General features: G+C 38.1%; 3 protein-coding genes across 3 annotated transcripts; 1 reads left to right on the top strand and 2 right to left on the bottom strand.

Annotated features, from left to right (window-relative positions):
- Positions 1 to 27,874: 27,874 nt before the first annotated feature.
- On the bottom strand, positions 27,875 to 43,289 carry LOC5572115 (transmembrane channel-like protein 5). Its single transcript, XM_021839460.1, has 6 exons — positions 42,676 to 43,289; positions 42,497 to 42,599; positions 29,908 to 30,479; positions 29,203 to 29,756; positions 28,150 to 29,138; positions 27,875 to 28,090 (listed from the first exon to the last, which is right to left on the bottom strand). Exons 1-6 carry the CDS (start codon positions 43,096 to 43,098, stop codon positions 28,044 to 28,046), a joined length of 2,688 nt encoding a protein of 895 aa, XP_021695152.1. The 5' UTR covers positions 43,099 to 43,289; the 3' UTR covers positions 27,875 to 28,043.
- Positions 43,290 to 61,673: 18,384 nt separating this feature from the next.
- LOC5572116 (Niemann-Pick type protein homolog 1B) lies at positions 61,674 to 66,202 on the top strand. Its single transcript, XM_001660140.2, has 7 exons — positions 61,674 to 61,910; positions 62,111 to 63,046; positions 63,104 to 63,321; positions 63,381 to 64,912; positions 64,975 to 65,087; positions 65,144 to 65,709; positions 65,767 to 66,202. The coding sequence occupies exons 1-7, from the start codon at positions 61,841 to 61,843 to the stop codon at positions 66,130 to 66,132; spliced, it is 3,801 nt and encodes a 1,266-aa protein (XP_001660190.2). The 5' UTR covers positions 61,674 to 61,840; the 3' UTR covers positions 66,133 to 66,202.
- Positions 66,136 to 66,879, bottom strand: LOC110674877. The gene is made up of 2 exons (XM_021839459.1): positions 66,431 to 66,879; positions 66,136 to 66,367 (listed from the first exon to the last, which is right to left on the bottom strand). Exons 1-2 carry the CDS (start codon positions 66,862 to 66,864, stop codon positions 66,199 to 66,201), a joined length of 603 nt encoding a protein of 200 aa, XP_021695151.1. The 5' UTR covers positions 66,865 to 66,879; the 3' UTR covers positions 66,136 to 66,198.
- Positions 66,880 to 72,089: the final 5,210 nt, after the last annotated feature.

Genomic DNA, 72,089 nt, shown 5'->3' with positions numbered 1-72,089 from the left:
CTTTCTGTTATCCTGCTGGAGGACTTCAAAACATCTTTCAAAGATTCTTCCAGAAATTTCACTGGAATTTTTCAAGAAATTCTGCTGGGATTCTTCCGTAAAACTTGCCTAAATTCATCCGGAAATACGACTGGAATTCTGCTTGAATGATAAGCATTCAAGAATTCCACCGGAAGTTTTTGTGGGATTGAACCGTAAATTGTCCTGGTATTTTGTTTAAATACATTGAGATTCTTAGGGAAAAATATACAGGATTCTTAAAAATATCCTTCTGAAAATTCTTCTGGAAATTGCTTTGGAATTAAAGGAGGATTTCCGGAAGAATCCCAGGTCGATTTACAGAAGAACCACAGAGAAATCACTAAAATATTATCAGGGAGATTTCTAAAGGAATTATTTTAAGGATTCTCGTAAATTCCTGAAACAATCTCAGGAGAATTTCGAATGGATTTTGAATGTTTTTTTACAGTGATATCCAAAAGAATCCCAGAAGTTATTTCGCAAGAACCCCTGAAGATTCAATGAAAAGTCACAGACATCCAGACGATTTCATGAATATTTTCCAGAATAATTACGATGTCCAGAAGAGCTCCAGAAAGATTTACGGAATAATTTCAAATGGAATTTCCAGACCCATTTAAAAGTCACTTTCAAAAGATGCTCAGAAAAAGAAATCAGTAATCAAAGAATCTCATAGGTATTTTTTTAAAGTCCCAGTGACTGTCCGGTAGTTTTCTTGGAGGATTTCCATTTGAAGTCAAGAGGGATTTTCAGAAAATTCTGCCAAGGATTTAAGAAAATTTTCAAGGAAAATCAATGATAAATCACGAAAAAACTCAAAAACACTTCCTTATGAATTTCCAGAAGAATCACAAAGCTTTTTTTTTTTAAAAAAATCTTAGAAAAAATTCTAAAGAACCACGAAGGAATTTTCGGAATAATTCTAGATATACAAAATTATCTCAGGCAGAAACAATAAAATCAATAGCAATAAATCTGTAAGAATATAAGAAGGATTTCTGTAAGAATATAAGGAGGATTTACAAACAATTACAGAGGAATTTTCGGATGATTTCCATAAATAAAGATTTAAAAAAATCCCCGTCATCTGGAAGATTCTTAGCAGGATTTTCGGAAGTATTCCACAGGGATTTCTGGGAGAATTCCATTGGGATTTACAAAAGAATTCCAGAGGAATTTCCGAAAGAATCCCAAGAATTTGCACGGAAGAAAGTGAAGTGAAAAAATAGATTTTTTGATTATAGTCTCAGGCGTCTTTCCGAGAGTATTCTAGAATAATAGGTATAATCTAAGACATTTTTCGGAAAGAATCTCAAAGGGATTTTGAAGAACTTTCAAAGAGTTTCACGGAAGAAATACTGAAGAATTACGTAGAAAATATCAGAATTTATATAATAATTTCGATTGGATTTCCAGAAGAAATCCCGAGAAATTTTGTGAGAATCCCCGAACCCAGATTTTTAAAATAGATTCCATTACACTGGAAAGCAATCATTAAATCATTTTCGGCAGAATTCCAGAATTTTACGGCAGAATTCCAGAATTTTACAGCAGAATCCTGAAAGGATTTCCATAATAACCCAAGATGGGTTTCTGGGATAGTCCAATAGGAAGTCCCAAGGAGGTTATTGGAAAAATCAGAGCGATCAAAGAAATAACTACATATAATAATTTCAGAAGGGTTTCTGAAAGAATCTCAGTGAATTTTCAAGATGTCCTCTAGCAACACAACTAATATATACTAATATTTACAACTCAATACTTAATTATAAATTGCGTTAAGGTGATTATAGAACAAAGCCACACCTCAAATTTTCAAAAGCACAAGACTTGAGAACCAAACAGCTCTCACCGTTGAAAATTTATCCCATTAGTCACCACCAGCAAGCAAGCAGATTGATTGGTTTTCAACGCAAACTGTTGTCAGATTCTCCAGTCTTGTGCCCTTGTTTGGCTTCGTTTTATAATCACCTTAAGCTGAGTGTACGCCATCCAGTTTGGGGGCGGATTGACGGTATCGAAGTGGATTAAAAACAATTATAGGAGAACGTGTGGAAAATACATATGAACTGCGCAGAATACATCAGACCGATTTAGCATTGCTGCGCACTTCTAAAAGCGTTTTATTTTTATTAAAATGTTTGATAATAGTAGAACGACAATGATCATCAGTTGATTTTCCGCTACTGTTTTTTTTAAATCACAATTGTTATTTCTTTCCGTGCACGCGCTCGGGAAATGAATCTGGCCATGGTGCAACAACCGCGCTACATTCGATGAATCCTATGCGACAAAAATTGTCGGCGCTATCCGTCAAATTCGCTCACCAAAGCTATTTTGGTGACTTTAACATCACAGCTATTAGTCCAGTTGTTAATTACACCTATCGTTTGTCTGGTGAGTTGCACGCTTACTGTCAATGATGATGTCACGCTACACGGTAAGTGTTCATCTGCAACAACCAGACAGCTCACCAATCCACCGCGAGGTGGATCGTGCTGAGTTGTTGAGTTGAAGGAGAGCGAAAGAAGGAAGGCACAAAAGTCTGTTTGACAGCTCTGCAGAAAGCGCGTGCGCACGGACAGAGCGCCAGTTCGGCCAGTTCGGCTCGATTTGCAATGATCGGTTATTATTATTATTTTTTCGCTATTGGATATTCTATGGTTTGGTTGATCGATGTTAAAGTTTGTTTTAAAAGCAGCTCCACTTATTTTGAAACATATTGCCGTGTAGAATAGTAGACAACACAACTAATTTAATTAAAATAATTTGAAATTATAATTAGTACATATAAAAAAGGGGAAGAACGTTTAGGCTGGTTGTGCATTACGATAAAATCTCTTAACATAAGCAATGCTTGTTGTTGGTTCTTGTGGAAGGATCAACATGTTCGGCTTAACGAATCTTATTTTAAATATCGAATAACACCACATGCAATTGAACAAAAAGGATGTGATTACTATAGACTTTTGATATTTTCAATTCTGAACCACCGCAAAAAAAAATATTGGGAATCAAAATTCTCCTGAGAGGGATGATGTGGGGGAGGCTCATTCTAATTAATATTGTCGTTCAATTATGGGGATAAATTAAAATTGTTATTATTCTATACATACTTATTTATTATAATTACCTGTAAATATTGATACAGCACAATTCAAGTATTTAAATATCAAATAGCAAACATAGATATGGTCGGTGTTCAGACAGACTGAACCAAGTGTTTTTTTCAATCGAGTAAGAAAAATGTACCCCAAACATGTGAAACATTAAAATATTATAGATATTTACTGTAATAATGGAACTTATCTATTTGATGATACATTTGTATCAAAATAACATGGAAGATTTAAAATTGATGGAGTTCTTTACGTATCCTTAGAGCTCCAAAATTCATCTAGTCTGGTCTGTCTAAACATCGACCATATGATTCTCAAAAACTCATGAGAATGGTATTTTACTCTTTGAACTGTTATTTAATTTGGATGTGTTTAAAAGATTTATAAATTTAATTTATTATTGATGTTACGAGCTATGTCTGTAGTTAAACTTAATGCTACACAAGAAATATATTTGAATCAAAGTATTTTCATATATAAATCAGTGGCGCGGGAAGTGGGTAGGACACGTAGGACATGTACTACGCACAAAACAACCTGGGTAGGACACTCAAAGGATTGTCCTACCCACGATTCATCCGTTTGTTATCTATAAAAAATAAGTAAATTAGAACATCCTCACTAATTATAAATGCAAGCAGTTTGGTATATTTTTGTCATATTTGTTTATTAAAATTGATTTAAAGAAGAATATTTATATATTATTGAATATGAATAACAACAAAAGTTGATCCAATGAATGATCCAAAAGACAGGACTGGTAGTAGGTTTCTTTTTTAAAGACTTAGTCTCTATTTTAATGCAAGTTTTCAAAAAGTTTCTGTTTTTAATGGAAGGAGTCTGAAGTCTATTTCATTCAAAATGGTGCTTGCATTGAATCTTTATGCGAAATTGTACAAGCTCTAAAGAAACCTTCAGAGACTATAACGGGTTCAACAAGCTATTTAAGAATTTTTTTCTTATGTTTCCTGAAGAAAAGTTTCAGGAATTAAGGAGTAATTTTATTTAGAATATTTTCAGGGTATCCTACAGGGATCTCTCTAGAGATTTATCCACCATTTATTCCAGAAATTCTTCTAGCAATTTTTTGAAGGGTGTTTAGAAAAATTTCCTCAGAATTTTCTCCATGAGAATTCATGAGAACTACAAAGCTACTGTTTCAGTAATTTCCTCGGACATTTTTTTTCTAAAACTCCAGATATTTTTCCACTAATCCTTCAACCACATTCGGCAGTTGTTACAATAGGAGTTTTACAGAATTTCTTAGAAATTCGAAGAAATATACAAAGGTTTATTACAAAGTGTTTGAAAAAAATAGCTTAAGAGTTTTTTCAAGAAACCCTAGATGAATTCTTCCGCCTGTTAATGTAGATTTCTTCAAGAACTTCAACGTTTCCTCCCAGAAATCCAACATTCTTTGAGGGGTTCATCGAACAAATCTATTTTTTCTATAGTCTTATATAATTTTTTTCTATTATCTCAGCAAATTATCTAGGATTTTTTTTAATTCCGAGTTTTAGTTCAGGAGTTATTTCAGCTGCTTGTTCATTGAAGGTGACTTAAAAAGTTACACCTTTTTTTATCAGAGGTTACTTTAGGACAGGCCTACCCAACGTATGGCCCGCCGCTTCATTTTGTGCGGCCCGAGAAGAGCTTCAAGATTCTTCTTATGTCTGGCACTTTCACTGTTCTAGAAACTCTAGAACTAGATGTTTGAACATTCCAAGGCTGATTTTTAAAACTTAGTTTTGAGGTATTTTATTTTGGAGATTCTCTACAAGTTTTTTATCCATGCAAATTCGCTTTATTTCATTAATGATTGAAAATGTTTTATTTTAAAAGTACCAAATTTTATGTGGATTGAATATTTACGAGGAATCTCGCCAATAACAACCTTCACAACAAGTTCGAAAGTATGTTGTCGGTATAAAGATTTCAAGGTGGATTTTTAAAAACGCTTGAGCATGAATTCTAAACATGAGAAAGATTATAACTAATATTAGGCAGATCCAGAGGCAGGTTAATAGCTTTTGAAATTTAATACAGAATTCTCACATAAATTTCTCGGACAACTTAGGCAGAATTTTCACAAAGAGCAATTTTGTCACAGAATCCTTGTAGGAGTTCATGGAATGATGACAAAATGACTATCACCGAATATTGGATATTAGTATGTAAAATTATCTTGAGCTTTCCTTAGTGAATTTCTTACAGAAATCTGAGTAGGACAGAATTCTCCATATTTTAAGATTTTATAATAATTTTAGAGTGTTGTTTTGCGGAATATTCACCCTCTAATACCCAAATTTTTGTTTTAGATCTAAATATAATTTTTCGTTATCTAAAATCATTCTAAACACGGTTTGGGCAATAATTTATTTTTCTTCGCAAATTTATGAATTTTGATTTTTATTATTTTTATTTTTGAACATCTCTATCCTTTTCACTTCTTTCTTGAAGCCTCTTCTGGTTACTGATTTTTGACAATAATAAAAATTAAAGTTTTTACTATACTTTTGAAAATATGATTTTTTCAATTTATTTCTGGAACATTTTTTATTTTCCGTGTAACTAACGGAAAAACAGACTTGAAATCATTTCAATACCATCAGGCTCTTCTTCTGTGATAGGTTGATCGTAGAAAAATATAAAAGGTACGATTTTTTTTATAATACACGTTAAATGAATCCCAGGCATTTGAAGGTTATATAAGAATACAATTTTTCAAACAATTTTCAATAATACAAAAAAGTTTCAAAAATCATAAAAAACTTTTCTTATATGCATGTTATGAGTCAAGGTTTAAGCCAAACATAAAATCATTTTAATTTCCGAGCTACGAAAAAATACACAAAATTCCAAAGTGTACCCCGTCTAAAGGCGGGGTTGGGTATTAGAGAGTTAAGGACAATTACACAGGAATCATACACTGGATAATCATAAAATCCAGGGATTCAATCTTATAATATAATATAGAATTTTATAAAATTAATGAGGATTTCCAAAAAAAAAATAGATGAGATTCTGGCAGAATCTTACGAAAATTACTAATATAATTCAGAAAACGATTTTTATAAAATCCTGGATAACGATCTCTTTGAACTGTGAGGAATGTTTTAACCAGGATATTACAATTCTCACTGAATTATCGAGATTATTACATAAGGAAATATCTATTAGAATTTCTTCAAAAGAAAATTCTATGAATTTTATGTCATATTACCAAAATATTTGAAATCGCTGCATTAAAAAAAGTTTGGTCCGCCGTACAATGTTGTTTCTGAGATTTGGCCCGCGGCTCAAAAAGGTTGGGCAGGCCTGCTTTAGGATTTTCTTTACATCCCGGATAATTTTAGAAGATGACCGGGAATCTTGAACGATATCTCAGGAAAATCGATGGATGAACCACTGGATAAAATCTTGGAGGAATTAGGACTTTCTAGAAAGATTGGAGGATTTCAGATGATTTCTGAAGCATCTTTGAGGAAACTCATTTCTGTGACTCTCCTTGGGAAAATCCTGTCTGAATTCTTGTAGTATCCTAAATATTTTTTTTGTGAAATTCCTTTGGAAAATTCGTATTACTGCTTGGGAAATAATCACTAAATGAAGTACTAAGTGATATCTGAAAATTTGGGCAAAAACCGGAAAAAAATTCTGATGAAATCCTTGAGAAAATCATCATACTTGGCACGAGAAATTCTCAAAAAAAAAAAGATTCAGATCTTAGAGAAATGTCTCTACTGATGCTATGAAGAATAAAGCTTTAATATCCTAGCTCATATTAGGTTTCGTTTTGTTTTCTTTATTTCTGTTTGGTCTATTTACAGTTTCATTATGATTTCTTTTATGTCTATTTTCGCTCTCTTCTATCTGAGAAGAGATCTCTAATTTCCTATTTTTAAAGCACTCAGCCGTTATTTGCGTTTGAGCCCCTCCAATATAGTAACTTTCAATTTGCAGCCCAGGATTTAACATTTTCTTAGCTTCACTGCACAAAGTATTTGTCCTACCCATGGTTTTGAACGTGGACGCGCCTCTGATATAAATCATATGAAAAAAAAAATGTTCCAGAAAGTATCTAGAATTCTTTGGGAGCGTCTCCCGGGATTCTTCCTTAAATCATTCATGAATCCTTCAAATCCTCTCTGGGATTGTTCTGCTGAAAATCTTGAGATTATTTCTGAATTTTCTTCCAGATATCGCTTTGGGATTCATCCAAAAAAAAACGTTACCATTCCGGTATTACTTCTGAGATTCTTTCGGATATCCCATTGCGATTATTTTGGACATCTTTTTGGATTTTTTTTTTTGCAGAACTCTGTATGTGATTTTGCGTGTATCTTCTTAAGGATTACTTTTGAAATCCAGGAAATTAAATTCTTTGAAATTCTTGAAAATTGTTTTCGAAATACTATGGAAGATTTTACCATAAATCCTGATGCAATCCATTTGGATATTTAAAGAGGATTTTATTAAAAAATGTACGACTCTACTAGAAACTCTTCGAGAATTCCTCCGAAAATAACTCTAGATTTTTATGCGGAAATACTTCTGGTATTCTTATGAGAATGCCTCTGGTATTCTTCCAAAAATGACTTGAGATGCTTTCGGAAATCTTTCTGAAATTCTTCAAGAAATTCCACTGATATTTTTACGCCAATATCTTTGAAATACTCCTGGGACTCTTACAAAAATCCTGTTGGAGTTTTTTTTTCGGATATCTTTCTATTCTAAATGTTTCAATAAATTTGGCTGGGATTGTGCTGTAAAACCTGCTAAGATTCATCCAAAAATACGACTGTCATTCTTCCGGATATCATTCAAGAATTCCACCGGAAGTTTTCGTGAGATTCAACCGTAAATCGTTCTGGTATTTTTCAGAAATTCCATTGAGATTCTTAAAAATATCCTTCTGAAAAATTTTCTGAGAATTGTTTTGGGATTATAGAAGGATTTCCAGAAGAATTCCAAGGCGATTCACAGAAACATCACTTCTGTATGAAGGATTATCGTTAATATCTGAAATAATCCCATGAGAATTCTAAATCCAAATTACAGTGATATTCAAAAGAATCCCAGAAGTTATTTCGCCAGAAACCCTGAAAGATTTAAAGGATGTTCACAGACATCCAGAAGATTTCATGAATATTTTCCAGAATAATTCCGATGTCCAGATGAACTGCAGAAAGATTCATGGAATAATTTCAAACGGGATTTTCGGAATAATTTGAAAGTAACTTTTAGAAAATCCTCAGAAAAAGAACTCAGTAATCAAAGTAATCGAAAAAATCTCATTATTTCAAGCAATGCTCGTTGGTTCATGTCGAAATATCAACATGCTCGGCTTAACGAATCTTATTTTAAATATTGAATGACACCACATACTAGTATGTGATTACAATTCTGAATCACCGCAAAAAAAATATTTGGAATCACAATCCTTCTGAGAGGGATGATGGGGTGGATGCACATTCTAATTAAAATTGTCGTTCAATTATGGCGGTAAATTAAAATTGTTATTGTTCCATAAATACTTGTTTATTATAATTACTTGTAAATATTGATACAGCATATAAAAAGACATTGGTCCAGAAATTACTCCAGAATTCTATGGAATTTCCCTCCTGGGATTCTTCCTTAAATCACTTATGAATCCTTCAAAACCTCTCTGGGATTGTTCTGGAAATCTAAAGATCATTTCTGATTTTTCTCTAAGTTCTTATGGAAATCACAGAATACTTACAGATATCGCTTTTGAACTCATCTAAAAAACATCGTTAGCATTCCGGTACTATATCTGAGATTCTTTCGGATATCCTTTGTGATTCTTCTGGACATCTTATTGGAATATTTGCATAAATCTATGTGAGTTTGCGTTTATCTCCTTAAGGATTACTTTTGAAATCCTGGAAATCAAATTCGAATCGAAATTCTCGGAGATTCTTTCGGAAATTCAATGGAAGATTCTAACAAAAATCCTGATGCAATTCTTCTGGATATTTTTAGAGGATTTTGCCAAAAAATGTACTACGACTCTACTACAAATTCGTCGAGAATTCCTCCGAAAATAACTCTGGCCTTTTTCCGGAAATACTTCTGGGATTATTATGAGAATACCTCTGGTTTTCTTCCGGAAATCACCTGAGATGCTTTCGGAATCCCTTTAGAATACTTTCGAGGATGCTTCCGAAAATCTTTCTGAAATTATTCTAGAAATGCCACTGAGATTTCTACGTCCATATTCTTGAAATTTGTCTGGGACTCTTCCAAAAATCCTGTAGGAAATCTTCCAGATATCTTTCTAGCATTCTTTTGGGAAGCCTTCTGGGATACTTTCGAAAATCTTTCTGAGGATCCTTCAAATCCTTCTGTTAAGGATTCTTGCAGAAATTATTCCCGAATTACCTCTAGACTCTGGGAGTTTCCTGAATTTTTCAAAAAAACTGTTATTATTTCGACTATCTCTCTAGGATTCTTTCGGAAATTCTTCTACAATACCCCTGCTGTTATCCTGCTGGAGGACTTCAAAACATCTTTCAAAGATTCTTCCAGAAATTTTACTGGAATTTTTCAAGAAATTCTGCTGGGATTCTTCCGTAAAACCTGCTAAAATTCCTCCGGAAATACGACTGGAATTCTGCTTGAATGATAAGCATTCAAGAATTCCACCGGAAGTTTTTGTGGGATTCAACCGTAAATTGTCCTGGAATTTTGTTTAAATACATTGAGATTCTTAGGGAAAAATATACAGGATTCTTAAAAATATCCTTCTGAAAATTCTGCTGGAAATTACTTTGGAATTAAAGGAGGATTTCCGGAAGAATCCCAGGTCGATTTACAGAAGAACCACAGAGAAATCACTAAAATATTATCAGGGAGATTTCTAAAGGAATCATTTTAAGGATTCTCGTAAATTCCTGAAACAATCTCAGGAGAATTTCGAATGGATTTTGAATGTTTTTTTTACAGTGATATCCAAAAGAATCCCAGAAGTTATTTCGCAAGAACCCCTGAAGATTCAATGAAAAGTCACAGACATGCAGACGATTTCATGAATATTTTCCAGAATAATTACGATGTTCAGAAGAGCTCCAGAAAGATTTACGGAATAATTTCAAATGGAATTTCCAGAACCATTTAAAAGTCACTTTCAAAAGATGCTCAGAAAAAAAAACAGGAATCAAAGAATCTCATAGGTATTTTTTTAAAGTCCCAGTGACTGTCCGGTAGTTTTCTTGGAGGATTTCCATTTGAAGTCAAGAGGGATTTTCAGAAAATTCTGCCAAGGATTTAAGAAAATTTTCAAGGAAAATCAATGATAAATCACGAAAAAAATCAAAAACACTTCCTTATGAATTTCCAGAAGAATCACAGAGTTTTTTTTTCTCAAAAAATCTTGGAAAAAAATTCTAAAGAATCACGAAGGAATTTTCGGAATAATTCTGGATATACAAAATTATCTCAGGCAGAAACAATAAAATCAATAGCAATAAATCTGTAAGAATATAAGAAGGATTTCTGTAAGAATATAAGGAGGATTTACAAACAATTACAGAAGAATTTTCGGATGATTTCCATAAATAAAGATTTAAAAAAATCCCCGTCATCTGGAAGATTCTTAGCAGGATTTTCGGAAGTATTCCACAGAGATTTCTGGGAGAATTCCATTTGGATTTACAAAAGAATTCCAGAGGAATTTCCGAAAGAATCCCAAGAATTTGCACGGAAGAAAGTGAAGTGAAATAATAGATTTATTTGATTATAGTCTCAGGCGTCTTTCCGAGAGTATTCTAGAATAATAGGTATAATCTAAGACATTTTTCGGAATGAATCTCAAAGGGATTTTGAAGAACTTTCAAAGAGTTTCACGGAAGAAATACTGAAGAATTACGAGGAAAATATCAGAACTTAAATAATAATTTCGATTGGATTTCCAGAAGAAATCCCGAGAAATTTTGTGAGAATCCCCGAACCCAGATTTTTAAAATAGATTCCATTACACTGGAAAGCAATCATTAAATCATTTTCGGCAGAATTCCAGAATTTTACAGCAGAATCCTGAGAGGATTTCCATAATAACCCAAGATGGGTTTCTGGGATAGTCCAATAGGAAGTCCCAAGGAGGTTATTGGAAAAATCAGAGCGATCAAAGAAATAACTACATATAATAATTTCAGAAGGGTTTCTGAAAGAATCTCAGTGAATTTTCAAGATGTCCTCTAGCAACACAACTAATATATACTAATATTTACAACTCAATACTTAATTATAAATTGCGTTAAGGTGATTATAGAACAAAGCCACACCTCAAATTTTCAAAAGCACAAGACTTGAGAACCAAACAGCTCTCACCGTTGAAAATTTATCCCATTAGTCACCACCAGCAAGCAAGCAGATTGATTGGTTTTCAACGCAAACTGTTGTCAGATTCTCCAGTCTTGTGCCCTTGTTTGGCTTCGTTTTATAATCACCTTAAGCTGAGTGTACGCCATCCAGTTTGGGGGCGGATTGACGGTATCGAAGTGGATTAAAAACAATTATAGGAGAACGTGTGGAAAAAACATATGAACTGCGCAGAATACATCAGACCGATTTAGCATTGCTGCGCACTTCTAAAAGCATTTTATTTTTATTAAAATGTTTGATAATAGTAGAACAACATTGATCATCAGTTGATTTTCCGCTACTGTTTTTTTTTAAATCACAATTGTTATTTCTTTCCGTGCACGCGCTCGGGAAATGAATCTGGCCATGGTGCAACAACCGCGCTACATTCGATGAATCCTATGCGACAAAAATTGTCGGCGCTATCCGTCAAATTCGCTCACCAAAGCTATTTTGGTGACTTTAACATCACAGCTACTAGTTTCCATGGTGACATAAATAACACGGCACCGCTAAAACGTCAAATAATGAACCCATGCATAGGTCCATATCGACTGTGGTCGTTGTCTCGTGGCATTTCCATCCCGACGAGAGTCGTAACGTCCTGGCCTATCGACTGGGTAAGAAAAGGATGTGGAAAAAGTAAGTTTCATTAATTTTTTTTGATTTCAGGCATGTGCATTACCAAGTAGGTAAATCTATTAAGGTATTTGCCCAAAATTTCACGTGGCCTTCCCTTGAGGGGACGACGCGTCGCACTTCTCTTCTTCTTTCTGGCACTACGTCTCAAATGGGACAGAGCCTGCTTTTCAGCTTAATGTTCTTATGAGCACTTCCACGGTTAATTAAATGAAAGCTTTCTTGCCGATTGTACATTTTTGCATATCTGGCGGCAAGTATGAAGATATGCTATGCCCTGGGACCATGTTGTTAACCGGTGGGATTCGAACCCACGATCTTCTGCTTGGTTTTGCTAAATAGCTGCGCACTTATCTCATCCTGTTTACTTGATTCTTATGGGAGAAAAATATTGGGGATCATCAAAAAATGGCGTCCATCATTTGGGCATGGGATGATCTAAGAAAGTGTGACAGTGCGTGTATGGGATCATTCAAATATTACGTATCGCAAAATTTGCCAATTTTAAAACACATCCCTCCCCCGCGTAACCGCTTTTGTATGTAACATTTTATTTTTTGTATGGAACACTTGTAAGACCCCCTCCCTTCCCCTATCGCGTTACGTAGTATTTGAACGATCCTTATTAGCAGGAAACCACGGCTGTCATGCATGCATTTCGGCGCTTCCTCACATAGTTTTGGTACTTCGCGTTTTGGTACCCACATTCTGGTCGGTTTGCCCTAAACTTGCTTCTGATTTTCGAGTATACGGCTCATACGCTGCTAGTGCTAGATTCTGACACTTCAACATATCGCATTAAATCGTCGAATTCGATGAAGATTTTCAGTTGTTTATCATTTTTGTAATCAGCAAGGTATCATTGATGTCTCCTACCTATGAAAACAAATGTTTTGTCCCTCCCAAAACAATGTATTTGAAATTTTTTCAGTATTTGCTGAGATATTTCAAATACGTTTTGACTCATTCTCATCCCCTTCGACGGAATATCACATCTTCAGATATTCTAACATGATTTTACAAGGAAATACTTTAAAGATTCATCCAGTAAAGAAAGTTTAAAGTTTCCGATAGATATCCTGAACATATGCTGTTGAATAAAAATATTATAATATATTATCACTATCTACAGTGCTCCAGTGCAAACCCTGCAATTTTTGTTGTTAGAAATTACTTGTTTTATGTTCATAAAGAAGTTGCTACGTGAAATTTTTGAATAAAAAGTGAAAAAGATCCAAATGTTATTGGAAACCCCCTTGCTTTGAATAATTACAATAGGGTTTCGGCAAAAATATTCAGAATATTCCATGCAGAGTATCCTGATGTTAATCCTGGATAGTCCAGATATTCCTACACAGGTAGAGTTAAATCTACGATCTAGCATACACGGAGTAGTGGATTCAAATCCCATTAGAACTAGATTCTTGATCGCAAATCTACATATCAATTTAATAATCAATCAATATTATAGAGATTCTTCCAGGAATTCTGTCATCAGTATTTCAGTTGTTCCAGGATATTTCTGGACTCTTTCAAAATATCCTATAGAGATTTCTATACAAATTCTTCCAGGTGAATCGACAATTTTTTTTTGTGTTTTTTAAGAATTCTGTCTACTAATTTTCTAGGGAACGAATTCCTCCAGGGATTTCGACATAGATGTTCTAGTAATACTTCCAATCAGTTACTCCGAAAAATTATCCGCAGGGTAAATCGCAATATGTTAAACGGTCTTATTTCTCGCTGAACCGCTCTACCTCATGAGTCGGCAATTTTGTCCTAAATCCTACAGCAAATTATCAGATTATTGTTCGGAAAATTCCTAAAAATGTTTCTCCCATCTCTTGGTTATGCGACCCTGCCCCGATGGAAGGGCACGATCCATTAGCCCATTACATGGAAACCAATGCAGTGAATCCTTAAAAAATAGCATTTTTTCAGGTACTTGTCCAGAAATTACTAGGAAATTCAGATGTTTTTTTTTCAGTTGGCTCAAATATGCTGCTGGGCATGAAAGGCTCTCTCCTAATTAACATTTTTTATTTATCAATGGTTTCTCATTGACACGCATTGTATATGCTGCACCAAGCTATACACTTTAAATTTTGTTTGAGCAGAAAACTCTTAAATCATTTCACAATTTGGAGATATAAATGCATTACTTATTTTATTTTACTAGAAATGGAAGGAAACGATGATAAACGACTGTATAAAGGTTCAATTTTATGAATACCAGCTAACCATCAGATGTAATTAAACTAAGACAACTGTTCCAAGCATTGCTAAACGTATTTGAATTATTTCGAATAAAAAATCTCATTTCCATAAGGGGTGCTCATCTTGCCACAACTTGTAAAACAAATACTTAAACCAAGTAAGTACTGTAAAATTTTTTGATGTTTTTGTTTTCTTTATATATTTACTAAAATACTCTTCAAAAGGTTTGAAATGTTGACTGAAAATCAGAAATTTGGTCAAAATATTATTAGAAGACAAAAATTATTGTGTCTTCTAATAATATTTTTTCTGGTAATTTGTAATAAGAAAAATCAATGTTTTCATAAGTTATAGTAATGAACTGTACTGTATGTTTTCAAATTCATATCATTTCTAAAGTCCCATGCACAATGTGAGCGGCAGCTAAGCAATGTTGCTCAAATGGTCACTGTGTACCCTAGCAGCAATCAGCCCTTACCGTAGTTTTGCAGTCTAGTAGTTCAGACTACTATCAAACTATGATATGGCCTGAAATGCTACTAGAGTGGTTAAAGTGAAGAACGAAATAGTTTTATTAAAAAATTTCATTTCATTACTCACTATCGTCACTTTTATTTTCGACACTATCACGTATATCATCGATTATCACTCATCAACTTTCGTAATACACTTCAGATATACTTTCCATTCTATCAGTTTTCACATCACACCATTTTCATATAAATTCATTGTTATTACCATTTACCATCTGTTAGCATTACTAATGTCGTTTTCGTTTTTAGGAACTGGGTCGGTGATCAACACATAAACAAACCAACGTCAAGCTAATTGTGGTTCGGTCGAACCTGAACCGGGTTGGGGTTGAAACTGTGATTCAGAACGGGTTGCGCCAGTTCCAACCTAGGTTCAAAAACGAATTCGACATAAGTAATTAAAATACACTCAATTTAAATGTTTCATTATTTTTGTTGCTGTAGAGTCATTACTATTCAAACTATAATTTAGCACAAATAAGGTACCCCGGGGCAAGTGAGAATCAGGGTTAAGTGGGGCGTTTCGTCATAGCTCACTTAGGAAAAGTTTTTCATGGGGGTTTTCTTCTAGGAAGTTGAAGATACAATGACAAGGAATGTATTCAGTACTAAACATATTGTTATTTATATTACCATGTGGTTCATGTAACTGTTGTCAGTTCAGCGCCATTTTCAACTTGCATGATAAATTGTGACACGTTTCACGTCTTGCATTGACTCGCAAAAAATAAATGTGTTATAAATCGAATTTCCATCAGTAAGCTACAATTTTAAGTATTATTACAAGCTTCTAACGATAAACCAGTAGTTTGTTTTCATTTCATATGAATTTTTCGATGATCTATCTTACCCAAGGGGGAGGTCACTCTACGCACTTCATTTGGCACAGCTGTGCCTTCAGAGCGCCAAGGTGTGCCAAGCGTGCCGAAAGTGCTATAATACTACTTGCCATAAAAATCAATGAACTGAAATTATGGAAAAACGTTCTCAGCAAGCATTGACATATTTAATTTTGCATTACTTCGAGAAACAAAGTCAAATAAATGATCCTCTACATTCTTTACCCATTTCCCCGTCTTTGGAAGTTGCTTTGGGCTGACGACAAGATCATTAACGGTTTATTGTAACTTTCAATCTTGCTTTTAATATAATTTATTATTCATTGTGAATTTGGTATAGGTAATGAGCCAATGGCGAATTCATCATCTTCAGATCGGTTAGATTAGTTCTGTCGGTTTGGTGTCACTCTGTAGTTCGTTCTGAAATAAAAAATATAAATGTAAAATCATCAAATTATATTGTGAAAAGATGTTCCTTCTGATCGAAGCCAACGCGAAAATTTTGTAAGATCCGTGTTTGACAGATATCAAACAACTCAGAAATCTCAATGATTGCTGAGACGGAAATTTCAGTTCACTGCGATTTTTATAGCAAACCACTTTGGTAAGGTGTGCCAGACAGTGCGCCGAAATGTGCCATAGCTGCGCAAGGCACACTGTGTAGAGTGACCACCCCAAAATATCTTACCCCAAAATATCTTTGTACCCGGGGTAAGTGGGACCTATCAAAACAAAAACCAGGAACAAAACTTCGTATACGTCTCATTCATTTTCCTAGAGAACATCACTAAAACATTTAAACAAATGATTTTTATCAAAAAAGATCAATCTCAAATTATGTAATTGTATAAGAGGTAGAAGAAAAGTGTAATTATTCTTTATTTTTTTTATTTATTTAGGCTGATACAAATATTAATTTTCTTTTATGTCACCCCCCCCCCTTCAAAAATCCGAAAAATTTGAAGGGGAGAAAAAAAAAGATTCATCATTTTTTTTGACATCAGTTAGGTTTTTTTATTTTAAGAGTAAAAACCAGGTAAAATAATGGTCCAGATGACGATTGGAAAAAGTTTAATAACTATCGTTAAAAATAAAAAATTGAAAAAAATAACTTTTTTTTCGTTTTTATTTATTTTTTGTTCCTTATTTATTTTTTCCTTATTTACGAGGGGGGGATCCCTCGTACCTTCCAAGTGGTATCGGACATAAAAGAAAATTAATATTTGTATCAGCCTTATTATTTTTGAAATACGACTTCAAAATTGAACAAACACAAAGATGAAATTTGAAATGCATCATGAGAACGATTACTTTTCTAAATTATTTGTTATTTCTACCAAATTAGGCAGTGATGGAAAACAATTCCATCCCATTAAGTGGTTTTCTGCCATGCACATAAATAATAACAAAACATATTTATAACTTCGTAAATTATTGATTGTTTTTGTGCTACATTCTAATTAACAACTTATAAATGATTTATTTTGAACATGTTTAATTCCTCTTTACGCTTTTATTGAGGAATTTTCAGTTAATATTAAATGTAAAGTGACATACGATTAAATAAAGGTGTTCTTCCTAAAACGTTGCGTATTTTATGGTTGATCCCTTATGTACATCAAATATGTACTTAAAATTAAAAATCTATGGTTTATCAATCCTATTATTGAAATGGTTGACTTACTGATGTGGATAGACGCATGAAACTGGATGTGTCCCACTTGCCCCGTTTAGCGAGGTAACTGCGTTCAATGGCTCATTCTAAAACTTTCTTCCAAGGTTTTTACAATTTCGAAATTATTCGATCAATTTCAGGCACACACCAGGAAATATCTTTCCAAAATGTGATTGTGTTGTTGGATTTGAAAAATATTGACATTTGAAAATTGTATTGAACAATTTGTTTGAACTATCGTTTTTTTCGTTCCCACTTGCCCCGCGGTACCTTATCAATAAACTTACAGTAAAACAAAATCACTTCGATCCATTCTTCTGCACTCGCTGTCATTATTAACACTTTTATCATGCATGTTTGAAGAACTTGGCAATAATGTTTATATTCAGAGATTGCCCAGGTCAACGAAAGTGTGGCAGTACGTGTAAAAGATATTGAATAAAGCGTGACAGAGGGGGGAGGGGGGGGGGTCTAGAAATCCCGAAAAACGATGGACGTCATATTTGTATCGTCCCTTATGTGTTTTAATTACTGCAGTAATTGTAAAAATTGTGTTATTGTTGTTATGCTTGTCAGGAAATCACTTTCACTGTGGAATTATTTTTTCTGTTTTGATTTAACAGGAAATATCTTCCACTACATTCTTGTTAAGTTTTTCAATTTCAATACTATTAAAAAAGTCTTTGGATTGTCACTTACTCCAGGTGCTCCTATTTAATGGATTTTTAAGCTTTTTGCTAAAGCTTGAGGTATAGGGCGTTTAAGCATATTCTATTTACTTTTGTAGGCTGTTGTAATGTTGATCCATTCTACTTTTTATGAACCGTAACTATTACGGTTGTGATTTCAAAGAAAATTCTCAATTAATTACTAAGTACTCAACGAACTCTAAGCTGGGAGGCAAGCTATGTCCTAGCAGAGGTGTAATGTCAGACATAAAAAGAAGAAATTTGATGTATTCTAACCATGAAAGGAAGCAGTGCTTGGTTCGATATACTTCCACTGTACGAATAAGTGAACAATCGAACTTTTACTCTACTGTCAAACAAGTATCTAATCGAATAAGTGTCCTATAGCTCATTAAACCCTCAAAATCAAATGGGACAGTTGTGTTTTTTTACTAAATGAAACCAAATATATATGTATGTATATTTATTTTATGAACTTATATATGGAAATGAAACTTTCATCGAGCTTAAGACCAACGAAACTGTTTTTTACAATGTTTACATTTAAAAATGTACATGTATTAGAGAACAAAAATTTTAAATTAAAAGTTTTTTTTGGGTTCCCTCGGTGGATTTTTTTGGGGAACTTAGCTTAAAACCTATTTTTTAGAATGGTGAAAGCGATGCCTATTTTTTTGTGATAAACCTTTCCCATATACACGCCGTGATAGTAGTTGGATGAACCTCAATTCAACAGAGTATAAAGATATTTTAATAAAATTCATTCAATCAGTCTCAAAATTGAAGGGTTCTTATATTGCCCCGTCCTTCCCTACGTGTTTTCCAGAAATTTTCAGCCATTCTTCTACAAATTTTATTTTTCCAGTTGGGCGAAAATTCACCTAAAAATACTGTTTGAAAGCTTAAGAATAGTAAATATTACAGTATTTATACTGAAAATTGACCAAAAATGTTACTTACACCTTTGCTTTTGAGCTCTCAAATCATATCAAAAATTTTTTTGAAATTATTTTAATTTTTAAAAATATTTTGTTTTGAAGTTGTGGAGGATTACGTAAATAAATTACTGAAAAAGTTGAAAAAAAAAAAAATGGTAATCAAATCTTTGGAAAATATCCTACGTCGGAGAAAATACTGAAAAAATATTATTTAATAATTACTGCAGTATTGGCTCGTATTAAACATTAAATGAACTTTTAATGAAGCCATAACGATGTTACAGTGAAACCTCCATGAGTCGATATTGAAGGTACCATCGACTCATGGAAATATCGAGTCATGGAACAGCAATCCTTTGGAAACCTGTTTCTAGGGATGATGGAGTAACCATGAAATTTTGTTTCTAGTATAGTTCCATGAGTCGACATCGATTCATGGAACATCGACACATGGAGGTATCACTGTACTTAAGAAACACCCGTGAAATATTTGGAAGAACTGCAGGAGTAATCTTTGGATGAAATTTTGGAGAAATCCCTAAATAGTCTTCAAGGAGAACTTTATGAGAAATCCCTGGTCTAATATCGAAATATTATAGAGTAATATGGAACAAACTCACCAAATCATTAAACAGACTATAGCTGGTGAAGCCGAGTGGTTAGAGTCCTCGGCTACAAAGCAAAGCCATGATGAAGGTATCTGGGTTCCGGTCGGTCCAGGATCATTTCGTAATGGAAATTTCCTTGACTTCCCTAGAGTATCATCGTACCTGCCACTCGATTTACGAATGCGAATATTCATTTTAAAATTCCCGCTTTTTTCCCGGTTTTCCCGGTATACATTTCAAAATTTTCCCGGTTTTTAATTGAGGGACCAAAGCCCCATTGGTCGATTTTTGAGTTGAATATACTGGAAAAATCTATTTCAAGCTTTTCAATGGTATTTTAAGGTGAATTTTCCGTCCAATAGAAAATATAATATTATTCGTAGAAGATTGGCTTGGTGTTTTTGGCTTCCATACAATTTGTATGGAATAAAAATTGCTGAAAAAAAACTTGAAAGTCCATTTTCTCAAAACTAGGTTCCTGTCTGCTTCTAATCCCCTCAATTGTGCCAATAGGACGGTTTCTATTTATTACACTTTTGATTAACTTCGACAGGGATTTGTATTAAAAGCTACCAAGTCCATATTTATCAACAAATAGCTGTCCCGTTGTATTGTAGGCCGTATAGGAGGCTTCCCAAAGTTTATGTCAAATGCATTTTCCGTTTTCTCACCTTTCTCGGAATATTTCCAGAAATATTATTCCACACAAATACGTCGGAGCCCTTGAGGAAAAAAAAATGAAAGAATTGTTAAAATCGATCGTCCCGTTCTCAAGCGAACTCGTGACATACAATTACCATTCCTTTTCCATTCATATAGATATACCCCTTCTGTGTATCTTACTAGGTATCCTATTCAAAAGTATTTCAATTTCTAATCTTTCATTTTTTTTTCTTCATAAAAATGAAGAGTTTACTGAAGCAAATAAGTTTATGGTAAGAATGAAACGAAACACACATGTTGAAGCATGTTACCTTACTTATTTAACTTTAAGTCGATTAGAACAAATTTCTACGACTTATTTTAGGTGATTTTGTAGATTTTCCCGGTGATCATCTCAAATTCCCGGTTTTTCCCGATGGATTCAAATTCCCGTCTTTTTCCCGCTTTTCCCGTTTTTCCCGGTTCGGTGGCCACCCTGCAGTTAATAACTGTGGAAGTGCTCATAAGAACACTAAGCTGAGAAGCAGGCTCTGTCTCAGTGGGGACGTTAATGCCAAGAAGAAGAAGAAACTGGTGAAGCTAACCGTTCCAATTCCGATCGGGTATTACAGTTTATCCGCAGCTAGTCGAGGGAAGCAAACATTCGATCACCAGACTTCAAAACGATTTAAAGTCTCACGAATAATTCCGAGAATGATTTTGACTAATTGAGTTAAAACCCAACAAAAATCTGATTGCAATAAAAACTTTGCCATTTGATTTGAAGTACGTGACATTTAATAGTTTCATAATTTTTGATCAGGTCTGATACGTTCAAATCACATCATGATTTTGTCACCATTGTTCAGCCGCTTCCCTTAGGTGCACCACTAATGGTACATTTGCCTTATAAAATTTTGTCCCTGGAATCAAAACACATCTGGTCACTTTGCTTATGATGCAACCGACTTCATGTTAATTTCAAATTAAACAGGTAAAATAAACTCACCTTCAAATAATGGTATTCCGTGCTTTGAGGATTGCTTCGACATGCCCCAGCTTCCTTCTCGCCTTCAGTTTCCGGTAGCGATGCCCGCGCAATCTTCCAGTGAATATTGACCCCAGCTCCGATTCGTCTTCCATCCGAGTACCGACATTCGATCATCTCTCCAGGAGTCACTTCCGATTCCGTATCTCCCGGCACATTTCGATTCACAAATAACACTTTCAGCCTTGTCCATAAGCTGGTCCTTGACGGCAGTGGGAGTACCGGTTCCGGTGCTTTGCCTTCGACCATGGATTGTGATGATTTAACAATTCGTACCGGCTTACTTTTACCAAATAGCCACTTTGCTATCAGAGAGCCGATGGCTGGCTCTGTTTCTGCCACGTTTTTGATTAAATATGTTGCAAACATATAACCAAGTAATATTTTCGAAGTTACGCACTATAGCTCACTGGTATCATTATACTTTTGAATAATCTAGTAGTTATATAAAAAAATTAAGCCAGAATCGAAAAACGTATCAAAATTTGAAAATCACTTTTCGATTTTCCATCATAAACATAAACAGTATAACATGCGATTAGGGCGAATTAAATTCCATCTTCACCCACAACAAAATATTAATTCGGAATTATTCGTAACTATTTTCGAAAACATGTTGCAATTAGATTTGATTCGATATGTATTACATTACACATCGATAAATCTCTGCAAAAGGTGAATGGTTTATAAAGAACCAGACTTAAATGCTCAATGTTTACATATTTGGTTCCGCCCTAATCGTGATCAAACGTCAACATCCCACCGCAAAATCGCAAGTGTTTGGAGGTGATTTTAACCTGCAACTTGCCAAATAACCTCCAAATCATCACCTCCAAGTTAGTTCTTATACCCTCCGTTATTTGAAATATGGTGGCGCGTCGATCGTCGCAAGTTTATCGTTAAACAATCAAATCGCAAGTGATGCAGCTTATCACGATTGACGTTTCTGCTGATGAACACATCTAAACGTGAGGTTCACTTTGTCGCTCGCATAGAAATGAACTTCTCACCTCATTCGAGTCGACTCTCGGAATCGCAACAAGAAGTTCATTCGAGAGCGAAGTGACAATTCTCGACTCCTCTCACCCCAGTCGTGGAATGAGCACAATTGACTGTTTAACGATAAGCTTGCGACGATCGACGCGCCATCATATTTCATATAACGGAGGGTATAAGAACTAACTTGGAGGTGATGCTTTGGAGGTTATTTGGCAATTTGGAGGTTAAAATCCCCTCCAAACACTAGCGATTTTGCGGTGGGATGTTGACGTTTAATGACGAATACGGAACGGAGAGAGCACCTATCCTCTCTTGAATTGGAGACACGAAAGAACGCGTTCGCCATTCGATCACTGAAAGCTTCCTGCGAAATGCACAGATTTTGCGTTCACTGAAACATTTCGCCTTGTGTATTACCAGTCAGTGAACGCTCTTCAGCTCTCAAATACGAATGCCACTCGTGCGGAATCGGAATGTAAAGAATCAATCGCTACAGCAATCGGATGCCTTCGGCACAAGGAGTCGGTAGTGAATCATTCTGTTGCCGTTTTTGTCTAACTTGTCGCTCGGCGAACAAGAAGAAAGTGCATTGGAAATTGAAACACTCAGCTTGGTCGGAGAAACGACAATCTCGCTCTTGACCGCTTGTGGATGTGAGCGAGAGAAATGCAATATTCGAGTGAATGTTTCCCATGCTTGACTACAAGGGTAGATGTATCCTGCCCATAAAAGCATAACTGTCCCATATTGATTTTCGAACCAACACCTTTTTTCATCGCAACATTCATGTTTTTATATACACTTCACTATGCATATGAAAATTTATACACTTTGTTTGAAAATGTTGTGGAAAAATATGAAGTTGGTGCAATCCCATATTGAAAAATAAAGGCATAACAGTCTCTATATGAACTTTGAACCCAAATAACATCTGCAAATCTGGAATTATGTTCAACTTTATATTTTTTGCTGATCAATATTAGCAAAATTAATGCTCTGTGTGGTGGAGTTAAAAGAATGTTGCATTCAAAAAATTACCAGAAAATTATAAACATTTGTATGAAAAAGCAAACTTCAAACTTTGAGCGCTGTTTTCTCAATGCCTACTAATTCAATATGGGACAGTTATGCCTTTATGGGCAGTATCCATACGATACAAAACTGAGAAGTTTAGAAACAGTTTTAAGGTATAGTCTTAACAACCTCCTGTAGTGTGGGCCTTTTCGTGCTTAACGGAGTTTTATCAAAGTTTTATTAAGGTTATTAAGACTAATAAGTTCTAAAATTAGTTTTAAGGATATGGTGGTAACAACAGCGTGTAGTAAATGAAAAAACTAAAAATGTTACTTGGGTAGCCACTACCCAAACTAGGCAGGATTAAGCTTTTTGCAATCTCAGCACGAAAAAGACCAGCAACGAAAAAACCAGATCGGTATCTATTTAAAGTCGCCAGAGAGCACAGAATACACTGTGTAAAACGCATAATGCGAATCCATATAGGTGATAATTTAAATTACATGTCAACATATTCATAACCCCACCCCTATTAAGCCTCAGGATAGGGACTGAAGAAGGGCAGCCGATTATCTCGGAGAAACACAAGGTCACCTGCACCATTGCTCCGGGTAGCACAGGAAGGACTCAATACTGTGGAGGGCGCCCTGGTACCCCACAGGCTCCGTTTGCGGTTAGGTTTTATTTAGACCCCCCTAACCATTCATTCCTAGGCACGGTACGCATCACACCATAAATTAGGGGTCATCTGTGAGGTGGACTTTTACCACTGGAACAGGCAGTCCGTAGTGTTAATTCTTAACCAGTTGAAACAACCGCTACCGACACTACGCGGCTATCTAGGCTGCTCGGGAAAAGGAGGTTAATATTGATGATCAACTCCTGACGTGCCCCAGGGGCTTTCATATTTTTGAATTTTTCAATAATAGTTCTCACATCTTCCCAGAGTTGCTTGCTGTCACTATCAACGCTTGAAATTTGCTGATTTGTACAGGCCGACTGCGATACAATTCGAATCATTCCGTATCACATCAACATCATGCTGTCTACTCCATCACCAGTGCATTGATGGTGATAGACTATGGATATCACTGGTGGGTCAAGTTTGGCTTTAAATTAAGCAATTTAAATGACAATTTATCGGTACGATATTCTTAATAGTGCTGCAGACAAATTAAAACTGTGTGTTGGTCACTGAAAAACATTAATAGCGTAGGTAATTATTGCTGTTTGCATTTGAGGTGCAAATCTTGACTAAATGTCCTCCGAATGCGGTAACACAAACCAATCAAAGGACTCCTAGCAACGATTATCTAAATCACCGCTGACCTAGATAGAAAAATCTATCTTTGACATCGCATTTCTTGTGGAAAATCTTACCGCTTTTGGTGTTCCCGCATTTGATATTTGCGTTTCAAACGCACACAGCAATACCACGTGATCACTCATTCTGCAGTGATTGTGATCTAGAGTGCGATGTCGCATCACCGCTCTTGGTTGTCAGATCAAAGTGATATTGATAGTTCGCAACTGATATTGATAGTTTTAGTCCATCAACCATCAGCTGATATGACTGATATTTTTCTTTCAAATCAGTCGCCCAGAAATTTTCAAACACGTTCTTTTGATTGAGAATATTTTCGAAGTCCTGAGTAACTTGATTTTCTATTGGACTAGTAAGTCCTAAATTAAAATTATGCGCACTTTCAAACTGCATAGCAAATTTTTGAGCTTTTTCGCAATAAGCTAGTAATTTTTTTTCTCGCTCAAGGCCGGAATCGACATCTCATTTTTTTTTTTAAATTTTAGATTATTTCCAAAAGGGCGTAAAGCCAGGGTCCAATTGAGAAATCTTATTCTCAAAATTTTTGTTTCTTAATTGTGGAAATAGTTTTTTAATTTCTTTCTACAGATCCTGCCATATCATTTTCATAGCACCTTACACACTAAGCTCTTACGGTGAATTTCACCGTAATCTCAACAGCTGAACAGTTCGGTGAAATAAAACACCGTAATTCCGTCGAAATTTTACGGATTCCGGTGATTTTTAACGGAATACTGTAAAAATTTACCGTACTCCGTTAATTTATTTCACCGAACTGTTCAGCTGTTGAGATTTTACAGGAATCCGTAAAATAATTTAAGTGTGTATATTTAAAATTGGATTAGCATGTTCCTCCATGTCGCCATGTTCTTTATTGTCGCACCGCCACCAAACCGGATCGCGCGAGTGAGACTCGCGACGCGCCTCAACTCGCCCGATTTTGAAATCAGTTTTTTTAATGTGGCGCTGCATTCTTACGATTTTTATGAACACAGCGCACTATTCACAGATTAGCTGCGACCTGGGAGGGAGAAACCAATACAAAATTTCTGTACGTCATAGTGAGCCGAGATTCCGCTGTCACGAACCGTCACTGTGAGCCCAGATCTCAAACTTTGGACTAACATGAAAAAAGCGCGTAACTGATTAAAACACGTTTTCGTATTTCTTCACAAGTAATAAAAATCGAATGAAAATCAATTCATGCACATAACGCAAGTAATGTCACGTGAGCACCATTTAATCTGATTGAACATAAAGCATTGAAAAACGCATCGTTCTATTTTTTCCAATGAAAATGAATATTTAGTGCATAGAAAACTGTGGCCCTTTTTTCATGTTTGTCAGGAAAGATCGAAGGTGCACAACAAAAGGAAACTACCGATTTTCTCGAAGCCTGCCTTGATTGTTGTTGGCAAGCCGGAGTTATCTTGCAGTTCAAAATAACGTTGTCTTATATTTCGTGTGTAGTATCGGTGCCTCCCTCCCAGGCTGCGACGCTCCGGGACCGAGAAAACAATAGTTTTAAATGAATGTTGGTCTTGATTTCTACCGGATGCACAATAATATTTCCATGCTAAATGCAAAATTAGGGCCCATTCACAAATTTCATAACGTTGAAGGGGGTGGGTGGGTGTCCTTATGATGTTACAGTTCATACAAAATTTGAAAAACTCTCATACAAAATGCGTTACGAGGGGGTGGGTGGGTGTCAAAACTGGCCAATTTCAGCGTTATGAAATTTGTGAATGAACCCTTAAAACAAGACACAGATAAAGGGATTTGAGATTGGCTCGTTACCATTAGACACTTCAACATTGTTAATCAAATCCAATCAGAATTTGTGTTTCATATTAGACACCATCGCAGACGTTACGACAATGCTTCAGTACCCGTTATTGGTACACTGAACGAAAACTCCGGTCGCACATTGAATGATTATTGACTCATCCGAGCCCCATACCTATTTTCAGACACAATCAAGATGATTTTCATCTGCGCGAAAATCATCTGTTTACAAATTACTCCGAATGAAAATCATCCAGTCTTGGAATGATTTTTATCTTTCAAATAGATGCCTCAAATTGAATGATTATCATACACACATGTAAACAATCCTTATTCCATTCTAGTAAATAATTTAAAAGAATTCAAATAAAATAATCAACTTCAGAACTTTGTTGATGAATGTACATTATTATTTATTTCCACTACGAGGTTATAAAATGTATTATTCGTCAGTCTTCGGGAACAGATGCCAACCTGCCGAACACATTGTATGAGCTCCATGGAATACCAGCATATTAGCGACCTGTGGTTGGTAGATACCATTAAGAAGTGTGAAATAAATGATACCGAAGGGGCTAATGTAAGATTTCAAGTGCAATTACCTGTTAAATTCACCCAGAAACGCTTGGAAAACCACGCTGCCGTTGTTATGTTTACGTATAGATTTGGAAGATTGATTTGACATTTGACCATCCCCTTTTCGTCTGGTACTTCAGACAGTAATTGAATGATTTTTGGTTTGGGACATGGAAGAAATTAAAATCCGTCATAAATTGCATGCTCTTCATTTGTGTTATCATTGTTCGATTAGCTGCCTAATACCATTCTATTGTGATCTAAAATTCATCTCTGAATTGGATGGTTTTTGCTCAACAGACTGTGGATACATCATATTCTTTCATAGTCATTCAAAATGTGGAATGTAAAGTTTTATAATCATGTGAATTACAAATCATTCAATGTGCGACCGGAGTTTCCGTTCAGTGTATGAGTTTACGAAGAAGGAGAACAAAGCGATGCATTTGCCAAACACGCGAGCTTTCTGAAAGATGGGAGATGAACGTTGAAGCTTAACGGTGTGTGTAAGTCAGCAGCCAAAATGAATTTTATTGATTATTTTGTCTTACTGCTGTGGTTGTGAAAGCTACAAAAAGCACGCGATGAATCTTTGGTTTTTGTTTTTATTTTGGCCCCCTTCGTATAGGCCTTTTCATGTGACAGATCCGTCTATGCATTTGTTTACATCGGTGGAGGACCGGTGCTAACACGGACCTGTCATTTTCAAAGAGGAAATGTCAAAGTGCTTCCCGATCAGCTGATTTGAGACGTCATTTGAATAGGCCTATTGAACCAGCTGATATGTCCGAATGGACAAAGAAAAAAAAGTCGCAAATTCCAATTGGAAAACATTACAATTTATTGTCAATACATCACAACTCAAGGCGGGTAATCAATATGAATAAATATTTCGTATAATACTGAGACAAACTCAGATGCTCATGGGTATATAAGTTGATAAAAGATCGCAGATTGCTAATAAATTCAGGTTCTAAGTATACGCTTCAGAAGCGTCTCATCCGAACTCGTTCCTCGTTACACTCGTCAATTCCTGTAAGAATGCAAGCACCAAATTAGATCCAATTCGAACAAATATCATTAACAACTCACGATGATACCCGGATCCCGTCGGGCTCTCCTCGTCATCCCTTAGTACGGAGTTTCCACTGATTTTCCGAGGGCTGTCGGCGTATCGCCACGTAGCGCTCGGATCACTGTAGTATTTATCGGCCGTGCTGCTCTTCCTTCCATTCAACAGGTCCCGATCGAAGTTCCACTCCTTGCCGCGCGTAATTTTGCTGATGTTGGCCAGCAGGAATTCCTTGTCCTTGGCTTCCATGCAGAGCATCTCCTTGAGTAGTTTGACCTTCGCAATTTGGGCCTTGGATTTTGCCCGAAGGTAGTACGTAACGACTCCCATGGTCAGCAATAGCCCACCGATGATGGCGGGTTTGGTGACGTAGGAAAATATCTTCCAGAAGATATGTTCTTCTTGCAGTTTGAGAATTCCCTCCATGAACAGCTGGTACATATATGTGTTTCCGCGGAAAGGTCCACATTCCTCGCTGACGGGAATCTGGGTGATGATGTAACCGTGGGTGATGATTACCCCAAAAAGGGATACGAAAACCAAGACCAGGAATAGGGTTTGAGTTTGACTAGATCGCCATAGTTTGCTCTGGGGTTTGCAGAAGTAGATCAGACTAAGTTTCTTGATGTAGAATGTGAGGAAAAGCTTTGCGGCCACAACGATGCAGAGCATAGGGGAAAAGAGAAGACCAAACCAAAGCAGAGTTTGATTGTAGACCAGACCGAGACTGTTGTTGGTGATGCAGAACTCGGGTAAGGAGATAGAGCGGTTGTAGTAACGATTCATCGCGTAGCGAGATGCCTGAAGGCAGGCAAGGAATATGACGGAGACTACGAAGTCGATTACAATCAGGCGGTAGATTTCTTGGCCCACAGAAGTTTCCCAACAATGGTCGTAGGTTTTGTTCAGCCAGTAGAACATAAGGACTCCGACGATACAGAGTTGGAGGAGAAAGTTGCGCATCAGGTTGATGTTCAGGGCGGTCGATGGCCGTCGATATTCTTCCAATCTGGAACGAACAAAAAAAAAACGTTATGAACGTTGAAGAACTTTATCCCGGAGCTTATACTTGCCTTGAGATGAATCGGAAGACATACTGGAAGAATAGCATTGTAACATTCGTCGTAATCGAAACATACAGCGCCGACCAGGTTGTGAAGTGCTCCGTCTGTCCAAATTGTTGCAGCAGCATCCAGGTTCCAAAAGCGATCGAACCGATCATGGCCAACACGACCAAATGCGCTGTGCAATGGAGTGCGGTACTGCGTAATCGGCTCCACCTTCCAACGGGTCCATCCGGTCGGTTGATCACCGAGAGGTACTCCCGAAGTTCCTGGTAGATGCTGGCATGCTTCAAGTGCGCTGCCTTCTCGTTCGCTATCCCAAAATCCCACGAACAGAATATCTTGTGCGTTAGGACGTTGTGGACAGCTCCACTGGTTTCGATAAAACTGATCCGATAAGATCGAGCCATACTGAGCGACACGATTACAAACGTGGACAGGTACATTATGATCACGGTGAGGAAATACGCATGCGGTAGACTGTACTCCGAGGTTCCCGGAAGCAACGTGAACGATACGTTGCTGTAGAAGCCGTAGAATAGGATCGATTCGGTGAAGTATCCCTGAAAGTGGTTCAAAATCAGTATCTACCAATTGCAGGTTATTGAATAATTTTTCATGCACTGACCGTTGATTAAGTCCTCGAAAGCTTTTGAATCGAGAAACGACTCTTAGATTAGTTCTACAAGATCTTCACTATATCGATTGACTTACCTCTCCAGTGAACAAATCCGTAAAACTGAGATCTCCTCGCGAGTTCCGCATAGCCTTAATCGTCGAATTTTTCTCGGCGTTAGCATGTCCAAGTCTTCGCTCCATTCCGGAGTACAAGATCTGCGGGAAGCCCACGAACCAAAATACGAAAATCACCACGACCAAATTCAGAACCAGCAGCCACCGGAGGAACTTGAAGTAGGCGCTTATCCTGTTCCCGAAGTGACCCTCCACCTCCTTCATACTGCCGTAGAACAGCTCGAAGTTCGTTAGTGAGGTTTTTACCAGTTTGGCAAACTGGCTGGCGTACATTTTGCCACTGTAGCGGCACTTCCGTAGCAGACTGATCGGTTTCGAGCGGCTCACCGAACGACGCGTAACCGTCCGGGTCAGATTGGCACGAATCTGACGCTTGATCGACAGGGTCTGGGCCATCGATTTGATGGCTTCGATGCGGAGCTGCTCCGACAGGGGGTTGTCCTCCATGAGCTGTTCGCGTTGCTCCAGCTCCTGGGTGATTTGCTCCACGTCCGACGCCGTGGATGTGATGAGATCGCCATCGATGGAGAGGGCTGCAAATGGGGAATAGAGAGATGTTAGACATTTGAAGGATATCAGTCCTTTACTATATTGTAATAAAAGATTCGTAGAGTTGAATTAGTTGCCGTTTGAATATCTCAGAACTTAAACTGATTACGTTATCGCAGGAAGTCTAGATGTACAGCCCCTGATAAGGAATAACAGGAAAAATACATATCTTCTGTTTCTGCCAATTCGGATACACGGCTACGAACGTTAAATTTACTTAGATTACAGGAGGGAATGAAGGATGACCTTGAAGAAGAAGCAGGGTTCAAAGACACCACCAACAGCTTTTCTTCAATTCGAAGAGTTGATATTGAAGCATTAGGATTTGCCTAAATCAGCCGAAAAAGTTCTGCAGGAAAACCTTGTGTACACATTAGATCTGTGCACTTTTTAAGATACACTTGTCACATCAAATTCTGAACTTATTAACTAAACCAAGTATGCTGTCTAAAAATGAATAAAATTTGGTATCAAATGTATCAAATCGATTTTCTAAGTTTTAGACATTTCCACCAAAATGCCATCCAAACCACAAAATTACTTTGAAAATGGTTCGGAAAACCACTAGCTTTTTTCTCAGACTATCACTTTGTCGAAGGGACTACCATGTACGCACCTAACTTTGTGCAGCTCCAAACTTTGCGCATTTTTAACAAACATGAAAAAATTATAATTAATCAATTATTTTTTCAACTATTCTGTTTCAGCAACATGTTCGTTTGGTCCTATAACACTTCCCCGAATACCATTACCCCGAAAACCATCACCCCGAAAACCAGTACCCCGAAAACCATTACCCCGAATGCAACGTTACCCCGAATGACACATTACCCCGAAAACCATTACCCCGAAAACCATTACCCCGAAAACCATTACCCCGAAAACCAGTTCCCCGAATGCGACACTTCCCCGAAAGTCAGTTATGCACATCAAGAAATTCTTCAAAGACGCTCGCGAATTTGAGCCTAAAATTCCATCTCTCTCGTTCTATGTACGACAAGCGAGGTTTTTCTGGCAGTGTTAAAATAATTGTCGGCGTAATAACTACTAATATTTCTATCTGTAATTTTTTATTCTTTCAATCATCGGCTGTTCTTTCGAGGTTGTATAATGCCAGAGTGTACGTAATGATTTTCCCTTCTTTGAGTTATAGAACAGCCGAGTTGTACTGTTTTAGTTAAATTTTGAGCGATAGCCGCCAAAAAAGTCGACTGGCACAATTGTCTTGAGCGAAATTCAAAGTTGACAGTGACTTCAGACGGGCGACCTTGAAAATAAGCTCCTGCATTACTTGTCAGTATTACATCTTGTAGGTATTACAACTTCCAACAAGAGAATTGTCCTTCTTTTAATTATCGACTATTCTTTCAAAAGTTGCGCTTGTATAGTGACTATCGGCATCATAATTTTTAACGTTTTCATCAATGATTTTTTCTTCTTTTATCATCGGCTGTTCTTTAGCGATGCATTTATAAATAGTTGTCAGTATAATAGTCTAGTGCCATTCCAGAATAAGTTGATCATCAATTGATATAACGCATTTGAAAGAGGGCGGTAGAGGTCTCTGACATTAACAAGTGAAAACAAATTCAGTACCAGCATTATCAGCAGTTCGAAAAATGTAACAATGAATCTGTGAACACAGCCATCCTCACAAAATTAAATTAATAAATCTTTGATAACAAATTGTATTTCCTTAGCGGCTTCCAGGCTAGTACCGTTATCTAATATCATTGAGTAAAGTATATTTTGAAGTAGGGAACACTTCGTCATATAGAGGAGGAGTTTTCTACTTCCGAATCTTTAGATTCTTTTTGTCATATACATTAGCGACAATTTGATAGACAATGACCTCCAACGAACAAGAGAAGACGTGCTTAACCTAAACTAATTATTAAAAAAATGTATGGTGTTGATTTATCGAATCTTCATTTTGAATTTTTCGGGGCAAGAAAATTCGGGGAAATGGTATTCGGGGTAACGGACTATTCGGGGTAATGGATTTCGGGGTATTGGTTTTCGGGGTACTTGACCATTCGGGGTATTGACTTTCGGGGTGATGGTTTTCGGGGTAATGGTATTCGGGGAAGTGTTATAGGATCTGTTCGTTTATGTGAAATAAGTATTTGACATACATTTGTTTACTAAGAAACCCTTGTTAATGTTAGTAAATAACCAAAAAACCTTATCGCCACACGTATAAACCTCAACTTTTACACCGTCTTAGCACAAGCGCTAAGGAGTGGCTCTGCCAAAAATCAACATACAATGTGTCGAATTTTTATTTGAAAAAAGCGATGCGCAATTTTAGGACCCATTTTTTACATGAGGGTCTTAATTTTTGCGCATCTGCTGTATTTTGAGTTTTTTAATTTTTCTTTATTCATCATTTCAACCATTCCCACCCAGGTTATAAATGTATAAACAAGCCAATTTTTTATAAAATTGTTGCTGAACAAAAATTTACAAAAGGAAAACTACTATTATTTTGAGCGATTTCAACTGGTGCTTAAGTTTTTAGCCGGTAGTGTGAAAATTTTCAAATCTTGTGATAATAAAATTGAGTATATTTGTAGTTCACTGCCAAAATTTCATGCCGATTGCTCATAAGGAAACAAAGTTACAGCATGCCAAAGTTGAGCATTTTGTATGAAAATCGGCTTTCACTACTATTATTCTGAACACAACTGTACAACAGAGAAGGTTTTTTTAAAAAGCTTCCAAATTGTGCGAAATCGAATTGTTCACAACCATTAGCAGTGAATACGAACGTTGAATTCTGGTAGTTATTCAAAGAGATGGTATAAAATAAGGAAAACGAGAAACAGAAACAACAAAAAAATAAAAAAGGTTAGGAATTTAAAAAAAAACAAGAGAATAAATTATATAAAGCAACGTACGAAAACAAATAAGCATAAACTACGGCTGTAAACTATATTGTTCAGATTGTAATCTTTTGAATATATAACAAAACAATGGAGAACAGAGCAAATCACTATTCGTGGCCACTCTATGTTTGGGGCGGATGAACAAATTAAATTGAAATTCACGGAAAAACTTCTGATGAAACTCATACTAGTTGTACCCCTTTAGTACTTAATACAAAACCAGTAAAAAAGCAACATTATTTGGAGCAAACGAGCATTTTAAGGCATGCGCAAAGTTTGGCTCTTCATGCGCAAAGTTAGGAACAATTAAGATTATGTGCGCAATGTTAGGCACAAGATATTGTATCACCTTTTGTATTTTTTAATTTTTATATGAATTATTTTTATTCTTTTTAAATCATGCGTTCTACTGAAGGGTTAAAAGTCTATCGTTGCCAGAAGTTTGTATAAAAAAATATATATTTTAGCCTTATTTGAAGCAAAAATAGGATGATAATTTCTTAACTGCGCAAAGTTTGGTGCGTACACGGTAGGATGTTTTAACTGCTTTTTCATTATGCTTTCAACGTAACAATGCTACATGCGATGTGCACTTTTGCTACCTCTGGCATATATGACCTCTGTGATATTAGTTGTAAGTTGTGATTGTAACGAGTAGTATCCCCCACCGAGCAGGAGCACTGCCTCTCGGTGGTGGGCAAAAAAATAGTAGAAGTCAAGAAACGTTCGTTATTCTTCTGCCCCTCCGGGACCAAAAAGAAACACAACATAGGGCCTGGTCAACCCTGGACGAAACATTGGCCATATAAATTCTAATAAAAATCTTATTGTTTTTTGTATCTGATGCTACTATTTATTTCATCTGTGTGTTTCGAACACATCCTTCATGCATAGTTTTTATGTAAGAATCGTTTTTTGTTATGTGTATTGCACATCATCTGCCACTGCTCATTTCTCATCGCTGAATCGTTTTTTTTTTTTTTTTTTTTTTTTAATTTCTTTATTAGTATCATTCCAAACATTACATTCATTTCTTATATCTAGGTGTTCTGTGTTATTTGACAACACTATCATCCTAATTTGGTAAAACAAATTTAAGATTTAATTAACATTTTGTTAACAACATATTACATTTCATTTGCCGTAGCAGTTCAGTTTATTTTACAGGTCAGATGATTTCACCTGCTTATAAGAGAAAAAAAAAGTTTTTAATATACTTAACCTAACTTAACCTAAACATATAACGCATTAATCGTGGCAATAGAAGATTGTAACGATTTTTGCCTGAAATTATTAATTATTTTATTTGACATTTGTTCCAATGTTTCAACATTGGATATTCTATGTAACTCATTGGTACTATACCAGGGAGGAAGCCTCAGAATCATTTTCAAAATTTTATTTTGAATTCTCTGCAGAGCTTTCTTCCTGGTATTACAACAGCTAGTCCATATTGGTACAGCATACAACATGGCTGGCCTGAAAATTTGTTTGAATATCAACAGCTTGTTCTTAAGACAAAGTTTTGATTTTCTATTAATAAGGGGATAGAGACATTTTATATATTTATTACATTTGGCTTGAATGCCCTCAATGTGATTTTTGAAAGTTAAATTCTTATCTAGCATGAGCCCTAGATACTTAACTTCATCTGACCAATTTATTGGAACCCCTCTCATCGTGACAACATGTCTACTTGAAGGTTTCAAATAAAGAGCTTTTGGTTTATGTGGGAATATTATTAGTTGAGTTTTGGAAGCATTAGGAGAAATCTTCCATTTTTGCAAGTATGAAGAAAAAATATCCAAACTTTTTTGCAATCGACTACAGATGACACGCAGGCTTCGTCCTTTGGCGGAGAGGCCTGTGTCATCCGCAAATAAAGATTTTTGACATCCCTGAGGTAGCTCAGGTAAGTCAGATGTGAAAATATTGTATAATATTGGTCCCAAAATGCTGCCTTGAGGAACACCAGCTCTTACAGGAAGTCTTTCAGATCTGGAGTTCTGATAATTAACCTGAAGTGTACGATTAGACAGATAACTTTGAATTATTCTAACAATGTATGTTGGAAAATTAAAGTTTTTCAATTTTACAATCAAACCTTCATGCCAAACACTGTCGAATGCTTTTTCTATGTCTAGAAGAGCAAGACCAGTAGAATAGCCTTCAGATTTGTTGGAACGGATCAAATTTGTTACACGTAAAAGTTGATGAGTGGTCGAATGTCCATGTCGGAATCCGAACTGTTCATTGGCAAAGATTGAATTTTCGTTGATGTGGGCCATCATTCTGTTCAAAATAACCTTTTCAAAAAGTTTACTGATGGAGGAAAGCAAACTGATTGGACGATAGCTAGAAGCTTCTGCAGGATTTTTGTCTGGTTTTAAAATTGGAATAACCTTAGCATTTTTCCATTTGTCAGGAAAATATGCTAATTGAAAACATTTGTTAAATATATCAACTAAAAATGATAAGCTACTTTCTGGAAGTTTCTTGATGAGGATGTAGAAAATTCCATCATCGCCAGGAGCTTTCATGTTTTTGAATTTTTTAATAATAGTTCTCACTTCTTCCAAATCAGTCTCCCAGGCATTTTCGAAAACGTTCTCTTGATTGAGAATATTTTCGAACTCCTGAGTAACTTCATTTTCAATTGGACTAGTAAGTCCTAAATTAAAATTGTGCGCACTTTCAAACTGCATAGCAAGTTTTTGAGCTTTTTCGCAATTAGTTAGTAATAATTTGTTTTCCTCTTTCAATGCCGGTATTGGCTTCTGAGGTTTTTTTAAGATTTTCGATAATTTCCAAAAGGGCTTAGAGCCAGGGTCCAATTGAGAAATTTTATTTTCAAATTTTTTGTTTCTTAATTGAGCAAAACGTTTCTTGATTTCTTTCTGCAAATCCTGCCATATAATTTTCATAGCAGGATCGCGAGTGCGTTGAAATTGCCTTCTCCTCACGTTTTTAAGACGGATCAAGAGTTTAAGATCATCGTCTATAATCACGGATTCAAATTTTACTTCACATTTTGGAATTGCAATGCTCCGGGCTTCAACAATGGAATTTGTTAAAGTTTCAAGAGCATTGTCAATATCAAGTTTAGTTTCTAAAGAAATGTTAACATCAAGATTGGAGTCAACATACGTTTCATATATATTCCAGTCGGCTCGTAAATAATTGAAAGTGGAGCTGATAGGATTGAGAATCGCTTCTTGGGATATTTGAAATGTAACATGGACATGATCAGAATCAAAATCAGCATGAGTAATCAGTTGGCTACAAAGATGACTAGAGTCGGTTAAGACCAAATCAATCGTAGATGGATTTCTAGAAGAGGAAAAACATGTGGGGCTATCAGGGTATTGAATTGAGAAATATCCTGAAGAGCACTCATCAAATAAAATTCTGCCGTTGGAATTACTTTGAGAATTATTCCATGACCGATGTTTGGCATTAAAGTCACCAATGACAAAAAATTTTGACTTATTGCGAGTCAATTTACGCAAGTCAGTTTGGAGCAAATTAATTTGCTGCCCAGAGCATTGAAAAGGCAAATAGGCAGCTATGAAAGTATATTTACCAAACTGTGTTTCAACAGAAACACCTAAAGTTTCAAAAACTTTAGTTTCAAATGATGAAAACAGTTGATGTTTTATACGCCTATGAATGATGATTGCAACTCCCCCACATGCCCCATCAAGTCGATCATTACGATAAACAAAAAAGTTAGGATCTCTTTTAAGTTTAGATCCAGGTTTTAAATACGTTTCGGTAATAACTGCTATATGCACGTTATTAACCGTAAGAAAATTAAACAGCTCGTCCTCTTCACCATTCAGAGAACGAGCATTCCAATTTAAAATATTTAAATTATTATTTGGATCCATTAGAAAAACGTTATCCAATAACAATTTGATTTGTAAATTTTACACCTACTTGGACTGCTTCAGTCATAGTGGTGGCTTTGAACATTGCATCAATCATTAGATTCAATTGTTCAGTTAGAAAATTAAAATCAGAGGCAGACATGTCATGTGATTTCCCATTGGAATTTCCGGTAGACGAAGAAGCGGAGTTACCTGTGGCGGTAGGGTTTTTTCCATTTGATTTGAAACAAGTAGAATGGGTACCCATGGATCGAACAGGGGAGGAGGTAGAATTTCCTGCTACGATATCGGCAAAGGATTTACCGTGGGTAGATACATTCGAAATAGAAAGATTCGAACGGCTACCCGACGGATTAAAATTAGTTTGTGAATGAGCATGATTATGATCTTCCTGATGGGTATGATTCATGATCAAGCGATCGTTAACTGAAAAATGAGCATTGTTCGATACTCTTCCAGGCAAATTCCGGAAACGACCGTTATCGTAACGGATATTATCTTTCATCTGCCTGGCGCGAGCCTCAATGACCTTTTTGCGTGAAGGACAATTCCAAAAATTGGACTTATGGTTAGCCCCGCAATTACAACATATGAATTTGGTGGTATCTTCCTTCACTGGACAGACGTCTTTGGCGTGAGAAGAACCTCCGCAAATCATGCATTTAGCATCCATGCGACAATTTTTTGTACCATGACCCCACTTTTGGCACCGACGGCACTGAGTGGGGTTCTGGTAATTTCCTCCAGGTTTCTGGAAATGTTCCCATGTCACACGGACATCAAACAAAAGTTTTGCTTTTTCTAAAGCTTTAATATTATTTAGTTCTTTTTTGTTAAAGTGAACTAAATAATATTCTTGAGAAAGCCCTTTCCGAACAATGCCAGATTGGGTTCTCTTTTTCATAATGATTACTTGGACTGGGGAAAATCCAAGTAAATCATTTATTCCATTTTTGATCTCTTCAGGTGATTTATAGTCACTTGAGAGACCTTTCAAGACAACTTTGAATAAACGTTCAGTTTTGTCGTCATAAGTACAAACATCTTCAAGATGTTTGAGAAGAAGCTCACGATCTTTAAGAGTTTCCGGCAAAACGCGACAGTCTCCTTTCTTTGCGATTTGGAAGGAAACCTTGATTCCCCTAATGGAGTTCAAGATCTCCTGCCTAAATCCCCCAAATTCGGAACAACTGACCACGATAGGCGGCACTCTTTGCTTCCTCACTTGAATCAAAGAGCCTGGGCTAGAGGCTGCTTCGATTTGGTGTTCGGAAAATTTGTCTAGAGCATCGAACTGATTGCTCATTTCGATACAATTATTCATTTCACCCTTGGAAGAAAGTTCGCATTCCGGGGAAGCGTCCTTTCTTCCATTCTTGCCACGTGTAGTGACAGTTTTAAAACCCACTTTTTTGGAAGGAAGTAGTGAATTCAGAGATTCACCCTTCCTTTTGTTTGTTGTTGATACCATGTTTAATTAATAAACGAAAGAAGACGTGACCTTCGAAAGGTTTTTTCCCAAGACGGTGTCCAAGTAGGATTACCACCGCTAGCTTTCGCCAACGGGTCCAACGAAAAATCGAAGGCACGGGTCCAAACAAGGATCGTAAAGGGATCAACTTGATCTCGGTTCTTCTGACGTTACGTTACTGCAACGAAGCCTGTTTCTCAGATTGGTGATCTTATATGCACTTTCACAGTCATTAACTGAGAGCTTTCGTTGTCATTTGACCAATTTTTCATGTGTATATCGTGTGGCATGTACGAAGATACTCTATGTCCTGGGAACTTCCCAGTGGGAAGTCTAGAAAATTTCCAATCTGAGAAGATCCACGACCTTCAGCTTGATCTTACAAAACAGCTGCTCGTTTACCGATTTGACTATGTAGCTCCCTTGATCTAGGTTTTTTGTTCTGAATAGCTCAGAGTTTCATGATGTTCATTGTTCAAAACCTTAGGCTGCATGAACTCGACTCATACAATGAGTTGAGAGGTACTTGCAGGAGTACAGCCTCTGACAGATCGTTTCGAGGAGTTAACACTCAGGTTCCTCATCCTTTATGAGGTTCTCAATCCATTGGTTATTGAAAACTTCGAAAAGCTGCTCGAACATAATCCTCAGACTCGTTTCATGAGTGTGCACTACTGGTACATGACGCTGGAGGTCAACCCATCTTCGGTTAACAACAAACGTGGTAACTTCCTAGACTTCGACTGTTCCTCTGAAGTTTTCGATCTATCCATGAAGCAAGATATCCATGGAATACCAGATCATTTACGTTCAAAATTTATCCCTCCCATGTCTGCAAGTAAATTCGGGCATATCAGCGAGGACCGACAGTTCTTCACAGATGGATCAAAAACGTATGATATCACTGGTTTCGGTGTTTACAACACTTATCATAGCGCCTCCTTTATGCTTCAATAGCCATGTTCTGCATATGTTGCTGAACTAGCAGCTATACATTACACCTTAGAGTCATCAGTTCTCTTCCACCCGAGCACTTCTTCATTTTTACCGACAGTCTAAGCTCTCTGGAGGCTGTTCGGTCAATGAAACCGGTAAAGCACTCAGCGTACTTCCTAAATGGAATACGCCAAGCATTGAGTGCTTTGTCAAATCGCTCGTACACTATTACCCTGGCTTGGGTCTCTTCTCATTGCTCCATTCCGGGCAATGAGATAGCGGACTCACTGGCTAAGGTAGGCGCCAAAGAAGGTGATGTTTACGAGCGTCAAATCGCCTTCGATGATTTTTTTTACATTGACCCTTCAGGAGACCTTGATCAGCTGGCAACAGAAATGGAGAGACAAAGAAATGGGTAGATGGCTGCATTCCATATTTCCACAGGTGTCGACAAAACCATGGCTCAAGGGGTTGAACATGAGTCGCGATTTCATTCGTGTCATGTGTCGACTTATGTCCAATCACTATTCGTTGAAAGCGCATACATACCGTATTAGACTCTCGGAAAGCTATCTCTGTGAATCTCTGTGTTTGCGACGAGGCTTACCAGGATATCGAACATGTCGTATGGGGATGCGTTGAGTGGCATCAGATCTGAATTGAATGAAATACTCCGGGTCCGAGGAGAACAACAGAAAACTGTTAGGGAAGTGTTGGCGGGCCTTGACTTAGAATCAGGGCTGTGCATTTTCGAAAGCATTTTGTGAAACACGAAGGCTTGGTTGTGTCGTCTCGATGGTGACGAAGAACTGCGTCGCTTCGTTCTTTGTTCCACACTCATTCGTTTCGTTGCCCGATTGAACGCAACGAACAAGAAAAGGTGAAATGAAAGAGTAAGGATTTCGTTTCATTTGGTTTCATTGAAATCCATCAAAATGTTTAAAATTGAATTTTACCTATTTTTCGCAATAGTAATGTATGTAACATGTTAAGTAATAAATTAAGATAGAGAATCTATGCGGGCTACCACGTCGTTCATTTGAATTAATCAGCTCCTAAATTTAGAGACTACCGATTGAAAGACCAGCTCGCTGCGGTGAGGCTCTGATTTATGACGCGCGATGCACAAGCAGCAAGAAAGGAAGGCTGTGAAGAAAGGAAAGGTTTGTCGGATTGAAACGAAACGGTAGAGTTTCAATTGAAAGGCTAGCTTGAGTCAGTCAGTTGGGGACTGAAAATGCTTTCAATGAAATGAAAATGTACGGCCCTGCTTAGAATATATGAATCTGATCTACATGTTTTTGAAACGTATCGATGTTCGAGTTTGATGATCGTGCATTCGCTGTCTTTCGTTTTCCCCTCCAGTTTGTCCTCTTCTTGTCGTTGTCTCTCGTTAAATATTTCTGTTTAGTTTCATTACAGTTCTGGACAACCTGTTCCATCAAGCTTCATCAACTTATAAGACTAAATAGCTTAAGTAGCATTCTAAGAAAACGTCAAAACTCAAAAAAATCCTTTCCTTTCCTATTGTATAAATGTAGTCCCTAATCTCGAATCAACCGCGAGTACTTCGGTTCCCAAAACTAACATAGTTTTAAGGTAGGTAATTACAAATTCGAAAATGTAAAAACAAAAGAAATGATTTCGGCTCTGTTGTGCCCTATGGCGCCCGAACCTACCAAATAAACGAGATATTTAAAAAAAATATTCAAAACTTCTGGAAAAATTCTCTTAATATCCAATGCTTTGAGAATTGTTGCATCACAATCCATCTATGCACTTTTCGGGAACACTTGCAGATAAACAGAGTGACTTTCGTTACTGTCTTTCTTGTCCAGCAAATAGAATTCTGTATATCATTTGGCACCATTCACACATGACATCGATCCCGCGAGCTTATCAAGCGTCACTTTACTACTCAGTTTTATTTAGAAGGACCAACTGCACCGCTTACTACAGGATAATTGGAGGTTCCGTTGTTGGTAAGATGTTCTTTGGTGGATGGTTCTACGATTCTTGGTGAACAGGTTTGTCCTTTTCATGATGAAGATTGTAGTAATTTCAGATCAATTTGCTCGAGAGCCAGCTTTTTCCAGGTCTGCTTTTCAAACGACGTTTCCTGAACCGATTATTTGATTAATATGCTTTAGTTTTGAGTGTTCAATAGATGTATGATCTCGCATCATATCCAAAATATCCTATTGTGTAAACATCAGTTTAACATCAGTTGTGATGACACTCATTCACTCCGATGATACTATTTATGCATAATTGCGCAAACTAGTACTGAAATACAAGAATCGAGTCATTCCGTCTATTATTTCAATATACCTTTAACACTCTTGTAAACTTGACGATACTTTACAAATTGCAGAGCTCCAGTATTTCCAATACCTGAATGGAATCGAATTATTTGACTCATCGGTCCAAGTTTCCACCGTATCTCAAACAAGCACTTGACTATCACTCTGTTCTCACATTCCTTATCTTCGGTAAAAAGAAAACATTGATTGCACTTCCTCTTCAAAGACAAAACCAAACTGCCTTCTTACTGCTCCAATCAAAATCTCATCGCATCGATCATGTGTTCGCTCATATTTTTTCGCAACTTGTCTTTTCACACGCATCGCTAAAATACCATCTGAAAATAGAATAAATGCCCTCGTCGCCACGTTCCAAATTAAAAACGTCAACAAACCTCCGCGCTCTTTCCTTGAACCCCACTGCTTCACCTCTATCTGTAGCATTGACCTTCCTTCTGTTGGTCCTTTGTCAATCCCCCTCCCAGCTCGATTGATAACAACCTGGATACTCACTTTTTTGCAACCGCGACGGCATGAACCGGATCGTCTTGTTGTACATGCTGCGTTTGTTGTTCTTAATGCTCTTGCCAAAGTTCGCGGACCATCGTCGGAAGCTCTGCCGAAATAAAAAAAAAAATCAAAATCAACGAACAGCTCCTTCTATCTGAACCGCTTTCTAGAATGGGACTCACGTCGACTGCCACTCGGCTCGCCGTCTTGCTGTAATCGCTTGTCGCACCACTTGTCTCAAACTGACTCGCTTCCTCCCCGTCTTCCTCTAGTTCCCGTATCTCGTCGTCATCCGCGTCCTCCTCGCCATCGCCGTCGTCATCGTTTTCAATGCTCTGATTTTGTTTACCACCACCGTCATCATCGACGGCATAGTACAGTTCCCTTCGGCGGCGATAGGCCGCGTCTTCCCTGAGCAGAAAGTTGCTATCACTCGTACACTGGAAGTCGCTGGACGAGGAAGACGGCGAACACTTGTTGGCCTCGGTGAACATTGGCTGATCTAGGGCTCCGCCACCTCCGCATAGTTGCGACTCGGACCCAGCCACCTCGATGTTGAACACGTCACTCACGGTTCTGCGGTGCTGGTGTTGGTGGCGTGCCATTTTCCCGGAATTCGACCTTTTCTCAGTAGAGCATGTTTTCTCGGGCGTAGGGGGCGTAGGAAACTATTTTTCCGAACAAAAACGCAAATAAATTTGTGGCACTAATTACACTTGAATTGATTCGTCAGAAACGGGAAGTGAAACTGAGGGTGTGTTGTTCTTATGGAATGTTTTGACTGACAATTCCAGTTCACAGGCAGTGAACATCACTGGAGAAGAGGCAGTGCTGCCAAACGGGTTGAGAGACAAACTGTATTCGTTTTATGGATCAACTGAAGCTTATTACAATAATCTTCAGCTCAAATTTCGTTAGAATAAGAACACATAAAAATTACAAAATTGTTTATCATACTTTTATTACAACTATCTTTTGAATAAAATACCGGCATCACTTCCGAGGCGAACGAGAATCAAAACAAACGGACTAAAAAGGAGACTGTGAGCATCACAATGGAGGGCAAAGAGCGAATGACGCCCAGGTAGATTCAATCTTCACTGACCGAGGGGTACTGGTGAATGAAATTTGCATCAATCCTGGTTGGTGTCTGTGCTAAATGGTTAGAAACTCGTGGGAAGAGTTTTCATTCCTTAGAATTTCTCATATTTCAAAATTTTGTGTCACGTCAATAGAAATATTGTCGCACCGCCACCAAACCGGATCGCGCCAGTGAGACTCGCGACGCGCCTCAACTCGCGCGATTTTGAAATCAGTTTTTTAGTGTGGCGCTGCATTCTTACGATTTTTATGAACACAGCGCACTATTCACATATTAGCTGCGACGCACGGGGCCCGAGAAAACAATAATTATAAATAAATGTTGGTCTTGATTTCTACCGGATACACAATATAAGTAGTAGAACGCTAGTGGCGCTGTTATCACAAAACAGAATTATTTTTTTAATACTTACTATTGCAGGTATTGATTGTTTGTTCAGTGCCATGTTGTACAGAATGTTTTATTTTGGGTAAAAATAATTGATTTGACACTTATAGACCCGGTACCCAAGCTGTCAGAGCGTGGCAAACTAGATGTTGGTCACACGAACAGTCGCGACATTAGCATTCTATGGCTAATGCTTCTACTGTCATGTCTTAAGCTGAGCTCATACAATGATGCATATTGATTGATTAGATGCAATACCATGCCCACACAGTTACGGATCACTTTGGCGTTCAACATCGGATAACTCGCTCAAAACATAAACGTTGACGTAAAATATATTTTTCCCATGTCATACTATTTGTCTTCTACCATTTGTGATGTTATGCACAACATTCAACCGGTAAATAACGGTGTTTTTGACAAATGTTCAGTTGGTACCACACAGCTATCATTATATGGTCGTTTTCTGTAAGAAGCGCCGTCAGCATTCATAAGCTTCCACAGGTGGTAAAATTCAAATGTTATAGTATAAAACATGCTCGTGCTCTTCGATTTAGTATGAATCCATTTTTGGAAAACATTTTTCTTGATTGTTGTTTCTAAATACCAAATATTAGCACTTCTAACTAGTGATTTATAATATGGACCAGGAAATGATTGTTTACCACGGTTATGGATCACTTCCAAAGAATGTAGATTTCTGCGATTTTAAGCATTGAATTCGACCTTTTCAGACAATAGCACTAAGGATAAAACTCATAAAACATCAAGGTTTGTAAATTTCATTTTTTACCAGACAAAAATGGGTGGAAAACTTGGTGTGGAGCGAAAACAGTTCTTGTCTCCAGCTCTAACACTGCTATTTTTTGCAGTAATATGTGACGCATTGTTAACTTTCGCCATAACATGCAATACAGATGCATTGAATTGAAAATCTCTTAATTTTGTGCACTGATCCGTAATATATCACAATTTGATCCATAATATGAAAATTGATCCATAATATGGTTTTCAGAAACCGACACAATTTTTAATTTTTATGCAATCCTATGTAAATATTACACTCAAAATAGTTGACTAACCAATGTTCCAATTTGAAACGATTCAATTTGTGTTTTTAAATTACAGTTTTAAGTTTTCCATGTTGTTATATTGAACTTTATAGGTTGGACTCCACACTATTTGATCCATAACTGTGGGGTCATGGTGTATGATATCATGTGCGCATCGTACCTTCGTGCTGTGCTACACGCAAAAAATTGTACGGTAAAAACTACCATTTTATGGGTAGTATCCACTTCGTAAGTACTGTGCAAAAGGATAGGACAAGTAATGGCCAAGAAATACTTCAGCTGTCCAAATTACTTGAGCTGTATCCAGTTGACAAGTAGAGCTGATTTCGTAACATTAGTAACGCCTGCCGTACAAATCAAATGGAGCTGTCACTATTCCGTACGGAAAAATGTGCCGCTCAATTATTCCGCAAGTAAAAGTGACACTTCGCTCATTCTTGATAAGCTGTCAAAATTACTTTGGTAATTAGCAACAAATTGTACTTGACCGCTCTACTTAGGATACTTAGGGGTTAACTTAAGCGCTCGCATCGGCAATTTTCAGCAGACCAGAAATTCGCTTGATTTTACCATGTCTGTAGTCGAAATCAAATTTTTATTTTTCTAACTGAACAATTGAATCTAATGATTGATGCAATGTTCAAAGCCACCACTATAGAGTGTCTATTTCCCGGCCATCTTGCTTGTCCCGGGATCCGGGATAAAAATTGATGTTTTTGTCGAAATGGAAGAAAAACAATGTTTTCTAGCGCATAACGCACATAACAAGTGCGATTAGAAGTGCGGGATTGCGAATAAAAATGCGGGATTACATCGGATCGATTTGGTGTCTTATCTGTACTTATTCAGTACGAGATGACGAATAAGTGCGACAGAAGATACCAGACCGATCCAATGTTATCCCATATTTCTATTTGCTATTTCGCATTTATAGGGGGGTCCAGTTAGCAATGCAATTTATAATACTGATACAATTTAAAGAGAAAATAACTTGTGCCAAAAAAAAAATAATTATAACATATTGGATTAATTTTATTTCGATTAAATAAATATTAATCCAGCTTTTTCCGCTTGGCTGCCATAAAATTTTGAATCACCCCTATTTGACTTATGCTGCGTACACCATAATTTATTATGGCAGCATCACAGCAAGCTGGACCTGACTGGAAAATTTACGAAAACATAGAAAATGTCAACTTATTTTAGCGTTCGATAGTTTGTTCAATTTGTATTTAATTTATCGAATGATTTCTAACAAAATAATCTTTATTTCAGAGGAATCAAGGTTTCGGAACAACTCAGCTCTATTTAAGCGAAATGACATGAGTTCCAAATGGATGTTCAAAGCTTCGGCCGTCTGTAGTGGTGGACATTTAGACCCCTACTGGTGATCTAAATCGTGACCTTAGGCTCAAAGAGGATTACGTCTGACGAAAATTATAATAACTAAAGTATACTTTTCACTTTTGTTGGGTGCTCGATAAGATAGACGTGTCCAATAATGTATATTGGAATTTACTTTACTAGATGTAGGTACGTGATTTTCATATGAAAGCTACACAATTGACGTGCCGGACTAGAATACATCGAGTCATAGACTGACTTCAAATTCCACAACTGAGCTTGAAGAATAGACATGTATTTTTGAAGGCACCTAAAAATGAAAATCATTATTAAAACGAACAAAACGAGAAACCGATCGGTGAAAAAATTTGACATTTGAATCAACAATCCTAGATAACAGCCTACTAAGACACAGCTATACAATCGGTAGGCAAGATATATCAAATATTAACAACCTGAGAGAGACTCGCGAAGAGGAAAAATATCAACGTCATACGCAACCCAGATTCCGCTGTCACGAAACGTCAAATGCAGACCACCGTTTTTATGGCTGAAAAAGTGAAAAGTATTGTATTCAAAATAAACTATTATTAAAAAGCTCAGTCAGCGGAGCAGTTTTACCAAAGACGCTAATAAATCCAAACATAAGACTAGTTATTTATAATGTCTGCTACGTTTCCCGGCATGAAATTACACTCAAAATGCCGTTTAAGCTTCGGTGTGATGCAAACGCAATTGTTTTTTGCTGAGATGGTCACGTGGAAGCTTGAACGGCTTGCGCAAGATTGATGTACACACTGAGTGGAATAAGAAAAAAACTCAGCAATCGCAGAAAAAGAAGACCGACTCCGCGAGTCTCGTCTCAGTAAACAACCCCTCATTGTTTTATAGCGATCGTAAAAAGCTGGATAAATCAAAGCACCTTGACTAATAACGGGTATACTTGGGATTTGTTAAACATTTCATTTATAAATCTTCGAAAAGTAAACATGGTGTTTGAAGAGCAAATGTACTGTAGGGGATTATGCCAAATTTGTATAACTGAAAATGATCGACTAGGGTTCAGGTGTACTTTCCGATTGGCTAACTCGGCCAATACACTGAAAACAGCATTGCGGTAAAAATTACCATGTTGATAGTTTAAAATAAATGCACAGCACCACTTCTTTTGTGCAGACTACCCACTGCATTCATTTCAATCAAAGATTGTCGTCTTTTTTACCATGCTGGCGAAGTAAGAGGTAAGTAGTGAAAATTACCATGTTCCATGGTTATGTTGAAAACCAAGAAAAGTTAATCTTTCAACCATCTCTTGCATTCAAAGCAACGACAATCATGTAGTAAATTTCACTATTAGACGTGGTAACGATAAATAGAATTCGAAGTGTAATCTTCAACCATTAATTGCATTTAAAATAAAGAATGCCGAGTAGTTAATATATCTACACGCTCAAAAAAGCGTTCTGAAAAACGTGAACTGTCAAAAATACACCGTGAACTACCATGATTGGTCTCGTATACATGATCTAGTTCACGGTGTTTTTATGTTGTTGACGAGTTCACGCCTGCTGTTCACGGATACGATAATGGATTTTTTTCTATGTAGCTGCTTGTATTATTGGATATTATTAATTCATCAAGGTCCACGCATAATGCATTTAGATTTATCGGTATTCCAATCTAAATGCAAATGCGCATACCTTGAATAGAGTCAATTTATATTTGCAAGATATTATTTTTTATTTAGTTCGATAATTTTCACTTAAAAATACCTTATAATTATTTAGATCGAAGAATTCGTCGTTGAATTTTGGAAGCAAAACAAAAGTAGGGACGATATGCATGACAGCTTCTGTAAACTCTTCCGCTTTCCCGTGGCATCGATTATAAAGAAATCCGGGTGGAGGTTCTCATTGCTCGATACGTTGGTCAAAGTACACTCCTGTAAATGAGTTAGCTTATAAGAAAATAAATTATGCTGTGATATAAAATAGAAGCAATTACAGCAGGTTTGGTTGGTATTTCTCTGCTATACATTGCGCGACTCGAGTCTTGGCAGCTCTGGATTTTGGTATGAGGAACTCTAGATTCTCAGCCCGGGCTAAAAATATAAATGAGTATTACTTTATATCCAACTCAAATTTAGATCATACGCACCATTTCGCAGGTCTGTATTGTTTGATTTAATTAATACATTTTGAAGCAAACCACACAAATAAGCAAGGTCCAGGCTTGACTGGTGCACAAAAAAATGGCGTCATAATGAAAGTGAGCTCGAAACGTAAGTGAGCGCTGGTGAGAATTACATTCTTTTAATTCTTATTCCTACCATGGGCATGGTAAAATCGAGAACACTTTCCGTTATTCATTACTAAACGGGTAGTCAGTTTTACTTGAGAAAGAATGATTTTCGACTATAACAACATAGTTGAAAATACACAGTATTGTGGTATTGCAACATGGTAATTTCAATAACATTGTTTTTATAATTGAAACAAATTCATTCAAATTAACAATAATTGAAATTAGTTGCGTTAACAACAATGGTATGGTTTAAGCACAGAGAAACAGACGTAACACTTAGAACAAATTGCGATCAAAATCATAGTCGCGAAAACATATACGCCCAATGCTAAAAACACTGTAGTTGGCCGATGGACCAACAGGTGGCGGTAGTGTGTAAACGTCAAACACGAACAAAAACGACGCGAGCGCTGCGGGTGGTCGATTGACCACCTACCAGATATTCGAATCGATCGTTAAAAAGTTGGTCGATGGACAGCGATGAGAGTGTGACGTCTGTTTGTCTGTGGTTTAAGTTACTACAGCATTAGTTTCAGTGTAGGCTTGAAAAAAAAAACTAATGTTGTAGAGAAAAGCAAAAAGGAACTATGTAGCTAGACTAATATAAATATTTGTTACATAGTTGATTATTTGATTTTTTTATGAACATAATTTCCTATTTATTCTCTATCGATGATGCTTTTCTATTTTATCAAAAAATAAAGCCTTGATCTTAAAAAAAATCATTGTTTTGCATACAAATTTAGTGATTTTTATGAAACTTTAAGTTCATGTCGGGTTTCCCGGGATTCCCGGGACGTTACAGCTTATATCCCGGGAAACGGGAAATCCTGAAATCTCTTAAATCCCGGGATATTTTGTCCCGGGATGGACACTCTACACCACTATGGTTGAAGCAGTCCAAGTTGGTGTAAAATTTACTAATCAAATTGTTATTGGATTACGTTTTTCTAATGGATTCAATAAATAATAATTTAAATATTTTAAATTGGAATGCTTGTTCTTTGAATGGTAAAAAGGACGAGCTGTTTAATTTTCTTACAGCTAATAATGAGCATATAGCAGTTATTACTGAAACATATTTAAAACCAGGATCCAAACTAAAAAAAGATTCTAACTTTTTTGCTTATCGTAACGATCGACTTGATGGGACATGTAGGGGAGTTGAAATCATCATTCATAGGCGTATAAAACATCAACTGTTTTCGACATTTGAAACTAAAGTTTTTGAAACTTTAGGTTTTTCTGTTGCAACATAGCTTGGTAAATATACCTTCATAACTGTCTGTTTGCCTTTTCAATGTTTTGGACAGCTAGTTAATTTGCTCCAAACTGACTTGCGAAAAGTGACTCGCAATAAGTCATTTTTTTTTTGTAATTGGTTACTTTAATGCCAAACATCGGTCATGGAATAATTCTCAAAGTAATTCCAACGGCAGAATTTTATTTGATGAGTGCTCTTCAGGATATTTCTCAATTCAATACCCTGATAGCCCTACATGTTTTTCCTCTTCGAGAAATCCATCTACGACCGACTCCGACTCTAGTAATCTTTGTAGCCAACTGATTACTCATGCTGATTTTGATTCTGATCATGTTCTGATCATTGATGTTAACATAACTTTACAAACAAAACTTGATATTGACAATGCTCTTGATACTTTAACAAATTCCATTGTTGAAGCCAGGAGCATTGCAATTCCAAAATGTGAAGTAAAATTTGAATCTATGATTATAGATGATGAACTTGAACTCTTGATCCGTCTCAAAAACGTGAGGAGAAGGCAATTTCAACGCACTCGCGATCCTGCTATGAAAATTATATGGCAGGATTTGCAGAAAGAAATCAAGAAACGTTTTGCTCAATTAAGAAACAAAAATTTTGAAAATAAGATTTCTCAGTTGGTCCCTGGCTCTAGGCCCTTTTGGAAACTATCTAAAATTTTGAAAAAACCTCAGATGCCAATACCGGCATTGAAAGAGGAAAACAAATTATCACTAACTAATTGTGAAAAAACTCAAAAACTTGCTATGCAGTTTGAAAGCGCGCACAATTTTAATTTAGGACTTACTAGTCCAATTTAAAATCAAGTTACTCAGGACTTCGAAAATATTCTTAGTCAAGAGAACGTTTTCGAAAATGCCTGGGAGACTGATTTGGAAGAAGTGAGAACTATTATTAAAAAATTCAAAAATATGAAAGCTCCTGGCGATGATGGCGATGATCCTCATCAAGAAACTTCCAGAAAGTAGCTTATCATTTTTAGTTGATATATTTAACAAATGTTTTCAATTAGCATATTTTCCTGACAAATGGAAAAATGCTAAGGTTGTTCCAATTTTAAAACCAGACAAAAATCCGGCAGAAGCTTCTAGCTATCGTCCAATCAGTTTGCTTTCCTCCATCAGTAAACTTTTTGAAAAGGTTATTTTGAACAGAATGATGGCCCACATCAACGAAAATTCAATTTTTGCCAATGAACAGTTCGGATTCCGCCATGGACATTCGACCACTCATCAACTTTTACGTGTAACAAATTTGATCCGTTCCAACAAATCTGAAGGCTACTCTACTGATCTTGCTCTTCTAGGCATAGAAAAAGCATTCGACAGTGTTTGGCATAAAGGTTTGATCGTAAAATTAAAAAACTTTAATTTTCCAACATACATTGTTAGAATAATTCAAAGTTATCTGTATCTGTAGTTATCGTACACTTCAGGTTAATTATCAGAACTCCAGATCTGAAAGACTTCCTGTAAGAGCTGGTGTTCCTCAAGACAGCATTTTGGGACCAATATTATACAATATATTCACATCTGACTTACTTGAGTTACCTCAGGGATGTCAAAAATCCTTGTTTGCGGATGACACAGGCCTCTCCGCCAAAGGACGAAGTCCGCGTGTCATCTCTAGTAGATTGTAAAAAATGTTGGATATTTTTTCTTCATACTTGCAAAAATGGAAGATTTCTCTTAATGCTTCCAAAACTCAGCTAAGAACTAAGAACCAATCTAGCTATGATAATATACATTGATTGGTACTCTACCTTCTGATAACAACATGCCATCCCCGCAAGCTTGATTTCATTTACCTGTTGCAGGATTCGAAAGTTTGCGCTGCTGATTAGCCACGCTTTTATTGCGCTGGTCGGTATTTGCCGATCATTATCTTCAATTGAGGGAACACTTGAGTGTTTCGCGAAAAAGCCGATTGCTCACCTGGTTGCTGCCGGTGCTGCTACAGGTGTTTATTTGATTGATTGTTGGAATATTTACGGGATTAAGGTTTAAGCGTGAAGATCTGGTTTGTATTTGTAATGGCTTCTTGATATTCTTTTTCATTTTATCTGAAACTTGGACATTTAAAAAATGCACCAGGTAAAACTTTTGGGAAACGAAATAAATAACTATGTTTCCTACATTTGATTGATTCTACAAATGTTCAGTTTTGATACCTCAAATTTCCTTTAAAGTGGCATTTATTTTGTATCTTATCACCTGTGCCAAGTTATAAGTTATAAGTTCGTCATTGTAAAGTGCTGGTTTTGGTAAGAAAAAAAAAATAGGTAAAAAGTTGAAGTCCGTACGAGGACGCTAAGGTGTCCCCCAACGACCCTAAAGGTATTAGGTGTAGATGACCCTCGTTCGCCAAATCGAGCTCGCTGCTTTAGTGTACGCAACATGAGTACGAAAAGCCACTAGTAACAAATTGTTAATCAGCATAGAATTATAGGTAAAACAATATTTTATACAGTGGATTAAAACGATTGAATTTTGTGTAGTAATGCAAAGAGAAAATCGACGAAGAGAAATCGATCACTGCAGATACGCCTGTATGATACTCAACGCGAGATATCTTCGTAACACTGCACGCTGACACAAAATTCAGAACTACAAATGGATCGTTCAAATATTACGTAACGCAACAGGGGGGGGGGGGGGGGGGTAGTGAGTCTTTCGTAGTGTTACGGTCCAAACAAAAAATTTTAATTTTTCATACAAAAGCTGTTACGTGGGTGAGGGAGGGGGTCTAATTTTGAGTTACGTAATCACCCATCACCCAATGAGTCAAAATGTATACTTAAACTAGAGGTCCCGGCAAAATTTGTCTTGATATCAAGTAGGCTGTTCAAAATCGCCATGAATTGTGGGTTTCAGGGTAATACAGATAACTTTTACCAAACTCCTAACGACCCATTCGGCCTTACAACCTATCAGAACTATCAACCATTTTCGGCCTAATGACCACCTAGGCCTAACAACATTTTCACCCTAACGACTTTCTGCCTAACGGCATTGAGCCCAACGGGATAGAACCCTCCATTTCCCAGACTTCACGAAACGATTTTTCTACGTTTATACAGATGCACCATCAAATAGATAAGTTTCATTACTATAGAAAATGGAGCTAATATTTTGAAATTTCGAATTTCTAGGAGACGTTTTTCTGAAACCATCAAACAACACTTGGTCCAGTCTGTCCAATTACCGATCATTTAAAGAAATGTAGAACTTCGCTAAGGATACCAGAGTTCAATTCGAGTTTGCGGTAGAAATTTATCTAAGAAATTCTGTAGGATTTTCTTTTCTGAAATATCAACATTATTTCTGTAGAAATTCTTTCAATGTCTGCAGCGATTACTGCAGATTTTTATTCATCGATGCTTTTTCTAAGAATTACTGGAATATTCTTTGAAACTTTTTTAAAACAATTTTATTTCTAGAATTATTCTTAGGATTTCTCTCAATTTACTTTTAGGAATCACTTTATGGATTATCCCTGGACTTTTTCTAAGAATATCTCTATTAATTCATCCCTTAATTCTGGTAGAATATTTCTCAATGGTTCCTTTTTTTTCATGTGGTTATTTTCGATCGAATTTTTTGGATATCCTTGAATGTTTTTTTTTATCGAGAAACGTTCAAGATTTTGTTTGCTGAGTTCCTGAAATAATCTTTAGATAAATGGTGGGTGTAATTTCTGGAGGAATTTAAAACGAAATTTCACGAGGAATTTCTTGAAAATAAATCTAATAAATATCATCAAGATATCAATGGTGGGTTTCTATGATAAATAATTCGGAGAATCAAAGAAAATTTTCTTGTGAATACCTCTAAGAAGATATTTATGAAATTTCGTAATTCTTCATAATACCTTGAAAAACTTGCAGAGGACTTTGCTATACAAGACTAGAAAGGAGTTTTTGGAGGAATACCTGGAAGAAATAATTGGTTTCCTTGCAAGATTTTAGCAGAAGTCTTCTGTAGAAATTTTAGAAAAATCTTTAGAGTTTGAGAAAAAGATGAACGTTTCCTTAAAGAATTAGTGATATCCTTTTTTTTATTATATATTCTTATACCGTCGTATACTTGCTATAGCAATTCTTACTATTGAGATTGATCCAAACCGTTAACTGATACCATAACCCAGTCAAGAAATTCAGCTTTTCCATGATTTTCAAGAAAAAGGATGTTAAATGGTCTCCCTTGAGTCATGTTTAATACAAAAAAGTTATTTAAGGGAGGGGAAGGGAAAGGGAGGGAAAGGGGGGTCTGTAGCCTTGAGGTTACGCTTTCGCTTCATAAGCGGAAGGTCATGGGTTCGATTCCCAGCCCCTCCACAAAAAACCCGTACAGCCACCAAAACACGCCTCACGGAGGACCGTGCTTTGGGGAGCACATCCATCCTCCGTCAGTATCAGATGGTGACTGAGACAAACTGACCCTCTGCGCAGGCAGCTAGCCTCACTACACGCTAAGCCTGCTCAACGCAGCGCATGTGTAAAAACTACACAGAATGTGGAAACCAATGCAGGGCTCTCTGGCTGAGTGAAAATTCTGTGTAAGTCGCACTCATGCTGTGTGTAGCCGATGTGTTGGCCTTCGGCTGTGCGGGTATCGATGGAAATGGAACTGTCAATCTCTCCCGCGCGGCAGCAAACAGTATGCCGTTGGTAAGATGTGGAGTTTTCTGGGATTTATTCAGGCGAAAAGCCGGAAGATGGTCGCAAATGTGGAAGTTTTTTCCACATTTGCTTCCGCTTCGGCTATTCTAATCTAATCTAATCTAATCTAAGCGCTTGCACAGCCAATATTGAAAAGCATCCTGGAGATACCCTAAATTTATTCAGGTATTTTCTTGTCAGTATTAATATTTGCAGAATATCAACGATATGATACAAATATTAAAATGGCCAGGCCCACTGTGCAGACTTTGGGGTTGAAGAAAATTGAAAAAATCGTGACGATCAGGTTATTCACGCATGAATAAACTGATAGACGTAAAATTTTCAATTTTAAGAAGGAAGAAACGGGGACAACCGTACCAACCGTTTCGATTCAGGGTTATAGGTAAAATCGTTGGAAGTGGCGTTGCTAAGAAAGTTAATGCACACCTCATTGTTGTTCTCCTGGGATGGGACATAGGTATTTCTTCCTTAAGTCCTGGCTCTAGAGCCTTGGTTAAAGCGCCTTTGCTCGCTCTCTGAAACGAGATGAAAAATAATGTTGCTCCTTTCTCCTACAGAAACCGAAACCGTAACCAATATTCAAAAACATTTGTGCAATATAATAAACATAATTTCAAAAATAATTGTACAAAAGGTTTCTGTACAAATAAATAGAAACTACAAGAATATGAAAACATGGTTCAACCTACCAAAAGTGAGACCATGTATGCAATTTGAATAAAAATGATAAAACTGAGTATTAAAAACGATCTCACCAGATTTCAGTTGAACACCCACGTTTGATGGTTTCGTATTCAATGATCATAGATCCCGCTTTTCCCCCAATCAATGTAAGTTACGCTTGAAGCAATCGACGGGAGATGTTTTTCATTTCTGGGGGCCTTGGGTTATTGACGAATTCCTTCTGCTGTTCATGTAACCGGTGCCAAGACTGATTGTTGGTTTATCTAAAAGCCAAGATCACTTCCTCCGCCTGAACTCGGGCTCACAAATTGACGAAAGTCCGATATTTTCGGAAACAGCAGCAACACTTGAAACACGGAAACGACAACACATCCATAGTGTTCCAGTATTTCCCACCGATCGTTGTTTTCTGTTTTTTCTTTGCGCAACAACGAATGTTCCAAATTATCGTAGGTCACGATAAAATGCACTTATTATGAGATAAAAGAATCTCAGCTTTACTCGAATCAGCCATTTCACAATTTCTCACTCCAGTCGACTTGAAATCACTCGCGGAGACGAAAAAAAACGTGACATTAAATTTCAAACACAACCGTTCGCGCGCGCGGCTTGCTGCGATCTCTTTGCTTCCGCTTCGGCTATTCGAATGAAAAAATCTCTGAAAACTTGAAAATTTGAATGTTTTTTTTAATGTTTTCAGAAGCAAAACAAAAATGGAAGCGAATTCCGCATTCCAAGCGTTCCTCCTCTGTGCGCATTTCACTCATTCGGTTTGTTTACCACCGTTTGCACAAAACTGTGTACAACCCCCTTTGCACAGAATCTGTGCTGCATAAAGAGAGGCTGATTTTGTGTAGTCGGCACTCATTTCTGAGCGTGACAAGTTTAGCGTGTAACAGCAGAGCTCTCTCCTACCAGCTCGGTGAGAGAGTAAATGAGTAGAAGAGAGTGTAGATATAAATATAGATAAGTTGAAAATAGATCTGTAACGGTTAGGAAGCTACAGATCAACTGACTCCGGCACAGTAGTGGCCACGAGCATAGAGTGCCTTAAAAAAAGGGTGCATAGGGTGTTAAAACATCTGGCTATGGTTTACACAGAATATGAGACCAGTAGGCGTAGAATGCCAGTTCAAGGTCGCGTTCGTCCCCAGATAAAAATCATGGCTACGCCCATGACATGAGCTTTGGTCCGACTCAGTAGCGGCTACGAGCAATGAGTGATTTCCAAATAAATTTTAGGAGTTAAAGAAAGACTGTATGAAGCATTCAGGCGAACATTGCAGTTCGTGCGAATCACGTTGGGATAACGACAAGATGATAAGCTTTTGTGACTTTTGTTCAATATAGCGATTGAAGAAGTTATGCGGAGATTCAGCTGTGCTGTACGGTGGCGAGGTGGCGAATGCGTGAAAAACAAAGTAGGAGGAGCCAAGTTCGACAGTATTCGCCGAGAAAGCATTATTATGATAGACGGAGAAATGTTCAAGATGATGGATGAGTTTGTCCACTTTCGGATTCTTGCTGACGTATGATTCAAATGTTAGTTGTGAAATACGGTTTCGGGACTACTTTGCTACGAGTTCCAGCAGAAGCTGATATCAAAGAAAGATTGAATTCCGTACCTAATGCATCGTTATCAAAATGCCGACAGTTCTCTAGGGGCTCAATATGAGACTATCTCTGAGATGGGCCTGGTTCGTCGTTTGCTTAGGAGAATCTTGAGTAGTTTGCAGGAGAACAGTTTATGGCGGCGAAGAATGAATCACGCTTAACTCTGAAGTCCTAAGCCCAACTCTACGGCTAACCCAGTTTGCAGAAAATGGTGAAAGCTGGAAGGGTACGTTAGGCAGAGCATATTACAGGAATGCTGAAAAGCTACCTCGCAAATATGGTATCTGCTTTGAATCCGGTTGGTACACGAAGGCGTGGAGCGTAAAGTAGTCTAAATAAGTACACGATTTGATGAGCGTGAAGCAGAATCGAGGAATGACAGCAGCAGTCACGAATGGAGCATTGGTACGTGAAATGAGTGGTTCAGTTTTATCTGTAGACCTTACTTATTTTTACTTTTGATGGAGCTACGTCCTTCAAAACATGACCTGCACCACAATGTTACGCCATCAAAATCGGTCCATGACTGCTTCCCTCCAGTTTTTTGATCTTCCCACACTCCCAAAATCTTGCTCTACATGGTCAAACCACCTAACTCGTTGCGCTCCTCTTCGTCTTATACCGGACGGATTTGAAATGAACACCAATTGTTGTCCGGCATTCTCACAACGTGTCTCGCCCATCGTACCCTTCCAGCTTTGGCGACTTTCTGGATACGTCTAAGCATTTCTTTACTGCAGTTATTGTCCAACGTTACCAATGATCCGAGGTAGACATATTCATCCACCTCCTTGATCTCATCTCCGTCGATCATCACACTTTTGCCAATGCGAGCTCTGTCGCACTCGGTTGCCCCAGCCAGCAGTTATTTCGTCTTTAACGTATTTACCTTCGATCCAACCCGTTCTGCTTCTCGTTTCAGCCTGGTATACTGCTCAGCAAGCACCTGAAACGTTCTTCCGACAATGTCCACGTCGTCAGTGAAACAGATGAACTGGCTGGATTGTTTAAGCCCGCCTGTTTCATAACACCTTCTACCGCAATATTGAACAAGAGATAGGAAAGACCATCGCATTGTTGAAGCCCTTTGCGTGTTTCAAACGGGTTCGATAACGCACCCGATATCATCACATAACACAGTACACTATCCATCGTTGTCTTACCCAAGTAACAATTAAAGTTGAACAGCAAGAGTAATATCTGAACATTGGCTGGTTTATGGTTACAAGGCTGAACACCGTGACAGCTGAACAATCATTTGAAACAAAGTTTATTGAACTCTCTTATTCAACAGTACATTCGAAGCTGAATATCAAGTTGAACAAACTTTTTTCCATCAAAAGTTTTCACTTTTCTTCAACCAACCTGAATGACATTGATTAAAGGTTATTTAAAGCTTTAATAAACATCCACTGTCGAAAATTCGTCCCACCGTAAGTTAACAAAAATATACATACCAAAGTTTGAGTCAAAACCGGATTCATTGAACACGTCGTACAATAAATCTTCACATCACGAAGCATGCTAAACACACACGGGCCCATGTTTTGTCGAAAAAGAACTCCTGATTTTAGCAGATGAAATTCTACCCTCGATCACGATGATTTCTTCGTCAATTTTTTTAATTCACAGAACGAAGCGATAGAATAAACTTATTTTCCACTGTATTCGTAATCATTATCAACGCAAGTAACAATCATTAAGCAGCATTTATTAAAGATTTTCAAGGAATCTAGTTCAAAACTAAAATCAAAACACACAGCTAACTTAGTTGTTTTCGCATAGCACTGATATCACTTCTCCAGGCTCAATGCAACCTTTAACATAGCTCTTATTCAGACAAGTGGATAAGTTTTTACCTTGCTTTCAATGTTGTTCACACGGCCTCATGTGGAGCAGTTGACAAGGTAAGTGGTTGTAAATCAGTGAATCCCAGTTCAATTCTCAATTTTCATATTTACTTATCTCCATCTTAAAATTCCAGCACACGTCTCCACTGCGTGTTTGAAATTGTTAGTAGCGATTATAAAACCCATAAAAAGTATATTTCAACATTTGTTTGATTTATTGTTGAATAATGGATGAATAAGCGATTGTTAAGCTTTCGAAGGTTGCCATCTGTTCTAAAAATAGAAATGACGTTATTGAAAGGGGCTTGAACAAGCGCATGATAGACTTTTATTCAGCCTTTCTTACAGTTTCATTTAAGCTTAAAGCCTGATTTGCTGCTGAACAGGAATCGCTAAAGAAATTTCTCGCCGATTCCTTGCAGAAATTTTCTTCAGCGACTCCCATTTGAACTGACATTTCTTTTCAACTGCGTACTGCGATCAAAAAAAAGGGCATTCTTGATCGATTCCTTGCAGAAATTTCCATGCATCAAGATAGGCCGAGAAATTACTTGTCAGCAGCGAATCAGGCTTAAGGTGAAGGTTCATTGAGCACGTAAACATAATGTTGCCACCCACTCGAGCCACCCGCTAAAGCACCCTTTCGAGCCACCCAACAAGGCGGAGCACAATGTTATGTGCGTCGGCCAAAAATGAATCATCATGTTTCATGTATACCTCACCAACAAAATTATGTAGGTAGTATTACTTGCACACGTTTCATACAAAGGTATTATTGTCGATATGAATTCATCAACAACTTCATAAAAACTTGAAATCACAATTTATTTCATTTGGTAGTGAAAACATGTTTTTTGACCAAAATTATAAGCATTTTTCACACCATGCGTGTGTTGTATGCTATTTTAGGCAGTTTTCTCCTCTCTTCTCTCGCTTCTCACGGACGGAGAAAGTTGCCATCAGTATTGCGGCGCTTATATTAAATCCACATCCAGCGGCGGCGGTAACGCGCAGAAGATATGCGCGCAATTCAAACGCAACGTCAAAATTCAAGTAGGCTTGGATTTTTTCGTCCTTCTAGGACACAAATGTTTCAAATTTGCTAAATCTGAAACATTTGGTGATTTTCATTATCACTGCGACGGTATATCGACATTTTCAGATAATCGCATTCCGTGGATTTATCTTGCAGAGCACAATATGCATTTGAATTCTACAGTCAATTGTACTGTATAATATCTTATATTCATTTTTGCTGTTAAATTGCGTCGTACATTGTTTTTCTCACGCATAAAAATGTTTTGCAACACTTGTGACATTGTACACCTTTTGAGTATTATGAAATTGTAAAATACGTGGTTGTAGCAAGTGTATGAATATCCAAACAATACTAATTGCAAACATATAAACTGGCATCTCTTCCAATCAGTGAGAGCGGCGCATCCGAATCATAAACAATGTTGGCTCAGTGAATTCGCATTCCGGTGCTGTTTTCGAGCACAAATTGACTAATATAAATGATTTATTGCTCCCAGGAGCATCGTGCGTGAATAATCAAAGTGTTTCAAGTATCGCATTAGATTTTTGAATTGCTACGGTGAGTTGAAATACGATTAAAAGTGAATTTTAGAACGGGCACCGAAAAGCCAGCAAACATTACCTCGGTGCGTGAAGAAGAAGGGATTCGGAAGTGCGTGGTATTTTACAACACAAATCACAGCAATAACTACGTGTTTGCATTCAAAAACTGGTGATTTGTGAAAAACACATTATGGAATGCTTTCAGTTAAGAAACCACCGCTCTACAATAAGGTTAGTAACTTCAAATAATCGTTTTTTGTGATCGCTCTCCAAAACACTGTGAGAAGCGTGGGAGAAGGGAGCGGAAAGCGAAGGGGGAAGTAAGGTGCCATATTAGAGGCCATTTTGGTACTCATGGGGATATGTCCTTAAAGCTAGGTATGCTGTTCAGCTCAAGAAAAGTAAAAAATTCTGCTCAAGAAATGGTCAAGAAATTTCCTACAGTGAGCTCCGTTTGAAATGATATTTCGTTTCAACTGCGTACTGCGATCAAAGAAAAATGCTTTTCTTGAGCATTTCTTGCAAGAAATTTCCCACGCATCGAGATAGGCGATTATTTTTCTGTTGCAGTGCATACTTCGCTTAAGGCTGAATAAAATCGCCAGAATTAGATGTTTAACAGCTAAACAAGAGTGTGTGGAGGCTATGAACAGCTTTTGTTCGATCGAAGGTTGATTTAAATTAGCTATAAAAGCGTTTGAGCAGCTTGGAATTGTTACCTGGGTGATCTGTGAAAGATGATAGTTCTCACATTCTAACTTGTCAACCTTTTTGTATATTGGGTATATTATACATGGTTATATCTGTTGAACTAGATGTTTAGTTTTCCCACCCAATTAAGCATCATCCTGTTTGTATCCACATTTACCAACGTGAACTTCCATTCCATTTCCCAGGATTTTTTCAAGTACTGACTGTTTATGACTAGAATAGACTAGACTAGCTATTCCCCAGAAAGTCCATCTTTCCAAAAGTCCATAAACCGCTCATCACCGCCGTGGATTAACCGAATGGCTAATCAGTCGTCCATCACTAGGCCGATGACAGTCACCGCTTTCCGCCCCGAGAAAGATAAGATAATCGATTCCCACTTGTTGAACAACAAACGGGCAACTCATTCAAGTGCTTCGGACGAGTGCTGGCGTAGGATCGGGGAGAACTAACCGGAATTCTCGATGTCCAGGTGTTCAGACAATCAGCGTCTGCACTTTTCTGTGACGGTGGGCGTCCTCTCGCGCGAATCTTATCTCACGCGTCAGAGTAATCTTATCTTGGGTCGTCGGGTGTTCATACTCGATAGCCGAAGTTGGTCAGTGGTTTGGGCTTCGATTGACCAATTTGGCTTAGCAGCGGCTTAGCCGACCGATCAGTCCATTGCCGGTCGTTCAGTCGGTTGGAGGTGTTCTTCGAATTTGGCGTAGTCGCGAATATTGAGGTTTATGGGAAGGAATGCGGATAGCGGAGTGATGGGGTCGGGTAACGGATTGATGTGTTCGCGGTGGATGAGTGGTATGTGAAGAGGTTCATGAGCAGAGGGTTCAATAGTCCATTGAGTGTGGAATTAGGTTTTTGTGGAATAGTGGGAAGTGATTACGATCGGTCCAAGGTTCTGCGGGTTGATTGGACTAGGAAATTGCGTAGAATGATGGATTGAGGGCCCGACTGCTCGAGTTTGGGTAGTGTGATACTGATTTATGAATATCTTGCAGTGCGGCTGATTGTGGTGGTGTTGGCTTTGGCAGCATGTCATCGAGTAGCGGCGCAGGATGGAGAACATCACTGTGTGATGTACGGGGTCTGCAATTATATTGGAATGCACAAGCAGAATTGTCCAACTACGGAGAAGGCAAGGCCGCTTGACAATCTGCAAGGTGAGGAGATCCTGAAGCGACGGTGCGGTTTTGTGTTTGAAGATGAAAAAATGCCTTTGTGTTGTAACTACGAGCAGCTCATAGAGCTCGACAACAACTTCAAGAATGGAGAAGGTGTGTTCGGCAGATGTGAGACATGCACGAGGAATATGCTGTACAGTATTTGCAACATGGCTTGCAATCCGGAGCAGAGTCGGTTCCTGACGGCTCATACGGCTTCGGAAGGTTACTACGTCGATAAAGTGGACTATCGAATCGACCGAGAACACGTGCAGAATGTCTACGACTCTTGTAAGGGTGTAATCCTGCCCTCAAGTGGAAAATATGCGATGGACATGGCCTGTGGAGGTTGGGAGTCCACGAGGTGCACCGCGGAGAGGTGGTTCGAATACCTCGGCGATGCCGTCAATAATGACTACGTGCCTTTCATGATTGAGTACCATTATCCGGAAGACCCGGATATCAGATACAATCAGGATGTACTGCATTGCAACGAAGGGTACAATGGTTCGAACAGTTGTTCGTGCGTGGATTGTTTCGACAGTTGCCCAGTGTCCGATCCACCTGAAGCTGAAGATCCTGGATTCCTTGTAGGCGATTTGAATGGAGTGACCTTCGTGGTGGCCGTAGTCATCGGAGGGTTCGGTTTGTCTATGGTGTTGTTCAGTGGTTTCTACAAGTCCAACGGATCATCGTTTGAGTTTCCTAAGTTCTGCGGAGGCTTCCCGGCCGTCAATAGAGGATTGACGAAGTTCTTCACTCATTGGGGAACTTGTGAGTATCCATAAAAGCTAGGTTCCATGTGTAGAGTGATAACCATATCTTTTTCAGTTTGCGCCGCTCATCCGGTGTTGATAATTGCTATCTGTTCTTGGATTGTTGGTGGCCTTTGCTACGGAATCATCCACCTACAGATAACTACCGATCCGGTCGAATTGTGGGCAGCACCCGAAAGCAGGTCACGCGTGGAAAAGGATTACTTCGACTCCCGGTTCTCCCCCTTCTACAGAACCACGCAAATGTTCATCAAACCTACCAAGCAGAACTACGTGAGTACAGTTTTGGGTTCAAATCTGCGATTTTAAATTATTAAACTCCCTGATTTTAGATCGTTCACGAAACATCAACAGGCAACATCACCTTCGGTCCGGCATTCGACAAGGAGTTCCTGCTCGCAGTCTTCGAGCTGCAAGAACAAATCGAGCAAATCGGCCAAGAGGAGGGTGCTGGGCTGGAAAAGATCTGCTACGCCCCGATGACTGCGGCTGGCCAAGAAACGGTCCTCAGCGAATGCACCATTCAGTCGGTGTTTGGATATTTCCAGAACGACTACGACAACTTCCACTCCGTGCGTCCCGACTTGGAGGGATTTGAAGTCAACTATTTGAACAAGATCAACGACTGCACCCGGAATGCGTACATTCCGGCTTGCTTTGGTCCTTACGGAGGACCTGTTGAGCCGGGTATAGCCGTTGGAGGTTTCCCAAAGCCTGCTCTGGGAGAAAGTCCGGATTACCGCCTGGCCACAGGAGTGATCATCACTTTTCTTATCAAGAACAAGGCTAACAAAGACGAACTGGGTCCGATGATGGAGTGGGAGAAGAAGTACATCGAGTTTATCGAGAAATACCAGAACCCGTTGATGGACATAGCCTACACTGCGGAGCGCTCGATCGAGGACGGAATCGACGCCATGTCGGAAGCGGAGATGTACACCGTCATCATCAGCTACGTGGTCATGTTCGTCTACATTACGATCTCGTTGGGAAAGGTTAGCGGCTTCCGGACGTTCTTCAACGAATCGAAGATTATTCTTGCGGTTGGTGGAATCGTAGTGGTGTTGGTGTCGGTCGCTTGCAGTTTGGGATTCTTCGGATATCTACAGCTGGCTACGACCATGTTGACGATCGAGGTGATTCCGTTCTTGGTGTTGGCCGTCGGCGTTGATAACATCTTCATGCTAGTTCACGCTTTCCAACGGATTGATAGGGTGCAGACTCCGGAAACGGATAAGGCCATCGGGAAGGCTCTGGGTCAAATTGGCCCATCGATCTTGCTGACGTCGGCTAGTGAATGCTGCTGCTTTGCGATTGGCGGTTTGTCGCCGATGCCTGCGGTTAACACGTTCGCCTGGTACGCAACGGTGGCACTGTTCGTGGATTTTGTTCTGCAGATAACTGCGTTCGTGGCCTTGATGGCATTGGATGAGCGGAGAGTTGCTAGCGGAAGGTTGGACCTGTTTTGTTGCGTGAAGAGCGAGAAGAAAATGGTTGGAAACGAACAGATAGGCATTTTGGAAAGTTTCTTCGGAAAGTATTACGCTCCGTTTCTGATGAAGAAACCGGTGCGGTTGACGGTGTTGGCTATCTTCATCGTGCTCTCGTCACTCTCGCTGATGGTCGTCCCGAATGTGGAGCCCGGATTGGACCAGGAGCTATCGATGCCGAAAGACTCGCACTTGGTCAAGTACTTCCAGTTTATGGCGGAGCTGCTGTGGATGGGTCCTCCGGTGTACTTCGTACTGAAGCCTGGATTGAACTACACCTCGGTACCGGACCAGAACCTGGTTTGCGGAGGTGTGATGTGCAATGCGGACTCCGTCCAAACACAGCTGTATTTGGCTTCGCGCTATCCAGAGATGTAAGACGGAGAATATCTTAACTTCCAAAACACATTTTTAATGCATTGTCTTACGGTTTTAGAACCCGAATCGCTCGGCCGTCTTCGTCATGGCTGGACGACTACATTGATTGGTTAGCCATCGATGGCTGCTGTCGATACAACAGAACCGACGGATCGTTCTGTTTGAGCTCCAGTAAGTATTCATTCTACCACTAAATCTAAACCTCGACTTAACTGTTCCATTTGTAGATACCTTCTGCGAATCCTGCCCTCGGGAGTTTGACGAAACGGGTGTTCGCCCAACGGTCGAACAGTTCGAGCGGTATATGGAGTTCTTCCTGTCGGACATTCCGGACGACCGATGCGCCAAGGCTGGTCGGGCAGCGTATTTGACGGCACTCAACTACGTTACCGACTCGGCTGGTCATCTGAACGTTCATGACTCGTACTTTATGACCTATCACACGACGGTTGTGGTGTCCAGGGACTTCTACGAAGCCCTAGAATGGGCTCGCAAAATTACCGACGACATCCAGCGGATGTTGGACGAGAAGGGGGCTGGAGTGGAGATTTTCCCGTACAGCGTATTCTACGTGTTCTACGAACAATACTTGACGATTTGGGGTGATGCGTTGCTATCGCTTGGACTGTCGTTGGCTGCGGTATTCGTAGTGACTCTCTTGGTAACCGGACTGGACGTTGTGTTCTCTCTGATTGTACTACTGATGGTTTTCTTGATTCTGTTGAACATGGGAGGCTTCATGTGGGCTTGGAGTATCACCTTGAACGCAGTATCGTTGGTAAATCTTGTCATGGTAAGTGATCTATTACGCGTGTTACTATCTTTTTCACCGACAATTCGTTAATTTCAGAGCGTTGGTATCGGCGTGGAGTTCATCTCGCACACTGTGCGCTCGTACAAGAACGAAGCCGGCAGCAAGGTTGAGCGGGCAGCCGAAGCGCTAACCAAGACCGGTAGCAGTGTCTTCTCCGGAATTACGCTGACCAAGTTCGCTGGGATCGTTGTGTTGGCCTTCGCCAACTCACAGATATTCCAGATCTTCTACTTCCGGATGTACCTAGGAATCGTGCTGATAGGAGCTTTCCATGGACTGGTCCTGTTGCCTGTGTTCCTCAGCTACATTGGACCTAGATCAACAAAGCAAGTGATTATCCGTGCGACCACGGATCCCCTGAGCGAAGCAAAGTATTCAGCTTCAGAAAATCATAACTTCTAGTCGTTTAGTTAACTCATGTAATTTATTCACCTCTCTCTCAAGTCCCAATACAAATCAATACTCGTTTCAACTGGGTAGTTTGAATGGAATTCCGGTGAATCTTGGCCTTTGTGTGATCCTGTCCGCGTTGATCTTCTCGCCGATGATCGTAATCTCGTGCCGTTTCTTCGGATGATACAGCAGATGAACGTCCTCCGGATCTTGGCGGTAGAACGGATCCGAGTGCCACCCATAGCTGTCAATCAAGAAACTTCGTTTCATGAAACTTGTCACATTCTCTCACACATAACCAACTCACCACTGATTCTCGGTCCTCGGCTCCTGGAACTTCTCCTTCGGCCCTTCGGCGATGTTCTTCTCCAGCAGTTTGAAGTACTTGTCGAAGTTGGCCAGCCCACTTTGCGCTGCCGCCGTCGTCGAGTCGTACTTGGACCAGAACTTGATGGCAATCGGCACCCGGTTCAGGTTCGGCAAGAAGTGGTCCGTCACGTGGCTGATCGCATTCTGCTTGTTAATGACCTCCTTTTCGAACGCGTACGACACGATGGCCGGCGGTTTGGGCGGTTCGTCTTCCTTGGTGACCGGCGGCATGACGTCGACCTTCATCTGTGACTTACTCCCGGAAAACCGGGTTGCTGCGAGCAGGACTCGGGCGCAAACACGCGATTTCTTCGAACTCAACTTATCGCTTCGAACCATTCGAATGGACTGAAGTGAACCCACCGCCGCCATCGGGGCCGGGAGCCTAAATTTGGGCTGAAAATTGCCTAGATCGAGGCGAAGCGCGCACGTGTATCTGTCAACAGGGGAGAGAGAGGGGAAGGGAAGCGCGCCAAATGCAAATAAAGGGTCGTGCGAAGCAGCTAAATGGAGGCAATAAATTGCGAAATAATTTATATCGCTGCTAATAGTGGAAGCGATAGTGGATGGAAGCTACGACCTTCGTTCCGAGTCGAAACTAGGTGAAAGTGACGTAGCCGAACGCGAAACTTCCGTGATGGGCAGAGGATTCTTGTTTAAAAATTTTATTATAAACGATAAACGAATTCTTTCAGTTTCTTGAAGCTTGCGCGGAGCGAAAGAACGGTGGAAATCAAGGCACGCAAACAGCAGTTCGGCCTGTTGCCTTAGTATTTGGCGCTTTTTTTTATAGTGTCTCTTTTATTCGCACAAGTTTTCTTCGGCAAACTTTGTCATCGTTGGGGCAGGTAATCAGTGGGAAGTTTTGTTGTTGAGCTATAATGATGAAAGCTCGGTTTTCCTTCTCCACTAATGTACAAGGCGCATTAACTTGCCTCGAAGGTCTTCTCCAAATCGATACACTGGAACCAATTACTTTCTTTCGACGTTATCTGCTTCCATAGATGGACGAAAATATCTATCGAGGGAAACTTTGTTTCATTTAGTGCTACAATATAAATCAATGCTTGTATTCGCACTACCGGCATTATAGTGCTTAGTACAAATCTTTTCGCAAGACGGCCTTAGGGAAAGATACCGCAGAATGCCCGCGAGGTGAAATAACCCTACGATATTTTGTAATACTAGTCGAAGTCTTAGTCAAATCAATAAAAAATTATAACTTTGTGCTGCAAATAACTTTCCACATTTAAATAAGTTAATCTAACTTTAAACATGCTATATTTATGCTGTAGTGCATTGTTTATACCAAATACTGAACTAAGAAATGTTTGTAAAAGGCATAATTTGGAAACTCAATTGAAGCCCAAGGAACCTTCTCTAGTATTTAATTTGGTCCTTCGGAACCCAATTTAGGCAAATCTCTGTATTTTTCCAGTTTTCTAGATTTTGCTCTTTTATTTTATGAGAAGCAGGATGTATTACATAATGGTCGTTTGACATAGTGATAATTATATCCCTGCTTTAAAATGCTACCTGTTCTTGTATAAAACTGCATTATGCTAAGCTTCCTTTATTCCAAATGTCTTTTATGCAAAAAGTCCTTATGCGAAATTTCTTTGGACCATATGGGTACCATTTTTAAATTACAGATAACTAGACGTAGTAAAGCTTTCAGTAAAAATCCATGGAGAATATATAGAACATCACTTTCAAGTGAACGAATTGCTATCTATTGACAGAACGGGAGTGGGCCGTTATGCCGAAAGGGTCATTTGGCCTAAATAACATTGACTATTGACTGTTTAGAGTGAAAAATTCTTACTACAGCGATGATACCTTGAGGGTTACAGCGTAGCGTGATGCCATTTCTGGTCGTATTGTAAAGCTCCATCTTTGTTGGTCTTAGGTCGTTTTCATCGGTGCTCCATTTTGTTGGTCCTATTGTATACCAGTTTCAAAAAAGTAGTCCACCAAAAATAGAACAAATTTCACCCGCTTCCACCGCAGTTTGATCCAAATTCCATTTCAAATATGTTTGGCAGCTGTTAAATCAGGTATTTTGTCTGACGGTGAAACAAATCAAAAACATATTTGGGATTCCTCATGAAAGTCCTCATCTCATTTTTAAGGATTTTTTTCCATCGATTTCTTCAGGAATTTCTCAAGAATTTTCTTTAGGAACATATTGCCAGGAAATAATAAAAAGATAATTCTGATAATTTATTTTTGCACTCTAGTGTTTCCTGGAAGGATTTCTTAAAAGATTTCACCAAGAAATAATTCAGATATTATCCACAAATTCCTCCAAGGATATATGCATAGACTTCTCCAGAAATTTCTCCACAGATTCTACCAGAAACTCTTCCGAGGATTCCCATAGATTCCTACATGGTTCTACTAAGGATTCCTCTAGGGTTCAACCAAGAATTCCTCCAGAAATTCCTTCTGAAATTTCTATAGGAATTCCTCTAGAAAATTCTTCAAGGACTTCTCTGGGAATTTTTCTTGGGAAATTTTCCCATAAAATAAGTCAGCTATTCTTTCGAAAACTCCTCCAAGGATTTAAGTATTTTTTTTTTCAAAAATTTTACCCTAAAACAATTTAGATACTTTTCAGATTTCTCCAGAGACTCCTTCTCGAATTCTTCCACAGATTTCTCCAGAGATTCTTCCAAGAAACTCCAAGGGACTCCTCCGGCAATTTATCGAGAGATCATTCTACAGAATTTCTTCAGAAATTCGTCTAGTTATGATTCAGCGATTTTTCAAGGAAATGCTCTCGGCAAATTTCACCGCTTAAGAATTCAGAGATTTTATCGAAAACTCCTCCAGTGATTTCAATAAATCCTCCATTGATTTCACCTCGACATGATCCAGATATCTTAACGAAAGTTCTCCAAGCATTCTTCCGAGAATTCCCCCCGGGAATTCTTCTAGAATTTCACCTCCAGAGATTCATCCAAGATTTACTCCTTTAATTTGTCTAGGGATTCCCAAAGAGGATGTTCCAGGCATTTCTGCTGTTTTTTGTTTTGTTCTCGAAGGGATTCTTCCAGGATTCCACTAAAGATTCTTCTTGCTGTTAATCCAAAAAATGTTCCATATTTTTATTCAGAAACTCCTTCAAGGATTTATTCACGGCCATTTCTCGAGAAATTTGAGTTGAAGAATTCCACCACGAAATAAATAATTGTTTTGTTTTTTTTTTTTTTTTTTTTTTTTCAAAAACTCTTCCAAGGATTTTAATAGTTCCTTCCAATTTTCCCAAAACTTTCTCTACGGATTCTTCCAAGGACCTCTCCGAGAACTCTACCTGGAATTCCTCCAGAGTTCTACCAGGGATCTCTCCAGGAATTCCTTCTTCAAAGAACTCCAGTAGGGATTACTCATGAGAGTCCTGTTGAGATTTTTTAAGGAATTTGTCCATCGATTCCTTCATGAATTTCACTAGGGACATATTACCAGGAAATTTTCTTAGGCACACCAGTGTGTCCTTGAAGGATTTCTTAAAAGATTTCACCAAGAAATAATTCATAAATTCTCCACAAATTCCTTCAAGGATTACATGCACAGACTTCTACAGAAATTTCCCCACAGATTCGCCCAGAAATTCTTCCGAGGATTCCCATAGATTTCTCCATGGTGCTACCAAGGATTCCTCTAGGGTTCAATCAAGGATTCCTCCAGGAATTCTTTTAAAAAATCTTTCAGGAACTTCTTGAGGAATTTCTCTAGAAAAATTTTCGCCGCTAAATAAGTCATCCATTCTTTCGAAAACTCCTCCAAGGATTTTAGTAATTCTTCTAAAAATTTCATCTTCAAATAATGTAGATACTTTTCAGAAATATTTTCGAGAACTTCTCCAGGTATTCCAGTAATTCCTTCAAGACTTTTTTCAAAGAATTCATCAAGGGATAATTTAAATATAACCCACCAAGAGTTCCTCCACAGAAAACTCCAAAAATTCTACCAAAGATTCATCCAGTGAGTCTTTCGAAAATTCCAAAGGAGATTCCTCTAGGGATTCGCCAAGGCTTCTTGGGATGGTACACAAATTATGTCACGCTAAATTTTAACTTTTTCGACCCCCTCCCCCCCCTTTGTCACACTTTTTGTATGAGTCCTCCGAAAATTTTGTAAGACTTGTCACGCTTGGCTCGACCCCCTCCCTCCCTTGGAGCGTGACGTAATTTGTGCATGACCCCCTTCCAGGAATTCCACATTCAAATATCGCCAGAGATACCTCCACAGTATTCCTCAAGAAAACCCTTCAGGGATTTCTTAAGGAATGTCTCTAGGGAAATTTGGCCACGAAATAATTCAGAGTTTTGAAAACTCATGCAAGAATTTCAGTAATTTTTTCAAAGATTTCACCTGGACCTAGACAAAATTCAGATATTTTTCAGAAATTTCTCAACGGGCTTTTCCAGAAATTTCTCCAAGAATTCCTCCAGAGTTCTTGCAAGGATTCCATTTGCAATCAGGAAAGACTATTCAGGAAACTCTTCCAGAAATTCGTACATATATTCTTATAGGAATTTATCTTGGAAATCTGCCAGAAAATGCTTTAAAAATACCTTTGAAATTGCTTCTTCTGGGAGAAATTCTAGAGGGATTATAGAAGAAATTCTTGGAAGATTTTTTGCAGTGATTTTGGAGATAAATACTGCATGGGGAGCGATCAGTGCAAGAATGCATAACGGGAGTCTTCGAAGATCCTTTGGAAGAAATTTTTGTTAAAAGCCTGGATAATCTTAAAAAAAACTCACTGAGAAATCATTGGAAAAATTAATGAACAACACTGAACAAAATTTCCACGAGAAATACATTAAAACATTACGCTTAAGAGAAATTTCTCTGCAGAGCTTTCTTCCTGGTATTACAACAGCTAGTCCATATTGGTACAATATGTTGTATGGCTGGCCTGAACATTTGTTTGAATATCAAAAGCTTGTTCTTAAGACAAAGTTTTGATTATCTTTTAATAAGGGGATAGAGACATTTTACATATTTTTTACATTTGGCTCGAATGCCCTCAATGTGATTTTTGAAAGTTAAATTCTTATCAAGCATGAGCCCTAGATACTTAACTTCATCTGACCAATCTACTGGAATCCCTCTCCTTGTGCCAACATGTCTACTTGAATGTTTCAAATAAAGAGCTTTTGGTTTATGTAGGAATATTATTAGATGAGTTTTAGAAGCATTAGGAGAAATCTTCCATATTATCCAAACTTTATTGCAATCGACTACAGATGACACGCAGCAGCGTCCTTCAGCAGAGAGGCCTTTGTCATCCAAAAACAAGGATTTTTGACATCCGTGAGGTAACTGAGGTAAGTCAGATGTGAAAATATCTTACTTTACATTGTATGCTTCCTGTACTGATGGCTTTTACGGCTGGCTTGTAAGGCCTGCACCAACCCCCTGTCTCGCCGGAGGATCATCGTGCACAGCACTTTTTAGAGTCCCACGCTGGCACTAGGACGATGATCAGCCGCTCCTACCATGGAGAACAGACGCTGTTTTGAGCCGCCCCTGACATGGAGAACTGACGCTCTGATAAGCTACACCCTCAGAAGGGAGGAGCCCCC

Source organism: Aedes aegypti, chromosome 1, assembly GCF_002204515.2.
Source record: "Aedes aegypti strain LVP_AGWG chromosome 1, AaegL5.0 Primary Assembly, whole genome shotgun sequence".
In the NCBI taxonomy this organism is placed as follows: domain Eukaryota; kingdom Metazoa; phylum Arthropoda; class Insecta; order Diptera; family Culicidae; genus Aedes; species Aedes aegypti.
The sequence above is the reverse complement of the archived record's forward strand: the minus strand, read 5'-3'. Positions and strand labels throughout refer to the sequence as shown.

Coding starts and splice junctions, on each gene's coding strand:
- LOC5572115 (XM_021839460.1), bottom strand. CDS start 43,098: ATGGCACGCCACCAACACCAGCACCGCAGAACCGTGAGTGACGTGTTC. Junction 42,600..42,675: donor CGAGCCGAGTGGCAGTCGAC/GTGAGTCCCATT, acceptor TTATTTCGGCAG/AGCTTCCGACGATGGTCCGC. Junction 30,480..42,496: donor GCCGTCGCGGTTGCAAAAAA/GTGAGTATCCAG, acceptor CCCCATTTGCAG/CCCTCTCCATCGATGGCGAT.
- LOC5572116 (XM_001660140.2), top strand. CDS start 61,841: ATGGGAAGGAATGCGGATAGCGGAGTGATGGGGTCGGGTAACGGATTG. Junction 63,047..63,103: donor CTTCACTCATTGGGGAACTT/GTGAGTATCCAT, acceptor TATCTTTTTCAG/TTTGCGCCGCTCATCCGGTG. Junction 63,322..63,380: donor AACCTACCAAGCAGAACTAC/GTGAGTACAGTT, acceptor CCCTGATTTTAG/ATCGTTCACGAAACATCAAC.
- LOC110674877 (XM_021839459.1), bottom strand. CDS start 66,864: ATGGCGGCGGTGGGTTCACTTCAGTCCATTCGAATGGTTCGAAGCGAT. Junction 66,368..66,430: donor CCGAGGACCGAGAATCAGTG/GTGAGTTGGTTA, acceptor CTTGATTGACAG/CTATGGGTGGCACTCGGATC.